This window comes from Cotesia typhae, unplaced genomic scaffold, assembly GCF_013202065.1.
Source record: "Cotesia typhae breed Kobodo isofemale line unplaced genomic scaffold, CoteBio_Ctyphae contig_48, whole genome shotgun sequence".
Lineage (NCBI taxonomy): Eukaryota > Metazoa > Arthropoda > Insecta > Hymenoptera > Braconidae > Cotesia > Cotesia typhae.
The window spans coordinates 4,362,248-4,434,336 of record NW_027423756.1 but is presented as its reverse complement, the minus strand read 5'-3'; the positions used below and the strand labels follow the sequence as shown (position 1 = coordinate 4,434,336).

Sequence of the window (72,089 nt, the reverse complement as noted above, 5' to 3'; positions counted from 1 at the left end):
GCTCGAAGTAAAATTTTTTCTCGAAATTCTATTCTTGGTGGAAGTAATTTTTTATTAATTCAAATCATCATAAGTACTTGATACAAAAAATTTTTATCGTTGATCAAGATTTTTAGATACCTTAGGGAAACAGCGCCACCTAATTCAGTTGAGAAAAAAATCTTCCCATTTGACATGTTAATCAATAAAAATATTAATGAAAATTTACTTCTATCAAGAACTAAATTTTTTGTAGCAAGAGGCAGAATTTTCTTAAAACAAGATTTTCTTGACTTAAATAAATTTTTTTGGATCTAGATATGTATTTCTTGAAGCAAGGGAATTAATTTTGTTGGAATAATTGAAAATTTTTGTGTCAAAAGAAAAAATTTTTTTTTAATTTTTTTCTATTCTTAACAAATAATATTTATTTTTATTTCTAATTAATTTATGACAAATATATTCTAACAATATAAGCTCACACATCTTTTAGGTCCCACACAGGATCCTATTGGGAAAAATTTAATAAAAATTATAATTTTTACGTTGGGATTGCCCAATTGGGGCTAATTAGGCCCTTATAGGGATTTCCCCATTGGACATGCCTCTTCGGGACCCAATCAGATCCAGATGTATACCCTGGGTAATCCCAAAGTAATTTCTAGTCGGGATATAATTAGATATGAATCATATACAATTGCATATAACTTTTTTTATTCCAGTGGATATTTTGTGATTACTATAAAACATTCTCTGTTTTTATCTCAGAGTCTGCTACTCCAATGATTAATAATCTTTTGAACTATAGTATTTTGTGGATGAAATAATGGAACTGTATTAATTAACTTAACTTATAAAAATCGATTATTTATATGATTTGTATTACTTGTAGTTATTACAAACTTGGCATTCAAGTCTAGTAAGTCTAGTAGGTAAACAGGTAGTGTATTAGTATCTCAAGCGTCAGGTCCCCGGTCCGATACCCGCGCACGCATAATTCTTTTCGTTTTTTTAGAAATAATTATATCTAATTATATATGATTAGATCTGGCCAATTTTCAGGTCTAATTATATGTAAGTGATTATATATAAATATATATGATTAACAAGGCCTGGAAGTTGTCTTACTTGTTGCCTTACTTTTTGTCTTATTATTTGTCTTATTTTTTGTATTTTTTGCAATTTTTCAATGAAAGTAATAGAACCATCTTTTTTTTAGGATAGTCAAAAATTAAATCTAAAAAATTTTGTCTTGTATAAAATCGTTGAGTTTATTTTTGTATCTTTTATTAAAAACAAAAAAATTTTTAATTTTTAACCGGTTGTCTCTTAAATTTATAACTTAATTCCATAAATTTAGAAACTCAGGTAGAGCGATATCGCGCAGACTCATCTAAGGAATATGCTTACATTACTCAACTACTAAAAGAGTACTTCAGTTGAGCGTTATTAGTTTAGTGATTAACAACAATTGATTATGAGACACTTTTCATTAAAAAATTTAATAATCAGAATTCTATTAATTTTTATCACACAGCCTGGTAGGCCGTTTTGTAATTTAAATAATTAAAATATCCAGTAAGCATATAATTAATTTAATAATAACGTAATATCTATTTCAGGATATAATGGAGTAAAAATAACTAAATTAAAGTTACCGCTCGCTGTACACAATGGAACAGGCCCCATAGAACTAATATGTGTTTATAGAATTGGAAGACATGAAAATGGTCTAGTTGTAAAATGGTTTCATGATTTGGAACAAATTTACCAATGGATTCCACCAAGTTGGTCTTAACTTTAATATATTTATTGATTTATTAATCCGGTAAAGAATTCTATCGAGATGTAAAAACACCTTGTGTATAAAACCAGTACAAAAAATAGCAGTTTATAATACATAGACTTTTTTTTTTTTAATTAAGAAAGAAATACAAAATTGTAAATAATTATCAGAAAAAGAAATATCCAATCAAATACTCGCATTTTCCATTATGTTTTTTAAATATATTAACCATTAAGATTTCTTATCCAGTAACTTAACTTTTTTTTTAACAATTTTTTATTACAATCTGTAGTTTTCGAATCAGTAGGAAGTTTGTAATAATATTTAATTGCTGCATAATAAACATTCTGTGTACTAATAGTTTTGTTAATTTTTGGAAGTATTAGCAACTTAGATCTTGTATTTGTAAGTTTTTCAGTGTACAGGCTTTTACATTTTTGTTGGTAGCAAGTTAGTGCATTTATTATAAATGAGTTTCTTATTGTCAAGGGCATAGTGTTGTAATTATTTATACGTAGTTTTTTAATTATTTTATATTGAAGAGATGTGACAGGTTTAATTGAATTGTCATAGGCTCCTCCACATGCAATATATAAATTGATATTATTTTTCTATTTAGATTTTTTAAATCTTTTATTAAAAAGTTAATGTGACGTTTTCATTGTTGTCGTTTTTCGTTGCTGTAGTGACTACTAAGACAACGGTTACCATAGCAACGGTTACTATGACAGTGATAATCATAGCAACGATTACCGTACCAACGATTACTATAGCAACGGTTAAATAATAATGAGTTAAATTTGAAAATATTGATCAGTTAAATTGTCGACAATAAACATTTTAACCAGTGTTCCCAGAAACTTTTGCTTATCTAATCGACACAATGCCGTAAAACTTTATGACACTGAAGTTAGCAGACGTTTAAAAATTTTTCATTTTTTTTTTAATTAAATTACAACTAAAAAAATATTTCTAAAAAATTGCACTTATAGTTTTTCAAGTTTTTTACATGTGAAAATTTTTTTTAATTGTTCAATTGAAATTTCTTCGATAAAAAATTTCTAAAAATATTGAAATGTCAGCTAACTTCATTTTGATAAAACTTTCGAGTTTTCTGAAAAATTATCGGGTGCACAAATAAAAATTTTAAATTAAAATTTTTGACTGAATTTACATATTATTTTATGCAAAAATGTTTTTATTTAAAATTCAGACATAAATTTACACTTGAAAAATATTTACAAAAAAAATGTGCACTGTAAAAAATTTTGCGTCAATGCGTCAAAAAATTGTGTTAAAAATTTTTGTATTAAATATTTAACACTTTTTTGTGTTGATTTAACACATAAAAGTGTTAAATATTTAACACAAAATTTTTTGACGCAATGACGAAAAATTTTTTACTGTGCGATATTAGTGTAGATGTCATATCATACCACTTTCAAATCTATTAATATTAAATGAACTTACTAATTTTCAAAAAAAAATTTTTTGTAGGAATATTATTAAAAAAATATCATCTGCATGCTTCGAGCGGGTAATAAATGAAATTTAACCCGCACGGATAAGAATAAATAATCAAACATAAAAAATTATCGTACAATTACCGTAAAATATTCACTTTATCATAACTTTTCGTCACATAATCAAAGTTGGATGTACGATCGTACAATGCTTCAAATTATGTGATGTTTACATTCGATATTCTAGTTTTCATAAACTTTCTATTAACAATTTTTTATTTACCTAGTGCCACCTCAAATCAATGGTATAATTTCCGGTCTAACTGAATATCTACCTGAGAATACCAATAAGCTGTTATCACATTCAATTATTCGACTGAAAAAAGTAAACCTTGCTATGACTGGAGTTTACACTTGTAAAATTAGCACTATTCTGGAAGACATTGCAGAGTCAAGAAGAATGACAGTTTATGGTAATTTTTTATTATAATTAAAATAATAAATTTTTAATAATTATTACAATTATTAATTTCTTTGTTATTTCAGTTCCTGATCAGAAGCTGAATATTTATGCGGATTACTATAACAACACTCACATAAACTTGACATGTGTTGCTAAAGGTGCTCGTCCAAGCCCCATTTTAACAATCATTGTTGATGGTAAACAGTTGGACAATCGCAGCATTCGCATAGAAAATCATCGAAATTATCCGTGGATCAAGCAAGAAGCTATCGTTTCCAATTATTCAAATCCAGCAATTATTCAGTGTGAAATAACCATACCTGGAACAGGATACAGAAAACGAGAAAAATTAATTTATTATTACAGTACGTAAATTTATTTTATAAAAACTAATGCTTGTTGGTTGAAAATTTTATTAATTTAATTTTTTTTTCTGTATCAGATAAGCAATTGGAAAGAAATCATAATTTTCAACAGCGTCCGTCATTGATAATAGCGATAACGAATGTTTTTTTGACATTTATGTTTTCTAATGGCTGATATTAATTCAAAGTAATTATTTTTAGAAATTTAATTAAAAAATTATATAATTTATTGTATAATAATAGAGAATGAAGAAAAAATCTATGTACAAAAATAAATCATCTGATTGTTTTTAAAAGTCTTAAGCCAATAAACTGTGTAATCTATTGAATCGTAAAAAATCTTGGGCGTATTTCCGTTTCAGTAAGCAATAGGTCTAATCAATAAATTGATTTTATCGTAAAATAGGCATCAGCGGTTAAATGTCTTCATCCTCCCGTAGACTATAAAAATGAATAAAAGAGAACAGAATAAATATAATATGATGAGCTGATGAGGTAATGATTTTCCAAGCAGAAAATTAGATTCGACCTTTTGAATTACTAACAATAGCTGTGTTGAAATTGATAATTTTCTTTTTGTAGATCTTATAGTTGTGCTTAAAAAACAAATATAGATTAATGACTGAGGCAAAAAGATGAGTTGTCATTTTCGTTTTATGAGTAATAAGACAAATATCTTGGTATACATTTTTAAAATTTTATATGATGTATCATAATTATGATGACTAGCAACCTTGCAGTCACTATGTAACCGCCGTGACTTGTGAACTATAATTAAATAAAATTTTGATTTATTAAATAATGAATTTTGTTAAATTGCACTTTACTTTCTTAACTTTTGACGTTTTTAAAGATATAAGCTCATCTCAATAATATACTCATCAAGAGCTTTCATTTGAGTACCCACATGCATTTTGCTATATTTTTCATATATACATATATATAACATATATAAATATACAAAATATATGAAAAATTGATGTGCGTACTCAAATGAAAGGTCTTGATGAGTGTAACATCGGGACGAGCTTATATCTTTAAAAATGTCAGTAGTTCACAAGTTACAAGGTCATTTCTTAATTATGTATCTAGAGACAGAGCATTTTCGAATGCAGTCTGCTGTAATATAATTATCTTACAGAAATACCGTTATTGAATAATGGCTTCTGTTAAATTGCACTGTACTTTTTTAAATATTGAAAATCCATTTTATCATATAACTACACTGGCCACAAAATTTTGCTTGTTCTTTTAATAATATAGATTAGATTTATTTTTAATTTCCTGCTTTCAAAATTAATAATTTAAAAAAGTAGGAAGCTATTGATATCATTCATATTTTGAGAATTTGAGTTTCGATCAGTTCTTCACGTTTTGAGATTCTAGGAAGCCGTTTCGACTATTCCTGACTGAGCGTCGATGTATGTTAAAATTAAACGATCAAGATGAGTGACACGGCGTTCGAAAATGTTTATTAAGTCAACCAGTCAAGTTGTTTCAAATAAATTCAAAAAATAAATGTTTTATTAGATTTTTTTTAAATAACTTTCAAAATATTTGACTAATTTGCTCCAGACATTAGAAAAATTTTTTTTTATTTAAAAGTTCAAAAATTATAGCCATTTAAAAATTTCTAATCAATTATTTTCTTAAGATGATTTTTCAATTTTTCAATCCATCGATTCAAGGTCTGATGAACAATTTGCGCACGTGAAAAATTGCGTCTAATACCGCCTGTAACGGGTATTTTTCTGGTTTTTACTTCAAAAAAATAGACTTTATTACTGTTGTGTTACAGTCAAGGCTTACCTCTATATCTATATCCCCTAGCTCGAATGAAATCTCGCCGGAGTCCAGGATCTTTTCAGGGATAGCTTATATTACTTATAAATGAAATTTGAGCCTGATTATAATTAGTACTCTATTTATTTAAGACAACAAACAGCAAATATCGAAACTTAAGTTATAAAATTTACAAACTTTATGTCAAACTTTACTATATCGCACATAACCCGTACACACCGTTTGTTTTTCTGTTTGTCGGTGCCACCTGGTGGCCAAACTCTGTCTACTACCTTTACGCAGTAGTATTCCTATTTTACCGACAGTTGCGCACGGCCCTACCTGCCCTTAATCCCGTCTGGGTGCTTGAAAAGCATCCCTTTCCGGTCCTACTTGCCCTTAATCCCGTCTGGGTGCTTGAAAAGTAACCCTTCCCGGCCCTACTTACCTCTGGGTGCTTGGAAAGCAACCCCTTTTCGGCCCTACTTGCCCCTAGTTCCCTCTGGGTGCTTGGAAAGCAACCCCTTTTCGGCCCTACTTGCCCCTAATTCCCTCTGGGTGCTTGGAAAGCAACCCTTCCCGGTCCTACTTGCCCCTAATTCCCTCTGGGTGCTTGGAAAGCAACCCTTCCCGGCCCTACTTGCCCCTAGTCCAGTCTGGGTGCTTGGAAAGCAACCCTTCCCGGTGGCCAAATTTCCCCCAATGGACAAGTCAGCACTTACCTGGTTCCTGGTCGGAGACAAGGTACGAGTTCCTTGGGTACTTCCTGGTGAAGGGTCTTCTACCGGAAGATTATAACCACTGGGAAACTTGGTTACTTTTTCCGTCAATCAAAATCGCTTTTGTCATTTCCTAGACCTTTCTCCAAGAGTGAAAGATCTTGGAAAATTATCTCCATCTATCGCTCGTCGTCAAACTTCAGATTTTTCAATTATTTAAATCTGATCAAATATCAAATTCATCCTTCAATTTCAATAAATTTCAATAAATTTCATACAAAATCAATTCCATACAAAAGTCGTTCGGGACTTAGAAAAAATAACATTTGCCAAATAATAATTTTCACCAAAATAATTTCCCATACTAATTTCATTTCTGGGACTTAGTACAAACAAGTTAATTCACAAAGAAAATAATTAATTAAATAGTTATTCAGATATTTTGAATCTGTTTGAGAATTCAATTAATTCTTTCTTTCAGGTAAATAAATTTTTGTTCTTTAAAAGAACAAAAATTATCGCCACGCAGTTTCGCTTATATTAGCTCGTCGGTTTTTACTGCAAACGAACGAACGGCGAAATTCTTCGCCATCTCTCGCCGCGGCGGCGTACTCAAAAAAAAATTCGCGCGTATTTCCAAATAATAATAAATCGCAGTCAAAATATTTAAAATTTAAATAAACTTTTCCTTTAAACAAAGAAATGTAAATGAACAATTATATATAAAAAAAAACATCTTTAGTATATTAAATACACTCCGGTATTAATAATGACAAGAACGATAATAATAGTAATAATAACGATAATAACAATAGTAATAATAATGATGATCCGAACAAAAACAGTTTCACTGTAAAAAAATTGCGCCAAGTCCACGTTCATAAAACTCATCTCAATAACGTTTGCACTTTACAAAAAAAAATAAGACTCAATATAATAATTGTCATTCTCTACAAAAAAAAGTGAAATACAAAAAAATACCAAGAAACTGTCATAATGTTAAAAAAATTGAAAGAAAATTTGTTGAAAATTTAAAAATTAAAAAAAAATTTTTTTATCGTACTTGGCGCGCGTCATTGAGTACCCCAAATTTTTTCGGAAGAATTTCAACCCGAGAAAAAACGATTTTGCTCGAATTTATGTAATTATGTATAGTTATACATATTCGGGCTGATCAGCTCTAATTACATAATATATGATTTCATACATTCTTATACTTATAAATTTACATTAGTCAAGCATACTCAACTCATTAAAAACACTGCTTACTCGATTAATTATCAGTTTCAGTGAAAAAATCCGTTTTTAAATTTTTTTAAAATTTTTAGTGGACATAACTATCAATATGGTGGTGTGGTGAAATCATCTGAAATTATATAAAATTTTTGGATTCAATTTTTTCAGCTCTGTCATTAAGCTTCAATGAAGAAACTTGATATGACTTAGTTTAATTGTAATTAACACATTTTGATTGGCAATCACACCGCATTTTCTCAATTTAGTCGGCCATATGTTTTCTTTTCTAGAGCACTCAATTGTATCTACTTTGAAGTAGTTTTCATAACCAAACACGAGAGGGCGTTTTAGTAAAATCATAAATGATGTCTGGAAGATTAAAAATTTCAAATAACATATGTATGACATGTCGATTTTACCTAAATTTTGTAAAACTTATTATTAAATAATAATAGTTGATTAATTAAATTCATGCATTTTATAGGTTGACTTAATTATAAATTTTTAATCATTCAAAGGATGTTTATTTATCCTGAAAAAATTTGGGGTACTCAATGACGCGCGCTAAGTACGATAAAAAATTTTTTTTTTAATTTTTAAATTTTCAACAAATTTTCTTTCAATTTTTTTAACATTATGACAGTTTCTTGGTATTTTTTTGTATTTCACTTTTTTTTGTAGAGAATGACAATTATTATATTGAGTCTTATTTTTTTTTGTAAAGTGCAAACGTTATTGAGATGAGTTTTATGAACGTGGACTTGGCGCAATTTTTTACAGTGAAACTGTTTTTATTCGGATTTATTAATAACAACAATCATTTTAGTAATAATAATGATAATGATAAACATTATTATTGCTTTCATTTTTAACATCAATTTATTATTACCGATATTAATACTTTCAGTATTATAATTACTATTATTGTTATTTTTATTATGGTTACCAATATTATTTATTGTTATTATGATATTGTTGTTAGTAAGTGACGCAATATATTAAACGCATAGTCATGTTTCGTATTATCAAGAGATTAAGATTATTTGAAACCCGCTCAATTGGATGACAGTGCCACCTACAGGCAATAACCATAAGATCACAGAATGTTCACACTTTTTAATGAGAATTCCCCAGACACTGAACATCTGGTTTATCCGAAGAAAGTATAACTCATACAATGTTTGTGTGTTTAAACTGGTTAACAAATAAAATTTAATTAAAAAAATATGTTTCAAACATAAACATGGAAGGTTGTATGATAATTTGTTCTATAAAATTTTTTGTTTCATAAGATACTTTTACATTTTTAATTTCAAACGTAAACTTTTCCCGCGCAATATTAAAAATTCATAAATAAATGAATTTTGTCAGGCAAAGCTATAATCATATGAAAAGTCGTTCGTTCTTTGATTTTACAGCTCAAATTATGATAAAAAAAATTAAAGTTTTCTTTTCTCATATTAGCTAGTGGTATTAAAAAATTTAAACTGACTAATCCGCGAAAACGCCTCCGGTTTAAATCGATAACTTAAATTATCGATGGAAATTATACATTTCTTATATATACAAAGAGAATTTTGACATTTTCTTAATAAGAAAAAATTTTAATTTAGATTTAATACTGCAATACACATTAATTCAATGAAAATAACAAACAATTATTTTAGTAATAATAATGATAATGATAAATATTATTATTGCTGTCATTTATAACATCAATTTATTATTACCGATATTATTACTTTTAGTATTATAATTAATATTATTGTTATAAAAAATTATAAAAAATTATAATAGGGACAAAATTTAAGCAGTTATATTCAACGCTGTCTGAACCGAAATAATTCTGATTCATAGAACTAAACAATTTTTTCATATTTTTTCAATTAATTAATATTAGGAAAAAAGGTATGAACTACTGTTATAATAGAAATTTAAGAAAAAGAAAGAACGTAGAATTTAAAATAAAATTTGCAACCTCAGAAAAACGTCACGCTTTCAGTAAACACAGTCGGTAGTCTGACGCTCCGTTTACAACGATATTTTTGAACGGAACTTGGTGCCAGATTCTACCGAATCTGTGGATTATTTTTTTTTATTTAGTATTATAATTTTAAAAATTTTTGTTTTGTTGTTTGTGCTCATTTACTTAAGTATTTTTTTTAACTTTAAAAGAAGTTAGTAGTAGTTATTTTATTTAATTTCTTGTTAAGTTTAAGATAAGTTAATATATTTTAAGTATTAAGATGTCATATATACATAGAAAAAGAAAATTTCTTGAACTAAGAAAATTGTAAGGAAGACCGAAGTTATTTTGGAGCAAGAAGGAATTTTCTTGGCTTAAAAAAAATTAACTTCATACAAGAAATTTTCAATCTTCCTTAAGATTTTTTTGATTTAAGAAAATTTACGCTTGACTTAAGACTTTCTTTCTTTCGGTGTACCTCAAGTTTTCAATTTACTTCTTTTGTAAGAAAAATACGTAAGCACTTTTAGAATTCGCAGGCCATCTTACTGATTGTACAGTCTCATCATCTATTTGGATCCATGATAAATTATGTTTAATCATCGCAACATGATGATTTTCAGGGTGCCGCGACTAGTCAACCGCGGACATTTCAACCGCGACAGTTCAACCGCGACATTTCAACCGACGACTTTTCAACCGAAGGACAATTCAACCGAAAGATACTTCAACCGACGGACAATTCAACCGAAGGATACTTCAACCGACGGACAATTCATCCGCAAGACAATTCAACCGATGACAGTTTAACTGCAGTTTTCTTGATAAATTGATCACAAAAACCATGTTAAAAGGGCGCAACACAATTACTCGCATTTGTAATGGCCTATTAGTGAGTAAACACTCAAACAAACCATGTTAAAAGGGCGCAACACAATTACCCGCATTTGTGTTGGTCTAAATAACACGATAACATTATTGTTATTATGAACGATGAACAAGAAAGTGTTTGAAAATCCCGCGTATTTGTTTTTATCGATATCGAACTGCTTGAGGTCGATAAAATGGTAAACTTTTTGGAGAAGCCAAATATTTATATTGGTGAGATTTTGGTATTTTCGCATTAGCTAGAGCATACTGTCCTAACCTTAAATATTTATTTTTTGAAGAGTGAATTTATTAATATCTTGAAGAATGAATTTATGTATATTTTGAAGAGTAAATTTATTAAAAATATACCTTGGTATTTTCGCATTAGCTAGAGCATATTGTCCTAACCTTAAATATTTATATTTTGAAGAGTTAATTTATTTATATTTAGAAGAGTAAATTTATTAAAAATAAATAATAATATATTGTTAGTGTATAATTTTCGTTTCAGTGAATTTATCATGCCGTTGAAGTTTATTAAATCGACAAAGGGTGAAAAACAATTGTATGAAGATGGTTATTTATATAACAAATAGTCAGAAATGTAGTTTTTTTTTGTATTTCAATATATGTAATAATAATAATAATAATAATAATAATAATAATAATAATCATCATCATCATCATAATTATTAAGTTTTTTTTTGCATTATTTCAAAAATAAAAAAATGATTCTTGCGGTTGAATTGTCATTCGGTTGAAGTATCCTTCGGTTGAATTGTCCTTCGGTTGAAATGTCGCGGTTGAACTGTCGCGGTTGAAATGTCCGCGGTTCAACTGTTACAGAACCGATTTTCAGAATTACCATCTTTTGAAGAGTTAAATATAGCACTTACAATAGCATAGTTTGTATTACATATTGATATTTTTGCTTTGGGTACCGATTTTATAAACCCTTTTTTCCTATTTATTAATTTATTTTTTCCTTTGATGGACACATGTAACTTCACAACTAATATCTGTTGCAAGGAATTTAATGAAATTTTTGTTAGCGTTTCTTTGACTTCTATACAATTTTCACAAAATTTGAAATTAGTAAACCAATATCCAAATGATGAATCAATTAATTCTTGTAGTTCAAATGTTTTTTTCTCATCATATATTGAAACATGTAATACATTTTCTAGTATACTGTAAGAATTAGAATAATTGCATGTTTTGCATCGATCATTAATTTCTAATTTAAATTGTACTAAATTTCTAATATCACAATTATCATTACAAATTTTAAGAAATACTGATACAGGATCGTTATTTGTCATAGAATAAGGCTGCTCTATTAATGACTCTTTAATGTCACTGGACTTTAGAAGTAATTCGCGATTATTATATTTGCTAAATAAATTACTAAGTTTATTGTTGACAAATTGATACTTTAGGCCATGATTGATTAATAATGTCCTAATTATTGTATTATTAAACATACATTGAATAATTGAATTAAGACCATCGGAAACGTTATCACAGTTTTCGATACCTCGACAATCTAATAAACTAAGAGAAGCTTTTTTCGCATTTTTGAGTTCAATTTGAATAGAATGTTCTTCAACTGCCCAAATCATGTCCCATACTTTTTGCCAACGTGTATCAGGAATTGGTATGGTAGGTAAATCAGACCTATAAATTTTTCTTAAACGATTATATTCTTTAATTGCTGAAGAGCTTGCTTTAACGGAATGAGGATCAAAATTGATTAAATGTAGTCCACGTAACTCTGTTACACGAGATAGGGCTACATAAATTTGACCAACATTAAAAATGGTGTTCCCTGCTTCAATGATGGCATTTTTAAACTTAAACCTTGACTCTTATCAATAGTTACTGCATAACTCAAGCATAATGGAAATTGTTCTCTTACAACGAAAGCTCTTTCAAATAATTGAAATTTTACTTTAATACCATTTTAAAAATCAGCTCCTAAATTATCATTTATTATTATTATGATATTGTTGCTAGTAAATAAGACAATGCATCAAACGCATAATTACAATACGAATTATCTAAAAATTATGATTATTTGAAACCCGCTCAATCGAATAACAATGCCACCTACAGGAAATGACCAAAAGATCATAGAATGTACACACTGCTTAATGAGAATTCTCGAGATCCTGAACAGCTGGTATATCCGAAGAAAGTAAAACTCAAACAATGTTTAGCGTATTATCTATTTGGTCTGGTTAATAAATTAAATTAAATTAGAACAATATGTTTAACAACATACACATAGAAGGTTGTTGGATAGTTTAGTTAGTAGTTTACTCTGTAAATTTTTTTGTATTCATAAGAAATTTTTTTACATTCTTAATTTATAGTTTGTACTTTTCTCACGGATATGAAATGTTCATAAAATTATTATAAAAATAAATTAAACTTTTATTTTCCGTAAAGAAACTAGTAGCATCGATAAAATTTCATGAAAATTAGTCGCGTATATCTTTTGAATGAGATTGATAGACTTGAATTATCAATCATAATATTTATATTTTATAAAATCGTAGGAAAAATTTTTTATATTTTTTGTAATTTAGGAAATTGTGAATTTGGATTTAATACCACAATCCTTAATAATTTAATAAAATAATCGTATTGTTCAATATTATGAATGCAATTATTTTTAACATCAATCTATTGTTATCGTTATAATAACTATCAGTATTATCTTCATTTTTATTGTTATTATTAGCATGATTATTTTTATTACATATTATTATTATCATAATTATGTTGTTAGTAAATAATACGATTCATCAAACTCAATGAATGTAAGCATTATGTACAGAATATTGTCGTTTTGAATGTCCGCGCAGTTCGGTCGCAGTATAGCAGTGCCACCTATATCTGTATAACACTCGACCAGAATTACTTAGGCAATGATCAGCTGACTATTACATAGAAACTAAACCCAAACAATGTGAGCTCTTGTAGATATTGACTCTAGTTAATAAATAATACTTAATTTAAAAAAATTCATATGTAAAGTTGATAGATAGTAAATTCTAGAGATTTTATTTAAAAAAAAATTTTAACATTTTATGTGATTGAAAAATTTTCAATTCAAATTATGTACTTTTACCGCGGAAAATTAGTGCACAAACAATTGTAACAATAAAATCACGTTAAACTTTTATTTCTCGTAGAGTAACTAATAAGCATTAATAAAATTCCATCAAGTATATCCTTTGGTTTAGATTGATAGACAAATAATCAATCATAATATTTATATTTTATAAAATCGTAAAATAAATTTCCATGGTTTTTATAATATTGGTGATGATTGTTACTATTTCTTTTATTTTCGATTTCGAACTTTCTAACTACAGTTTGTGTTAGAGTAACATTGACGAGCCCTAGTGAGCATCGACGCAAGCTCATAACTTTTTTTTTTAACTGTAGTCTCCCATCTAGTGGAGAGTTACCATACATTCTCGAATTATTTAGTCTGTGGCATGTCACTTTCTCCATAAGAAAAAAGTCAAAATCTAAAAATCTGGGTCGCTATAGTTTGTGCTAGAGAATTTAATTAATTTTAAATAGAATTTATTATTTTCAATGACCATTATCAATTAATATTGATAATATAACATATAATGTATAATTATAGAGTAATATTGGAGAAAAAAAAGTTCTGTAGAATTAATAAAATTTTACAACCTAAAAATATCGTTCTGCTTACGGTAAACACATTCGGTAGTCTGGCGCTCCGTTTACAATGGAATTTTTGAACGGAACTTGGCGCCAGATTCTACCGAATCTGTAGATACATCAAAAATAAATTCTGCTGCTCTGCCGTCTCGCTCGCACTCACTTTTTACCATCACACGCCTAATGGATTAAAATCGACTAATGCGTTCAGTAGTCACACTGAGAAAAGTAAAGTTAGATTTATTAATTTAGTCACTTTAGATTTATTAATTTATGCCAAGGCACAACAGCCAAATGGCAAATATAAGACAATACAATATTTACAGTGAAGTAGAGTCTTAAAACTAGATTAATCTAAATAAACTAAACAAATTTATTATTCAAAATACAAAAGTACGATAAATACTGAGAAAATTTATCGTGAGCTGTCACTATAGTAAATGACGACTCTCTCATCTTAAAAAATTACAGTTTCAAACGGTAAAAATTGCCGTTTCAATATATAGACCATACTATGAGGAAAAGGTGAACTCAGATGAGGAGAAGGAAGTCTCACTCTGGGAGAATTTAATATTTTAAACAGTAAAAATTCTCCTTTTAAAATATATATTTTACCAGTCCATGTAAGTCAATAATTATTGTGATAAATATCAAAGTCAAAATTCTTAAATATTATACCTTAACACTTTAGACACTCATGTAGCGAATATTACTGTTTGAAATGGTATTTTCTTTTATGTAAAGAATAAATTGTAGCATTTAAATGATAAATATTGCATAGTGATTATTAAAATCACGATTTTACTGTTTGAAATGATAATTTTTACCAGTTGATCATTACTTATTATAAATTGATTATTATTTGTAACAGCTTACTTTTTTCCGTACATAGTCTCAAAAGTAGCTATTTTTGAAAAATTAATGACATTGAAATTTTAAGACACTAGACGATTTTTTGATTTTTCGTGAAAAATAAGCTAGGTCTAAAAAAATTGCATTTATAATTTTTTAGAGCTTCCGAAGATGGAATTATTCTAGTTATAATTCATTTGTTAAACAAATTCTAAAGATTATCAGATGTCTCTCAATTTTATAGAGAGACGTCATTAAAAATTCAAATTAAATACAATTCCAAGCTTTGCGCTTAAAAATAAGCGGAAAGTTTAAGGGATGGCTTTCATGATCAACCGATTTACAGATTTGTTTTTTATTATTTTTAATATAATTATCCATAAGTACATGAAATTGATGAAACTTTTTTCAAGATGTCGGCAAAAATAATTTATAAGCTAAAAATGAAATATATTTACTTTATAAAAAGTGTAATTACTCGTAATATGAAACTAAAAATTAAAAGAAATAGAGTTCTAAGTGTAGACTTTTTATGATAAATTATCAGTCGCGGTGATAGTCAATTATTATATTTTTTTGAATCTATTGTAGTAAAAAAAAAATAAATGATCAAGAAGATGATATGCACATCACGGATGATACATGATCTGTGATCTTGTGAATGCGCAAAATCGGGTTGTTAAGGGATGAAAAATAATGTAAGCACTAAATAACTAAGTAACTGTATCATGTAGGAGGAAAGTCAGCGGAAGTTAGAAGGGGGTGAATATATTCAGGAAAGAGGGGAAAAGTTGATCAAAAGTTGATAGAAGAGCGGTTTAATCTCTTCTGCATCGGCACTCGCAACTGGGCTCTCGTTCTGTCAGGTAAGCTTGAATAATTTATTTGATCAGTGAAACACTGTTTTATACTGTTATTTTTTCTTAAAATATTTTAATTGTTTAAATAATTTTTTTTAATTTTCGGTTTTTAGATATTTTCAAAAGCAGTCCTGTAAATTTTTTCTGTAAAAAATTTCTTTCACCAGACTGAAGATGAATCGACTTTATATGGTCATCTTTATTATTGGTAGTTATAATTTATTTAAATACTCTGTTAACAAACGCCTAAGAGATATTTTAAAAAATTGTTTTTAATTAATAAAAAAAAAACTTTGGTTTAAAAAGATCTAAATTATGTGTGGCGTGCTTGCATGTATTAAATCATTTAATTTTTAACAAATATAATTATTTATTGTAGAATATAAAAAGAATATTCAATATTTTGATATACATTAATGACGTATTTCGATGAAACAGTTGAAAAGAATAATAATTAAACGTTAATACCGTGGAATCGGAGGGGTAACTTAGAAGCGAGGCGGAAAAAGTTAATAAAATTTATGCGGCATTCGACCAGGCAACAAGAAAACTTGTAATTACACAATTGAAATTCATTCACAGTTTTAAAATATTTTCCTTTGATAAATAATAATTAAATCGCGTGATATAAATTATAATACTAGAATAAATTAAAACAAAGTTGAATTTTAATAATAAATTATTCTTTAAAATATTGTTTATTTAATGTAGTATGTGCACTCTGGAATTGTGGTGGAATACTGACTTGTGATCAATGTGGACGAGAATGTGCTCCAGCCTGCGGAACTCGACAATTTCGTGCATGTTGCTACAATAATTTAAGAAAACGAGCACCGAATCTGGGATTTAAACTGTGGTTAGTACCTCCTGAAAATTCTGAACATTTCAAGTTCGATTATGATTCTTAAATTCTCTAGACTTTGACTGATATAATAACCGATATTTTTGTCACGGTCTAACATGAATTCTGCTTCCGTATAATATTGCATCGAATATTGTATTCAGATATTTATTTCATTGTTTTGTGTTGAGTCGTTTGTCATGTAAAAGTTATATTCAAAAAAGTGTTAATAATTTGTAAATTAATCACAGATTATATTATTACAAAAGATAAATAAAATATTTAACAAATATTTCATGTAAGTCTTGAATTAATTGAAAAATATTTAGAGAAAATAGAATCGCTCAAATATAATTTTTTTTTTTAATTTAAGAGAGTAAATTGATTTATAATTTACAACGACGAATATGAACGTGAGTTTTGAAGTTGAGTATCAAGTTTTAATTACAAAATTATATACCAAAATATATTTACCTTTATTATTTACATAAATAATTGAAATATGTTATCATTTATCACATTATGCTGTCGTGGATCAATTGAATTGTCTTTTCAAGTAGAACTTTCTTTTTTTCTTCTTTTTTGCATTTACTCAGTTTAATAAACTTTTTCTTAATTGTGTTTTTCATTATATTCCATTGTAATTAGTTGAGATTGCGAATCGAAAACCGATCTTCCCCAGAACTTGAGCAATACTGTCGTAAATGTGACCGTAGCCTCAGTAGAGAAACATCTGAGGAAAAACAACGTTATCATCAGTGGCTTGGAAGTTGAGACTTAAAATTGCTTGAGCCTGGTCAACGAATTCATCCGTTCTCATTTCAAGATCGACAACAGCATTACTAATGCTACCTTGGTGGGAAAACAAAGGAACAAAATCAAAGTCACTTTCAGAGATTCTCAAACTAAATCACAAGTCATGGCCAAAAAAACGTCACTCAAACGATCCGTCTTCATTAACCACGATTTAATGCCGGATGAAGGCCTCGCGGCCAAGAAGCTAAGAGATTTTGGCAAAGCAGTTATTAACCAAGGTAGCAAGGTAAAGTTCGGGTACCTCAAAGTCACAGTTAATAGTATTACGTACAAATACAATGCTGAGTCCAACGCTGTCGTTCCAGCATCAATCTCCAGCAACCTCGCTCAAGCTAACGATACGACAGACTCCCCTGCTCATCAAGTATCACTCCAGATCTTTCTCAAATAATTTCCCTTTAGTTAAACAATCCACACTGCATCCATCAGCCTAAAACTCTCCTTCTGGAACATCAGAGGTTCGAAGGAGCTGTTATCCCACACGAACTGTTTCTCATCAATATTAATTAGACTCAATAAAACATGGCTCACACAACCCACCACCTTATCATCATACTGCATCAAACACTGGTCATCCTCGTGGTCTCCAGCTATCAAGTCACTTGGCCCTGGTAGGCCTAGTGGTGGTCTGCTGTCACTCACTGCTTCCAACATTACTGCCCAAACCTTGCACACATCAAGTCACCTTTCGCGGTTTCAGAATTACTGTGAAGTCATGGTGAAATTCCGAGGAAATCATAGTGGAACTATAGTAAAATCATGATAAAATGACGGTGAAATCACAGTGATTTTGTGCCATTATGTCACTATTGTTTTATGGTGATCTCACAGTGATTTTATAGTGATCTCACCGTTGATTCACAGTGATGTCGCTGTAAGTTTACAGTTGTATACTGTAAATTCACAGTGATTTCATTATTAATTCATACCCTCGAGGTTTCGAACTACTGTGAAAATATGGTAAAATTCCAGCTGAATCCTCTTCTAAAAAGTTGATGGCCGGATGTCGTATCGTTTTACGTCACTTCTGTGACTATTTTATTCGGTTGTTGATTTGTCGACTGAGATAGTGGCAGGATTTTTAAAAGAATGAAGGCAATCGAAGCGAGCGTGTTAAGTCTAGTCTTAGTAAAAAGGTAGTAAAACAATAGGAAAATGACAGTAAAATCACTGTAGTTTTATGGTTATCTCACAATGATTCCACAGTGGTATTACCGTCAATTCATAATCCGTTCACAGTGGGGTCAGGTTATTTTTCTTCTATTCTTATTATTTTTCTATAATTCATAGCTATATTTGTCATTATAGACAAATTTGGGAACTGGGGGAATATGGGATAAAGAGAGGGGGGGGACCTTACTCAGTAGGAATTTTTCAGTAGCGAAAGAATAATTCGGACGGTCCGGACCGGGACTCGAACCCGGATCGTTTGGTTACGCGTCAAAGGCTCTACCTGTAAGCTATCTGAGTCGGTGTCCGTAACTACTCTTCAGTCACCTAATAATAATATTAGGTTATTTAGCAAGAATTTTTGTATGGAATTTTAATATTTGATACAAATCATGATTTTTTAAAGAAAAGTTGTTTCTTAAACAAATTTTTGGAGTTTACACAATTGTTTTATTTATTTCTATCGATATTGATTTGCGATTTGAAATTATTGACAAGATAATAGAATTAGCTATTTGAACAAATTAATTGTATAATTAATAAAAATAAATGTATCATGTATGCTTCGAGTAATATAATAGTAAATTTCATTTACCATCAGTTACTAATTTATATATACGAAATAATCGTTCGTAAGGAGTAAACTTCAGTCGTGCGCCGGAGCTGACATACAATTTTTTTTTTTCAATCAACTGGTACAAAAATCTAAAAAAAATTCACAAAAAAAAAAAAATTTTGCAAAAATTATACTTTTGAGATATCTTTAAATGCATACGAATTTTCTTCCCTTTTAACTGGTTAACTTTGGTTCTCTCGCTCTTCAACTCAACTCTTGATTCCGGCAGCGTCCCATCAAACTGGTCTGAAATCATCATGAGTATGATGCACAAGACAGATGACCTGAAAGATCCGAACAATTACAGGGGCATAGCCCTGCTGAATTGTATTACAAAAGTCTTCAGCCAAATCATCCACGACAGGCTAAAGTCTTGGGCGGATGAAAACAACCTCATACCAGAGGAGCAGGCGGGATTTCGATCAGGCCGTGGTTGTGAAGACAATGTTTTCGTGCTTTAAACCTTACTTCAAATGCAAGCAAGATTCAAAGGGGTTAGCGCATATACTCTCTTCATAGACTTTAAGCGTGCCTTTGACTCCGTCCCTCACGACAAGCTGTGGATGAAACTTGACAGCTTAGACATCAGCTCTAAAATCTTAAGACTGCTCATGAACCTATATAACAACACTCACATGAGAATTAAAAGTTTCGGCAAATTATCTTCGCCGATTCAAGTCACCGAGGGTGTCCTCCAAGGAGAAATTCTCAGCCCCTTACTCTTCAGTCTATATATCAGTGATATAGTTGACTTTTTTAAAGAAAAGGATGCAGAGGGGTTCTATATAGATTCTCGGGAGATTCTGCTTTTGATGTATGCAGATGACATTGCCCTCTTGGCTACCTCTGATGTCAAACTTTGCAAAAGTCTCAGGATACTTGAAGAATACTGCTACCACAGCGGACTCACAGTCAACACCCAGAAAACCAAGATTCTAGTAACAAGATCATCAGGTCGCCTGCCAAAAAAACTCGGCTCATTCACATATATGGGCGAGGAAGTAAGCATCGTCTCCTCTTTTGAGTACCTGGGGGTACCCTTCTCCACCTCACTTCAAGGCACCCTAGCCTCCAACGAGGCCACCAAGAAAAGTAGAATAGCTTCCAGCTCTGTTCTAAGCATACTAGCCAAACTGAAAACTTGTGCATGGGCCGGAGTCTCCAAACTACACTGCAGCATTGTCCGATCATCCATGTCTTACTTGATACACTTTTGGAGTCTTAATCCTGACATCCTGGAAAAATTAGATTCAGCTAGCCTCTACTTTTTCAAACGCCTGTTAAACTTGCCAATGTGTACTCCAAACTATGCGCTCTAAACTGGATGATTAAAGTCTTGAACATGCCCGCTGAACGCCTTCCTAACTCTTGCCTGAATATACTCCTGTTACTTATGAACACACCGTTTAATTCCTCAAAACTAAACTGGGCTCGGCAGCTATTCAACATCCTGGAATCCATCGGCGAAGAAAACCTATTCTCCAATCTATCACCTAGTTTTTGGAAGTTAAATAAGGACCGCATCATTGCTAAATATAGAAAACATCGAAACACCTTAGACTGCGAGAGATACAACGAATCAACAGCCTGCCAATTTACCTTCGACCTTGCTAATCAACAACATCTTGCTTGCAACTCTACCCTTACGAACCTGCCATACCACTGAGCCAAACTACTCTGCCAACTGCGACTTACTTCGAATTTTGCTACCAACATCTCTGCGGGAAAAGATACTACTAAATTATCAACTACAAAATCTTGCCCCTATTGCTGTATGGATGAACCTGAGACGGTCACTCACTATTTTTCTCGCTGTCCTTTCAACAACTCCGCTAGAGAAAAATTTTTGACTCAGTGGCTTATCCAAGACTATCCCGGTGGAATCTCTCTTGAATTCTTGGATAACTGGGACCCCGATTCTATTCAGAAAGTGTTTGCTTTCTGTAAACTCTGCTATAAACTAAGGAACAGTTCCCCTTACGATATAGACGCTCCATATGAGGGTATCGTAGGAATAAGAAACTTTTATAGAAACTGCGGTATAGACGCTCCATATGAGGGTACTGTCAGGAATAAGAAACTATGATAGAAACTGCGGTATAGACGCTCCATATGAGGGTATCGTAGGAATAAGCAACTTTTGTAAGTATGAGTGTGTGTGTGAGAATTGAATCAGGGTTTAACTATTGTCATATTGTTCAAATAAATTGATAATTCAAGTCAATTTTAATTGTTGTTATTTGTGTCAAATATTATAATTTCTCTCGACCCTGTGATATCTCTCTTGCTTGGACCGGTTCTGGAAACCGTGATAAAAATTCCAGTGGCGCCCTAATTATTAAATTTAAATAAAGGGGTGACCAAGGGACGGCTCAAACCCGTTACAGTGTGTGTGTGTGTGTGTGTGTGTAACCCTTTTATAACTTTGAACGGCTTGACTGATTTCATCGCGGTCGGTGGCATTCGAAAGGGCTTCGCCAAACTTAGATTTCCTGTAAGTTGGAACCAATTTGGACCGGTAGATTTCGAGAAAATGCAAAAAAAGTGAAAAAAAAAAGTTGTTTTTTTTTTTTTCATTTTTTTTAAATATCTCCGAATTGGCTGAACGATCGTTCTCAAAAACTAATCAGCTCTTTATCTTGAAAACCCCCATCGATCGCCACCAAAAACGTCAGAATCGGTTGATGCGTTCGTGAGATATTGTTGTCGAAAAAAATCGAAAAAAAGAGTTTTTTTATAATAACTTCGAAATTTTTCATCAGATCAATTTTTTTGTTCTAAATTTTTTATAGAGCTTAAAAAACTACATCGATTGCCGCCAACCGCGTGAAAATCGGTTGATTCATTCGAAAATTATAACAGTTTGAAAATTTTAAAAATAGTGTTTTATTAAACTTCTATCAGACTTTTGAGCTCAGAGAGCTCAAAATTAAATGAAAATTATATTTTTAAGCATTTAATTACGAAAGTAGCGGGAAGTTGCAGGGATGGCCTTCAGCGTCAACCGTTTTCCTAATTTTTTTCTTTCTGGAGCTGATGAAAAAGATTCGCGTGATATAGGCACTAAAATAAATGTAAAAATGTTCATTAATAAAAATTTGAATAAGTTAATTTTAAAAATACTTACCACCCATTTCTTCGTGTTTAATTTCTTTTATCGACTCTTCTTGAAATTCATGACTCTCAGTGATTGATAAATCATTTTTTTCATCAGTTGATTCATCTTGAGGCTTTATGAGGCGGAATATAGAATCAGATGAATTTTCATCGACTGGTAAACTAAAATAAAATTTTATTATAGTAATTAAAGTCTAAAATTATAAGGATTACGGTAAAAGAACCAGTTATTGACACAGGCTTAGTTGTTTGACACTTGCAATTTTATTCTAATTAAAAAAAAAATAAATGTTTCCACAAAACCAATTTTCTTAAAATTTATAATTAAAAAATTATATTTTTTAATGTATTAGAGTTGATTTGTTTTTTTCAATTAAAATAAAATTGCAAGTGTCGATAACTAATCCAGTGTCAATAACTGGGGCTTTTGCCTTAGAATTTAACTGTTATAAAAAATATATTCAATAATGCAATATAGTAATTGCTTTGGTTTATCGTTAATAACACAAAAATAAATGTATATTCAATATACCCTTGAATTGGTTCATCAATCCATGATACTGAAAGCCACGTCTTTAAATCTTCTGGTAAGGAATAATTAGGAGGCATCCATTGAATCCCAACTAATTTTAATTTTTCGTTGAATGGATACATTTTGTTGTACCAAAAACAACATTTTTTCACAAGATGTCTCGAAAGTATCCTATAAGAAATAAAAATAGTTAAAATAAAAAGTGTTAAGAAGTACATCAAGCGCTACAAAAATTTTAATTAAGGTACCCGTGGGTAATAAGACCTAAGTGATAAAAATGCTATTTAAAATAACTGCTTCCGCTAAAGACGTCTCTAGTAGAAGCGTCTAGCATAGAAATGTCGCTACAAGTTTATAGTCCTGATACAACGTTCCTTATCTTCTATATTTCATCATCCGTCATATGCTAAAATAGCGCAGAAGAAATCCTAAAAAATGATTTGAGTAAATGGTAAACATTTTTTATAATTTTATATTTAATAATTTAAAATCATTGTTCTAATTTTTGTCAACATCTTAATAAATATTATTACTCAATTTAAGTGATGATTGATCTCTAATACCAATTTTATCAAGCATAGTATAACTATTTCCAGTAAGTATAACCTGCAGGCCTTATTACTCTACCGTAGTAAAATAAGGCCTATTCGCAAGATTTTTAAACAAATTTAATTTTTTGTTTGTTTATGGTGAAAATTACCATTGCTTCATTATATTTTATGGCTAATGTATTAATTTAAAAATTAATGATACATTGCAATAATTAAATGCAATATTTTCGATTTTTTTCAAAATCTCCCTTAGCTAGGCCTTATTACCCGCCGGTACCTTACTTTATATCTAGATAAGACTATTTTTGTTAATTTTACGTTATTATTATGCTAACAATTATTATTTAAAAAAAAAAAAACAAGCTAAAAATCTTATAGCTAAAATTTTTTTCAAGTAAAAATAATTAAATTTTATGTCATTAACATATTTATGAGTTTGATTATAATATAAGGTTCTATGTTACGAAACTTGAATTATTCATTTAGTATCTACTTTAAAATTATTCTTGAGAAGTATGTTTTATAATAAGAATAAATTATTTAATTCATAATATTAATTATAATTAAATCAATGTTAAAATAAACTTGACTAAAACCAGTGATTCAAACTTAAACATTAAACATTTGAGTTGACGTATTTTCCTGTTAGAATGAAATTGTAAATTGTGATTTCTGTTAAAGAATTTAATAAAGAATATTGTAAAATAATAAAAAATATATAATAAAACGAAATTTACCATATTCTGGAAAGAATTGAATAAGCTATAGTTGATGGGGTCCATGCATGTCCTATTTGAATTCTTCCTCGAAAAAAAGTAGCTGCACATTTTGAAACATTTTCTATCCTGCACATCAATTTAGCGAATCCTTGAGTTCTTGTTAAAACATACTGAAGCATTTGTTTTGTAGGTAAGCTAACAGTGTTATTTATTACGGTATTGTTAATTAAATACTGGTATTCATTTTCAAGTGACAATTTTAAATAATTAAGCAATGCACGGTTAACTTTTTCCATATTTTTTAAACCTTTGTCATTCCTAAATTTTGTTTTCATTCTGTATATCAATCGACTTAAAATTGTTGCCTCATTACGTAAAAAGTTCTGTGATTTAATATCATTGGATATTTTATTTAATGTGTTTAAAAATTTTTTTGTATCTGAAAAATAAAAATATTTTAAACATAAATTAAAAAAAAAATTAATTTTAAATTATTGTGTGTTAATTTATAACACTAAAGTTGACAGATATTAAAAATTTTTTTAGAATTTTATAGCAATCAAATTATTGAAAAAAAAATAATTAAAAAGTTGCACATGTGAAAATTAATAAAAATTACAATGACATTAAATTTAACTGTCACTTCACAATTATTTTAATTTTGTTTAATAAATAAATTACAACAAAAAAAAAGTTATTAAAAAAATGGACTTGTAGAAATTTTAATAAATGAAAAATGCAATTTTTAAAAATCATTTTTTAGAACAAATTTTTTTGTTAAAGAAAATTAAAAAATTATTAAGTGACAGCTAACTTTAATGTCATAAAATTAAAAGTGAAAATTTTTAGAAGCATTTTTTTATTGTAATTAATTTGTTAAAAAAATTTTTTAAAATTGACAGCTGACCGCTAACTTTAGTATTATGTTAATTTACCGAACTCATCTTCTGTTGTTTTCCAAGAGCTCGTGGGCGGGCGTTGTAACTCCAGTTGATTCCATAAAATATCCATGTGTAATTAAATATTTAATTTATCAATTAAGTTTATATTATGTTTATTCTAGATTTTAAAATATTTAGGTTATGTTTAAAGTATCAACAGTTTGCCATGCTTTCAACTTAGAATTTAACAACAAGTGTACACAGATGATAATTTTATCTTCTGTTGGTAACAAATAAAAATTTTTTAAAAAATTTTTTTTTAAACTATTTCCTAAATAAAAGTTTTATTCATAATATCATAAATAATTATAATAATAATAATTATTATTATTATGCATAAAACACAAACAAAAAATGAACTGAGCTATATTTACAAATTTAATGACAATAATCAAATTTTTATAACACTGAAGTTGATATATTAAAATTTTTTTTGAAATTTTATGACAATTAAATTATTAAAAAAAATTTAATTAAAAAGTTTTACAGGTGAAAATTAATAAAAATTACAAGTGAAAATTTTTAGAAGCATTTTTTTATTGTAATTGATTTGTTAAAAAATTTCTAAAATTGACAACTGACGGCTAACTTCAGTATCGTAAATTTTTTGAAATTAAATAATTACTTGCAATGTCATCTACTGCCAAATATGATAACAAGCAATTGCTCTGCACGTAGCGATACTGTAATTTTAGCTGGTTGTTGTTTTTATGAAAGCAAAGCGTCAAATGTCAACAAACACAATCACGTGTGATAAAATAATATGCGTTTGTTTATCAATATTTAATAACTTTAAACATTTCATCAAGTTTTAATAACAAAAACATAATAGTGATCTTCTTATTAATAATTTTAGTATTTCATAAACGATATTTTTAATAAAAAAAAAAATGGATTCTTCAACATCTAATGAGGATGGCAACAAAATAGAAGCCGAAAATATGATTGTTTTGGTTAAATGTGACAAAGAAAATCCTGAATTAAGTGATATTTATATCAATAAAAATAATGTAAGTAAAATTTTAATTTTAGAAATTAAAATATTAAAAAAAAAGGTCTTGCATTTAATAAATTCTGGCTTATATCCAACAGCGAGTCTAATTCAATTTATGTCAGAAACGTAAGACACTATTGGAGACAGTTGACAGTTTGTGTATTTAAAAAAAAAGTATTTAGAAAAATTATCCATGAATAATATTAAAATACTTTTAGGTACAAATTTTTATTTGTCATCATTGTCTCTTGTTATATACAAGTAATATTAAAAAGAATAGAAATTTATTAATATTCATTTGATGCTGTCAATGCCATGAAAATAAAATATGTTGACTTAAGAGTCACTTGAGCTAAATTTTCTGAGTTCATATCCAAAAGAAATTTTTTTTGTTGACCAGAATAAACTATTTTTTTTTTTATTTTTATAAATGGCAAAATTATTTTTTAACACAAGTTTATTGCTTATATTTTAAAATGATCTTGAACTGACAGACACAAATATTGTTGGATTTTTATTGAAAATTAATTAAATAAAATTCAAAACGTGCATATTTTTTTAAGTATTTTTTTTTTCATAATTCATTGCTTTAAAAAAAAATAAATTATTGTTGGCTTACTTTGGTGTCATATGTTAAAGATTCGTGAATTGACAAGGAAGTTGAGATTTTTATAGCAATTTCTAACATCTGAACTAAAATCAAAATCAAAAAATTTTTATGAGAATTAACTTATCACATATTTAATAATTTTATAACAAATAAACTATGGCAAAAAAAATTGACGTCTAGAATATAAAAAAAAAAAAAACAAAGAATGCAATTTTTTAAAAATAGTTATTTAGAACAAATCTTTTTGTTAAATAAAATTAAAAAATTGTTAATTGACAGCTAACTTGAATGTCATAAAATTTTTATAATTTAAAAAATTGTCTTTTATAATAAATCAATAATTTAAAAAAAATGAATAATTTTTTAGTATAGAATTGGCAGAGGAAGAGATTGCAACTTTCATATTCTTGATGTTCTGATTTCAAGAAATCATTGCATTCTTACATTTAACAAAGAGACTGAAGAATGGAGTATAACAAACTTAAGTTCAACTGGAACAACATTGAATGATAATGTTTTAGATAAAGATAAACCTTACGTTACTCACATAGGTGACTTTATCCAATTTTCTGTTTCTCATAAATTCAAGTTTTATGTAAAAGAATTCATTGAAAACGGACCTGCTAAAAAAAAGCAACGTATTGATGAATCTGTATTTAATGAAGAAATTAAAAGACAGAAAGCTTTCGCTGAGGAACAAGAACTCAAGAGAAAGGAATTAGAAGAACAACTCGTTAACAGGCAGAAAGAGCAAGAAGATTTAAAAGCACGTCTAGATGAAATAATGAAAACCAAGCAAGAAGCAGAAGGAAAAAGTGAAGAGCAAAATGAATTGATAAAGCAACTCGAAGACAAAATAAAAGCTGGTAATGAGGTTGAAACACAGTTACAACAAAATTATACTCAACTTTTGAGTACTGTTGAAGCACAAAAACAACAATTTGAACAGTTATTAAATGCTGAAAGAGCTAAATGGCAACAAACATTGGATATGACCAAGCAAGAAAAAGAGGCTATGGAGAAAAAAATGTTGGGAGATATGGCGGCGTGGAGACTTAGGCAAAATGCTGAGTGGACCACAGTGGTTGATGAGTTAGTAAAGAAAGAAAAAGATATACAACAAAAATTGGTCGTCGAAAAAGCTTCCCTTGAACAAAAATTACAAAAAGCTGAAAAAGCTTTGCAAGAAAAAACAGCTCTTGCTGAACAGTTGCAACATACGGTACAAAATCAACAAGGTGAATATATTTTTACGTTTTTTAAATTTCTTCGTTACCTTTCTGTAATTAATTACTGAATTACTTATGAATAACTAATTTTTATAATAATAACTAGCAATCTTGCAGTCACTATATGACCACCGTGACTTGTGAACTATAATTAAATAAAATTTTGATTTATTGAATAATGATTTCTGTTAAATTGCACTGTACTTTTTTAACCATTGATGTTTTTAAAGATATAAACTCATCACGATGTTACACTCATCAAGAGCTTTCATATGAGTCCCCACATGCATTTTGATATATTTTTTATATATACATATATATAATATATATATAAATATATGAAAAAATGATGTGGGTACTTAAATGAAAGGTCTTGATGAGTCTAACATCGGGATGAGCTTATATCTTTAAAAATGTGAGTAGTTCACAAGATACAAGGTCAACTCTTAATTATGTATCTAGAGACAGAGCATTTTCGAATGCAGCCTAAATATTTATCATAATAAATTGACTATCGGTGAGAATGATATGAAATCATGAAAAAGCATAATTCCAAGTCAAGACTTTTCCAACGATACAAAATTTAACCGTAAAAACCCACTTTATCATATAAATACACTAGCTGGTCAAAAAATTTCGCTTATCTTCTTGATAGTATATATAATTGTCATTTTTCATTTTTAGTAATTGTTGTTGAAGTAGCATCAAGTGGAGCACGAGGAGAATCTTTAGATACTATCGATCTAACTAAAGATGATGTCCGACCGGGTTCTTCTAAAGACAATGCAATAGTTGATAAAGTTGGAAGCATTTTAGATGATCAATTAACATGTCAAATATGCTCAGAACTTTTTGTAACAGCTGTAACTCTGTTATGTTCTCATACATATTGTCAGTATTGCATATCTATGTGGATGAAAAAAAAACGTGAGTGTCCAATTTGTCGTGCAGAAATTACAACTATATCAAGATCGTTAGCATTGGATAATTTTATTGAACAAACGGTTAATGAATTGTCTACGCACCACAAGGAACGAAGAAGAGAGTTAGTTAATCAACACAAAGGTATAAACCAAAGATTTTTTTTTAATCGTTTTATTATTATTAACCTGCTAAACTAATTTTTATTTTCAGCTGCATGCCGCGCAATGGGCATTGGAGTCATCAAGCATAAAAAGAGAGTTGTACATAAACGTTAAAAAACAAAACGAATCTCAGGAAAAAATTGAAGAGTTTTTTATTTTGATATTATAGTTGAGCCAATTAAGTACAATCAACAATTAATAATAATCAGTTTATAGTTCGCTTAGTCGATAATTAGAATTAAGTAAAAAAAAAAAAAGATTCATATTACAAATCATAATATGGAAGATTAAGATGTTATAAATTATTTGAAATTTTTATTTCATATTGTTTTATTATTTATAAATAATGATAAATTTATGAGTATTATTTTTAATATCTATTGAATGATTTGATTTTGTCCATAATTATCTAAAATATTCAATTCATAAGTTGTCCGTAAAAATATTTGAACGTTTGAATTTGTTAGTTGAATTCTAAATATTAATTTCAATAGATCAGCTTTTACATTTGTGAAAAAAATGCAATATTTTTTTTTTTCTTCATTTTTATAATTTACCTTAAAAATTCGTTTACTAATAATACATGTTGATAATACGTTTATCATCAATATTGAAGAATTTCATTATTAATTTTGTTCGCATAAGTGTCATAATCATTACGTATCTGTCTTAATTTCATGTAAAATAAATTATTTCTCTTTGTTAAAATATGTTAATGCATATAATATTTATTGAGATTAATAAATATTTCTTTAATTATATTTTTCTGCTCTTTTTATCTATTTTACTGTTTAGTATTTACTATAGTATTGTGAGTTACAATTAAATTTTAAGTTGAAACACTGTTTTCAAGAGAATATAAAATTGCTAAAAAATTAATTGCGGACTTACAAAAAATTTTATTTTATAATGAAAACATTCAAATTATATTTTTAGGTAAATATTACTTAACTAATTACTTTTTAGTTAAAAATATTTCAAAGATCTATAAACGCATTAAAAATGTATTAATATTTAATGTTAATAAAAGAAAAAATAAATTTTATGAAAAAATATAAACATGAATAATTGATATATTTTTAATTGAAAACTGATAAATGATGAAAACAAGTAATTAGCAAAAGCAGGAATAAAATACATGTGTAGAAGTCTAATAGAATATGCGATATTGAAATTTAGTTTGAAAATTAAAAACAATCTTTAATGCAAGCATAATATTGATGAAAATTTTTGTTTTTAATTTTTTAAAAAGAAAACGATAGCTTTAACTTTTTAATCATTAAGCCAAATAGCAATAAAACATGATCTTAAATTTAACAGACATCTAAAATTTTTTTATACTTTTTTAACAATTAAATTATAATGAAAAGTATTTAGCAAAAACTAAAATAAAATTTATATTTATATGAATGTAGCTTCTGAAGCAACTTGTATGATTTTATTATAAATATAAAACTGTTCCCTGGTCATAGATAAGTATTGAAGTAAATAATTAAACTAATTTATGTATAACAAAGTACGATAAAGGATCTTTTGGGATGGGAATGTAAAATAGTTAAAAACTATACAACTTGAACTAATTGAATAAATAAAAAAAAATATTTATCAATAAGAAATCCACATGTGAAATTTAAAAAAAAAGTTAAAAGTGCGAATTTTTTAAAATATTTTTTTTATAATAATTGATGGGCTATAAAAATTCAAAAAATTGTCAGATGTCTGTTAATTTCCGTATCATGAAAAAAGAATTAATGAAAATTAAATTAGCCATATCTGAAAATTTCTATAATTTTTTTTATTGAAAAAATTGTAATAGAAAAATTAAAAGTAAAAAAATTTCACATGTAAAAGATTTTAAAAATTATACGTGCAATTTTTTTAAAATATTTTTTTCCTTGCAATATAATTGTAGATCAAAATAAAGAAGTTTTATGAACATTAATTTAGTATGAAAATTAATGTAGCACATATTTAATAATTAAAAAAATTTTATAACAAATAAATTGTAGCAAAAAAAAATTAATAAAAAAAAAATTGACATCTAGAAATTTAAAAAAATTAAAAAATGCAATTTTCTAAGAATATTTTTTTAGAAAAAATCTTTTTATTAAATAAAATTAAAAAATTGTCAAGTGACAGCTAACTTAAATATCGTAAATTTAGCAGATATTTAATCATTTTTTATAACGTTTGTTAACAAATAAATTATAACAAAAAAAATAAGAAAAAAAAATTGACATTTAGAAATTTTAAAAAATTAAAAATGCCATTTTTTTAAACAATTTTTTAGAATTAATTTAATTGTTAAAGAAAATTAAAAATTAGTCAAGTGACAGCTAACTTTAATGTCATAGAAATTTTATGACATTACATTTAGCTGTCACTTCACAATCTTTTTAATTTTCTTAAACAAATAAACTATAGCAAAAAAAATTATTAAAAAAATAGATTTGTAGAAATTTTAATAAATTAAAAATGCAATTTTTTAAAAATAATATTTTAGAATAAATTTTTTTGTTAAAGAAAATAAAAAAATTGTCAAGTAAGTTAGTTATCACTTGATAATTTTTTAATTATGTTTAACAAATAAATTGTTTTTAAAAAATTGCATTTGTAGTTTTTTAAAATTTCTAAATGTCAATTTGTTTTGCCATAATTTATTTGTTACAAAAATTCTTAAAATTATCAACAATCTGCAAAGTTAATTTATGACATTCAATTTAGCTGTCACTTCACAATTATTTTAATTTTTTTTTTAAATAAATTATGGCAAAAAGAACTTATTACAAAAATGGACTTGTAGAAATTTTAATAAATTAAAAATGCAATTTTTCAAAAATAATTTTTTAGAAAAAATTTTTTTGTTAAAGAAAATTAAAAAATTGTCAAATGACCGCTAACTTTAATGTCATGTTAATTTTCATAAACAACTATCGTAAAATGCGTAAGACGGATTAAAATTTTCAAATATCCTTTCTATTGCCGCTAAAATCTCTAACGTATAGAGATTCAGAAGGGATTTCGTGATATGAGCGCTTATGTTGGCGAATATGCGAGAACGATAAAAGAACAAGTCGCTCAGCAAGAAGCAAAGAGGGGAAAGAGGTGAGAGATGCGCGATCGCGTTTGATTTTAAAGACTATATACAACTCTACGACTTGTTTTAGTTACATTATACACGGAAACGTGAGTCGTTGCGGTGAATGTGTATCTCTGGGTTTCGCGCGTGTCTTTATCACATACTCACGTGTAATATTTAAAATAATAACATCGTCACGTAATAGGATTAAATAAAAAATCTGAGGACATTATTTATCCGAGAACAAACGTTATAAATGTATTTATTGAAATACATTAAATGAGAATCGAGAATGTTATGTAGAGAGGCGTGATTGTCGCGTGAGTGGTCCGCGGGGCGAGTGTTTGGTGAACGGAACGGCGAGTTAGAGTCTCGCGAGTAGAGTTGCAAAGTCGTGATACAAGCAACGGCAACGAGTGAGGCTAATATATATATTTAAATGGTTAAGTAAAAAAAAGCATCGTCACATCTAGTGTCGGTGATGTCAAACATGCGGCGTAAATTATCACGAGATATTGTGATAAAGGTGTGGAGTTTTAGTGTCCTCTTGAGCAAAATTCGTTAGTATTATTATAATTAGGGTGCCAATGAGCCCAGATTTATGGCGGCGCGGGTGCTTTTGTTCGGCATCTTGTTTACGGAAGTAGTGCTCGAGCCCGTTTGCGCCGCAGGTGGGTTTTTAGTCACGTTTTAATTTTTTTTATTTCTACTTTTATTATTTATTTATACAATCCCGCTTCTTTTTTACTGACAAATATTTTATTATTTTGTTTTAGGTAATTTTTTGGAGCAATTAATTATTTAATTTCAGTGTTTGTGACCATCCATGTGATGTGTAATTTATTTTTTTGGGGCAGGTTATTTTTTGCGTCACGCACCCGCGATCGATACCGTGATGGTGACAACCTGTCATTCAAACAATGAATTTTTTTTTCGATATATATTTATCAGACGTTTTCTGATTTATACTTATGTTTCCATGAATACGTCTGGTCTTTACTTGTACTAATTTTTATCATTATTATTATTCTTTCTTTTTTTTTAATTCTATTTTATTAACCAGCATTGAATTATTTACCTTTGTTATAATTTTAGTCAATGTATTTCTTACTTGTAATTCTATATAATTAAACTGATAATAAACAGTTTTATGAAAAAGTTAATGGAATGAGTACATTTTTACAGTAAAAAAAAAAAAAATAATTTTGATTCATCGGTCATTTACCTTTACTTGGTTATTTGTCTAAAAGAATTATTTATCATTTCTTTTAACAGCTTAATTTATCCGATTATTTTTTTCAGGTGGTAAAGGAGCTGATAATAATTTAAACGGTCATAAAAATGGATCTAAGAGAGATGGGCTGAATTTTAATTTAAATAAAAGTACAAGTCAAAATTTGCGAATTGAGCCAGGCGGATTGATTGTGCTGGGAAAGAAAGGTGTTACCTTAAATTGTTTACCTGGCAATAATCATAATGTATCTTGGCTTTACAATGGTGAACCAGCACCGCCATGTGGAGTTGCACGATGCAAAATTCTCGATAATGGCTCACTTCATTTTTATAAGGTTCATATTATTATCATTGCTTTGAATGTTAAAAATAAGACTGTCATTGATTAAAATTTAATATTAGTAACTACATTGATATGGGTGATTCTCTGTTACGATGTTTTTTGCTGTCCCAGGCATGTTTTTATTAGAAAAATTGTTATTTTTTAACTAAAAAAAATTTATTACGAAAGTAAAAAAACATTTCTATTCGGAGCATTGAAAACTAAAATGAAATAAATTTTGGTTTTTTTGCTATAAATTCGTAAACCACCAAAATAACAGTCCCCTGGGCTGTCCCATTCCCAAAATTTAAACTTTAAAATTAAATTTTAAATTATTCGTCCATAATATATAATTTGGTCCATAATGTTTATGAACTTAATTAGTTAACTAACAATCTTCTTCAATAAAAAGTACCGAAAATTAATTTGTTTCATTAAATTCATTAAACCAAAGTTTGTCCCAGGCGTTTTAAAAACAGTCCCCTGCCAGAAGTTCAAAGCCAAAAAAAAAATCCAGCGTGTTATTTTACCTTTTGTAAAGTTTATAAGGATCTAACTAGCTTTAAGTTAATAACCATAGGGCTGTTGGCGCTTTATCACCATTTTATTTAGTATCAAAAACACCGTTTGTGCTGGAAACATGTGTCTGGGCCACAATAAACTCAGTCCCCTGGCAACTATTTTTATTTATAATTTATTTATAAAATTGGATCCATAAGTCTTAATATTATTCTAATTAATGTAAATATCCATTGAGAACTTGAAAAGTTGAATGCATTAAAATAGTTTGCTTGATTTTTCTTAATTTGATTAAAAAAAAAAAACAGTCTCCTGTCATGTTATATGGCAAAAGATACACAAATATCGAAAAAACAAAAATTTAATCGGCTGTGTATTTATTATCATTAATCTGATAGTTTTGTAGCCTTTGTTAATTTTTTTCTAACAAAATCAAAAATAATTTGGTCGAACAATTTTGTACAGATTTAAGACGTCCTTATAGAAAACCACCCATATATAGACGTTATATGAACATGTATACAATTTTAAATCTCATGATTTTTCTTAATTTATTTGGGTTTACTTAGGCTAAAAATTTCGTTTAATTTTCTATAGTGAAGTTTTGATACCTTGCTCTAGAGTTGAATGATTTCATTGTCATACAAATTTGTTTTACACAAATAAATTAGTAAAAAGTAAAATTTTCATAAATCTAAGTAAATTCTAGAAAATCATAATATAAAATTCTAGTACAGTTTTTTATTTATGAAATAAATTATATTTATCATATTATTTATTATAAATCATTTTTCAACAGAAACAAAATTTACAATTGGCACAAAAATCCAGTGGACGAAATGAAACAATTGATATGTCTAAAAAACATGAATATCGCTGTATTGGACGAACTGCTTCTGGAGGATTTTTACGTTCTTCGCCGATTTTTATACAAATTGCTGGTATAGATGATCAAATATAATTTATTGACTGTTCCAGGCATATTGAGTTCTATATCTTCGAGAGTTTGATTTTAACCATATTCGATTTGGTTGATTACTTTTTCTTTCAAGTATTGCGGAATTTATTTTCATCCATATTTATTAGACCTCAAGTTAAACCTTTAAAAGAATTATTCATTTGCTTAAGTCAGATGAAAAAAAAAAATAATAAAAAAAATGTTATTTATAATTTTAATTGATACATTTTTAACGCACTTACAATTTAGTAAACTTGATTTTTTACTGTTGGAACTGATATATTTTAAAACCGTACATCACAAAATAAATTATCATGCAATTAATTACAATTAGCATTTTGTTTAAGTGAGCTTGGGAGGTATGTATTATTTCTAAACCAAAAAAAAACTGTCGAGACTAAAGATTAAAGAGCACAATTATTTTAACCGTATGTCTTTGTATGGATCGTGTAGTAATACTTGGTTTCTATGCACGTTAATACCCGCATTTCGGATTTATGACGTTTCTAGTTTATTATTCTCGGTATAAGTCTTCCACTTAAGGAGTCGTAAAATCTAATCCTGCTTCAAGGATATGCATCCACAGACTAAATGTTACAACGCTAACGTATTCTTCACTTTTTACACGCAAATTATGCTAAAATGAAGTAAAATAGTCTTTGAGACCTTAAAGATAAATTTATATCATGTAATTTATAAATTCAATAACTATTTATATATATATTATCTATTCTTTTATTTGGACTTTAATCACGAAAAAGAATCTAAAAAATAAAATTAAACTTCAAGTGTTAATTAGTAAAAAAAAATTAAGAGCCAAATTGAAAATGTTTAAATCAAAACTTGAGTTACTTGAGGGAGAATTTTGCATTATTGTAACTTGCACTTATTAACATTGTTATTTTCAGATCTTTCATATACTTTTAAGAAATCTCCTATCAATGTTACGGTACATGAGGGAGAAATTACAAGATTGTCTTGTTTAATTGATAGTTTACCGTATCCTCCAAATATTACTTGGCAACATGATGGAAAACCTCTACTTCCAGATCGCAATAATACTAAGTATGTCTCATTTTATTATTTATAATTAAATTTATAAATACAAATAATTAACTAACGATTTTTGGTAGATATATCATGGTACCACCAGGTGTTCTTTATATAACTGCAACAAAACAGTCTGATACTGGTTTATATAGGTAAAATGATCTATTTCTATATATTTTAATTTTTTTAATTAATTTTTCATTTACTTTTAAAATTATTAATTGATTTCATGTTTGTTTTAGGTGTATAGCTACAAATGATTTTATAAAGAAAACTAAAAAAAGCAAAGAAGCTAAACTGACTGTTATTCCAAAACTTAAATTACAAGAGTTAAACATTCCCGTTTCATTATTCCCTCAAAGTTCTTATAATTATACTTTAGTTAAAGGATCAAATCTTTCTCTCGTTTGTGCAGTATCTGGTAATCCATTATTATTTCTAAAGTGGTCATTCGTGCCACAGCGTTCAGGTACGAGTAATTTTTTTTTTAGATTTAAATAACTAAATAAATTATTCTTTGTTTTTATTAATAACATGTGTATTGACATTTAAGGTGGAGCTAATTCAGCGCAATCTCGCATTCTTTTTAATTCTACTGCCGGTATCAGTGTACTTGAATTAAAAAATGTCAGCATTTTTCATGCTGGTACTTATCTGTGTTCCTTAGAAAATGCTGCCAGTGGAGTTATAGAGATCCAGGTACATTTTATAGTAATATTAAAATAGTTTATTTATTAAGGGGGGGATACATGTAACTGCCTTATTTTTGGCCGTTTTTTAAAGGTTTAAAGAGTTTAGAAAAAAAAAAAAACATGAATCTTTTCGAGAGTCAGCATATCCATTCATCATGTATTCAAATGCAAGAAATAAAAATTTTTTTCTTAATTTTTTTTAAAATGGTCACCGTACTGATAAGTTTCCTGTGCTCCAAAATCCAAAATCATGGTTGAACAGTGTTCACAAAACATGTATCTTCTAGTTGAACCTATAAAAGATTAAAAAAGTAAAAAAAATCCCAGATTTGTAGTCCTCAGAAAAAAAGTTCGATTTTTTACCTTTTTTTCCGATGGTTTTTGGGTTAAAAATAGTAGTTTTTGTAAATTTTTTTGGCATTTTACTGGTTCAACTAGAAGCTAATACTTCATAGAAGGTGTGTACCAAATTTCATTAGAATCGGTTGAGAACTTTTTTAATGATCTTGCCCGCCAATTTAAAAAAAGTAGTTTCGAGAAAAACGCGTTTAGATTCAGAGTCGACTGTTGCGATACCATAAGCGCTGAGCACTTTAACAAATTATAACTCACAAAATAATGCGAATTTATATTTATAAATTCACAGGCATATTTTTAGGGTATTATACTAACTATTGATGCAAGAAAAACAAAAATTTGATTCTTAAAAAATTTTACATGTATCGCCCCCCTTAAGTTATTTAATTACTCTACTACAATATGTTGTTTATTTCAGAGTATAACTGTTGATGTAACAGTTCCTCCAACATTTATTAAAAAACCTTCGAATCAAAATTGTCCTAATGGTAGAACGGCTAGATTTGAATGTCAAGCTGAAGGAGTGCCTACTCCACAAATATATTGGCTTAAAGATGCAAAAAATGTTTCGATTAATGGTGGTACATTGCCCAAAAAAATACATTATCATTATTTTTTTAGTGTGAAATAACAATTAAAACTTATTCTTATTTTTTTTTTTTTTTTTTTTTTTAACAGGACGAAAAACGATTTATGTAAAGGAAAATAATAAGATTGAATTGGCGATATCTGCTACAGTACCATCTGATTCTGGTGATTATCAATGTGTAGCTGTAAATTCAGCTGGAGAAATCTGGGCCGCTGGTCGGTTACAAGTTAATGCATCTCTTAATAGTCCGGCGGCACCAACTAAATTAACATGTCATACACCATCACCGGTTAAAATCTCGATTTCGTGGACTCCACCAGAGTCTTTACCACCGTCGAGTATTACTGCCTACACCGTTCATTACAGTCCTGAAGGTATATTAATCATTTAGATTTTTGTAGTCAAATGAGATATTTATACTTCAATGATTCTAATTTGCAATGAATTTAATTTAATATAACAGAACATTATAATATTGATGATTTAAGACTGTTGAATAAAAAAATTTTTATTGATTCATAAATTTAAAGGAGGCGGTAAAGAAGAAGTTTCACCTGAGCCAGGAAATTCTACAACAGTTGAAGTAACAAAACTTCTTGAACCATACACGAATTATTCATTTTATGTGCGTGTATGGAACAATCATGGGGCTAGTGATCAATCGGCTACAATTGTATGTGCTACGGCGCCAAGTGGTTAGTATTGAGAAAAAAATTTTAACACTTGTTATAAATAACTATGTTTTAATATAACTCGTTTTATAAAAATTAAAATTATGAATATATTTTTATGTAGTTCCCAAAACGGCGCCTAAAGTTATGGTAGATGTATTGAGTAGTACAAAATTAAATATAACTTGGCAACCTTTGACTAAAAAAGAGGCAAGAGGCATTGTTATTGAATATAAAATTCAATGGAGGCTTCACGAACACCCTTCGTATCGAGTAATTTTTGTTCCAGCTAATGTTGAACATCATTTATTGACAAGTAAATATATTTTTCTATTTATAAGTACAAGTAATTTGAAATTATTGTTAATGTATCGATCCATTTCTGCAATAGATTTACTACCCGGGGCACAATATGACTTCCGAGTTTTAGCACGAACAGAAAAAGGGTGGCCAAATATCAGTGAATCTCTTCTAGGATGGAACACAGTTGTTATGCCTACTGCTGATACGGATAATTACAATATCAGAAATGTTTTGGATGTTGAAATAATCAATATGAATGCTTCTCACTTGAAGGTTTGATAATTTGTTAAAAAATTGCATATTTCAAAACTTATTAATTAGGCATTACATGCTTTAAAATTTATTGATCATTATTTATGATTTATAATGTTTTTAATAATAATAATACGATCAGGACCACAGGTAGTTAAAAAAACACGGTTAAATTAATTTACACAATCATTGATTTGCAACGTTTCGTCTTTAGTCAGTTAGCTGTTATGATTTTTAGTAAGCACATGCTTGAAAGGCTTATTTTTATTTATTTTATTGTGTTTTTCTGCTTTTAAAGGATCCTTTAAATGTATTTATTGTGTTTTTCCAACTACCCGTGATCCTGATCGTATTATTATTCAACTGGAATTGAACTGTATTAAAAATGAGTTTTCACTAATATTATTATAACAGATGAAATGGCAAGTAAAAGAGGCTACTTTTGATACATTTAAATTTGATTCATGGCAAATTTATTGTGAATCTGTAAATGGTGATAAATTATTTACTGCTCTATTGGACAAAAATTCTACAGAATACATGTTTACGAATCTCGGTAAATGGAATATTTGATTACTATTATTATTATTAAGTATTTTATTTAGGGAATAGCCACTGTGAAGATCGAAAAAATAGCTGATTTTATGGGAATTTTTTTGACTGGAATAATAAAGGAAAGCAATGGTCATTTGACACGCTGTTACAAAAATGACTATAACTCGAAAAATATTCGGAATTTTCATATAAAACTAGATACATATTTTTGAATGTATAAACTTTGATTTAATAAAAAAAAAATTTTTTTTTTTTTTTTAATTTCGCAGTGGCTATCCCCCTTAATACAACTAAAAAATAACCGAACATTTTTTTTTTGTTATATAGAACCAAATATTTCTTATACGGTGGGTTTATGTATTGTAACTAAAGGCGTATCGAGTGATTGTATACTTAAAATTATTAAATCGATTCAATATGATTTAGGTGAATATAAAAATTAGCTTGATTTAAAAATTGTTAGGTATGTGAGTTAATAATTAATTTTTTTCCAGGTAATACTCCTGTAGCTTTAGAGGCTAATCCATTATCACAATCATCAATCCAATTAACTTGGGCTGTAGTAAATAAAACTAGTGTAGATAAATACGAAGTTTGTTATGAACTAGTGCAGTATCCAGATTCTAATTTCTCTAAATGTATTTTTGTGTGAGTATATCATTTAATAAGTTATTATTTTTCAACATTAATATTTATGAAAATAAATAAATATATTTGAATTAAAATTTTGCTATAGGAATGATACCAAAGCAATTATTGGTGAACTCGAAGCATTTACGCTGTACCGATTTAAAGTGCGATCGTTGCAAAAAGATTTAAATAATAGTAGTCAGTTTAGTGAGAGCATTGAGTGTTACACCAGTGAAGATGGTTAGTAATTATTTTCGATAAAACAAATCTTTTCTTTTAAGAAATTAATCGAAAAGTAATCAAATTAATATTTTGTCTTTTTAATGAAATTTTTAGTTCCTGGTAAGCCTGAAGAAGTGCAAGTTTTTCAAAATGGTACAAAAATACGTGTGGTTTGGAGAGAGCCAAGCAAAACAAATGGAATAATATTAACGTATTTTATATCTTATTATTCATCGGATTTAGTAAATTCAACGTTAACTTGGGGTAATATGACTGTACCTGGAAACAAAACTTCTGTAGTTTTACCTGATTTGCCATTAGGAGGACGTTATTATATTATGATACAAGCAGCAACTAAAGCTGGATATGGAAGACGTTCTGATCCAATTTCTATATTTTTGGGTGTTAGTATGTCTAAAACTTCGACTTCATCGGATAAACAAAAACCTCCTGCAAAATCTAAACCAGATCAAAGTCTTGGTATATTTTTATTATAAATTACTGTTTTATATTATGATGAAACAATTACGTTATTGAATTATTTTTCACATTATAGGTATTATATTGGGTGTGGGTATAAGTATCTGCTTCATAATGATAAGCTTATGTAGCATATATTGTCGAAAAAAATGGGAGCACTCGCGATCGCTCAGAGAAAGTGCTCAACCATTTAAAAATCGTATTTTTTCAAGAAATAGTACTACCTGTTGTGTTGAACAGTCTTCAACGTCAGTAAGTCAGCAAGTAAATAATCGGATTGGTTGTAATGAAATTGAATTGGCAGTACTATGTCCATCATCACCGACATCAGTGAACCCACAATTGGATTCAAAGGTAAATTATAAATAGTTAGAATTTTTGCGTTAACTTTAAGTAACAAAAAATGATATTTATTTAAATATATATTCGAAAGGGTGTACTGTCAAATGGTGTAGAAATAGGAGCTAAAGAGCCACTTTTGACGTCTTGGAATTCAAATGAAGAAAATCGAGATCTACATATTACGGAAAACATACAAGTAATTATTTTTAAATTAATTGATTTTTTCTGATACCCGTGTAAAAAAAATTGTCCTAACAGAGTCATAAGCTTAGAATCCTAAACGTGACACAATTTTAGGACATTTTTATAACAATTTTAGGATGCTTTTATAACAATTTGAGGACACTTTTACTGTTGCAAAATTTCATCTTTTTTTTTTTCTTCTTTGCATTAATTAATTATGTTAATATAATATTATCATTTTTCATGCAATTTTTATTTCGTCTAGGATCTATCATAGACATTTATCATTATCATAATATCGCGTTACTGAGACCATAAGAGCGTATCCCGGAAAAAAAAACCCTTGAAAAGGCATAAGGGCATATAAAAAAATCATTTCCGGGAATCGACGTAGTTATGCCTGAAACAGGCAGAAATGCCAAAAAAAATTTTGGTACACCCATATGGCACCCAAGGCATACTAAAAAAATTTTTTCTCGGGAAACAACGTATTTTTACTTTCAATGCATAAAAATGATAAAAAAAAATTTTTTTCAAATTTGAAATTAACTTTGATCAAAATTTTTAAAAATTTGAAATTTGTGATAATTTCTTTATTTGCCATTTCAAATAATCATTACGATGAAAAATAGTTTTTTTAATTGTAAGAATTAGTTTTAAAAAATAATTTTTCTAATTAGAATAATAATTCTAATTAAGAATTATTTGAGACAATCATTTGTTAAAACTCGTTTTAGAAATTAAAAAATTTACTTTTATTCAAAATGATCACTCTCAATCACAATTAAAGAGATCAAAGTTAATTTCAAATTTGAAAAAAAATTTTTTTCATCATTTCCTTGCATTTAAAGTGAAAATACGTTGCTTCCCAAAAAAAATTTTTTTTCGTATGCCCTTATGGCCCCCAGTGGGCACCCGGGTGCTAGAAGGGCGTATAATAGGCTGATACGCCTTTATGGAATCTGTAACGCGATATTCTAAAGTTTATAAAAGTGTCCTAAAATTGTCATAAAAGTATCATAAAAATGTCCTAAATTATGTCACGTTTAGGATCCTAAGTTTCTGACTCTTTTAAGATAATTTTAAGACAAATTTTTTTTACACAGGTATTAAAATAATTTAATTTTTTTATTTGTTTTTTTAGTACAAACAAAGCAATAGTCCTGTGTTAAAAAAGTTGGGATCCAAACAAGATTTGAACATCACAGAATTAACAACAATAGACTGTACTTTAAATAGTAGTACGAATAGTTTGAATAACAACCTCGATTGTCCAACTTCGTCTCCAAAGAAAATTCCACCACCAGTAATTCCAGTCTTGGAGCCAAATGGATGAACTTATTTTGTTCTACACGTAGCTCAAACAACTAAAACACCAATAAACAATAACAACATTTACTAAAGCTGTAAGAAATAGTGAGGTAGGTTCAAAACTGTTACAGAAAAATAATTTTTATTACACTAAATTTACTTATCTGATAGAAATTACAAATTATGAATTGAGAATGAAAGATTAATAAGGAAATATGATTCTTCGATCAATAGTAATCTAATCAAAAAAAATTATTAAGTATAATATAAAGAAATTCGTTTCATATATTTAATGGTTATATAATGCCTCGATTTATGAAAAATCACCTGATATAAAGAATCATTTATTCATGCATATAGAGAGTATCATAGTTTTTTATAAAAAGAAAAATAAGAAAAAAAAATCATTCGAAAATTGAAAATTCCATCTGAAATTGCTTATGGTTGTTTATTAACCGTGTAAATATAAGTATAAATATATAAATATATATTATATAGGTATTCTTATCAAAAAAATAAAAAAAAAAAAAAAATATCAACGCTTCAATATATAAGCGCTATTGAATACAAATACCAGTGTATTACGAGCTAGTGCCTCGAGAAGTTAATTAAAAAATGATTGACAAAAATAAAAAAGAAATGATGATTGCTCACGTTTGAATGAGATGTTGGAGGTTCTATGAATAGGATTAAAATAATATTATTACGAAATATTAATAAACATAACATAACATTTAATATGTACATAATATTTCAATTTAAGAGATTAATTGAGAAGGGTGAGCAGTAGATTTCGTTTCGAAAATCCTTATTAAAAGAAGCATATTTTTGTAAAAAAAAAAAAAAAAAAAAAAAAAAAAAAATAAATTAAAAAAAAATTTGTAGGTAGTTTGATAAAAAAATTATTTTGGAAAAAAAATTTTTGAAATTCAGGCTTATTAAAAATAAAATTCTCATTTACATATCGATACCTATGTTCTAGGATGTCGTGACCTATATTTAGAAAATTTTACAATAGGCGGTAAAAATGCTTCATTTTCAACATTAGTTAAATTGGATTTTATTTTTTATTTATTTTATTTATTTATCTGGCAAAGAATTCTATCGAGGTGTAAAAACACCTGTGTATAGAACCAGTACAAAAAATAACAATTTTTTATAATGTATAGACTTTTTTACAAAATTTATGTCGATAATGCAATGCAAAGAGTTAATAAGTACAAAAAGTAACAAATTTTTAGAGAAAAAAAATACAAAATTATAAATAATTATCAGAAAAAGAAATATCCAATTAAATACTCCTTTTTTTCAATACATTTTTTAAGCATATTAACCGTAAAGGTTTTTTATCCAGTAACAACTTTTTTTATTACAATCTATTGTTTTCATGTCAGTAGGGAGTTTGTTGTAATATTTAATTGCTACATAATAAGTATTCTGTGTATTAATAGTTTTGTTAATTTTTGGTAGTAGTAGCAACTTAGATCTTGTATTTGTACATTTTTCAGAGTACAGCTGTAGGCTTTTATATTCTTGTTAGTAGTAAGTTAGTGCATTTATTACTTGACACTTAAAAAATTTTGCTAAACAATTTGACCTTTCAATGTTTAATATGAGTCGCATAATATTGTTATAAATCCATTTTTCAAAAAAAAAAAAAAAATCAAATTGTCAAATTTTGTGGCTTACGACATCTTAGAGCGTTGGTATCGATATATCAAAATAAAAAAAAAATTTTAGGGTATATTCTTATGAAAAAATCAATATTTAAACGCAAATTTTTCGAATATGAGTTACATTGGATGAATAAATAACAATATAAAATAGGTCTTTTTAATTTCTAATGGTATTTAAAAATCTTTTGCTTTCATGCATTGTATTTGTCTAAATTGCATCCATTGAAGTTTTATCAACTTACTTAATTTTTGTTAGATCAAAAAATTTTTGAAGACTAAAATTACACTTTTTCTTGATTAATCTCTTTTATTGTCTATAATTAATAATTATCTAAAAAACCTTTTTTTCTGATCATTTTAAATATCAATGAAGATAAGATAGTTTAAAAGTAGATTTCACCGAAGAGTCCTTTTTAATAATTCAAGATCTACATAATTAATAGTATAGTTTTTAAAATTAATTTACATTAGTTTTTATTAACAAAATATTACATTCCAATTGTTACGTACTTCTTTGAATTGAGCAAAATTATAATAATAGTTGAATCATTTATTTTATTTGATGAAAGTTTTTAAAACAGTTATAATAATTTTTTTTTAGTTGTATATGATAAATATTATTATTTTTAAACGTATAGTTATCAAATTTTTTAACAGTTGTGACTATGAGTAAAGTTAAATATATATAATAACTATGAACGAAAAGAATTAAAATTGATGTATTTTCATTAACAAATTAATCATTATATTATATAATAATGATAATTGGATAATAATAATAATAAAAATAATATAAATTATTACTATAATTATACTAAGTAATAATAGGAATAATAATAATAATGATAAATAATTAAAATAATATTTTTAAAAAATAATAAAATAAATAAGAACGTAAATTGATACAAATTAGATTAATATTTGTCGTAAAAATGGTATAAATTATAAGTATTCTTTACGTTCATAGTCGGATAATGTTTTAATAGTAATCAATTTTTTTTTATTACCTACGGTTTTCGAATGTCATTTGATTAGTCCACCATAAAGATTAAAACAAAAAAAAAAAAAAAGCAAAAGACAAAAATAAACAATTCAAAGAAGAAATAGCAAGTAAATCCAGGCATATATCTGACTGGCGTATGTTACCATGACAGAAAACCTATTTCAGTACCTGATAGAGATTAAGTTATATCTTTTAGATATATAGAGTTTGAATAATTTCAAGCAAAAAAAAAAATGTCAATGTTATAAATCTACTTTCATAATACTGTTATATTTATTACTTCATACATTCAATCAACCATTTATTATTTCATTTTCACAACGATCCACTTATTGCAATAGCCCACTTGTTACATTCTAAATACTCTTTCCATAAAACCTAAAAGACTTATAATACAATAGTCCGAATATATTTCATTCTCATTTATCTCAACAATACAATGCAATAGTTACATTTTATACAGATTATTTTATTGAAATTGTCATATTTTGTTAGTTAAATAATTCAATTATCATTATAATATTTAAAAGATTAAAATATCTTATTATTTTGTACTATTTTTTAAGCAACGCACTGATGTTACAGGAATGATTATTTATAATCGTACATACTATTTATACCAATTTTTTAATTTATAACCATAGAAAAACATAACTGATTTATTTATTATTCAACCATAGCACGAGTTATAATCATTTATTGTAGTTATTTATCTTCTCGTGTAAAAATCATCTGATATCATGATGAGGTTCATTATGAATATCATAATTTGATACAAATATGAGACTCATATAAAAGCTATATCAATATACATTTGAAACCCGTAATAAGTAAAATACTTATGGGAAAAATTTTTTTTTTTTTTTTTTTTTTTAAGTACACTGATAAAAAAATTGACTTGACTCAAGAGCCAAACTCTTAAAGCAAGAATACCATTTTGAAGAAAATGATTTTCTTGAGTCAAGAGAATAAATTCTTGAAACAAGAAAATTTCCTTAGACCAAGAATAATTTCTTAGCTCAAGAATTTATTCTCTTGACTCAAGAAAATCATTTTCTTCAAAATAATATTTTTGGTTCATGAGTTTAGTTTAGCTCTTGAGTCAAATCAATTTTTTTATCAGTGTAGATTGATAAAATTTTCATTTTTTCTGTTAATCAGAGGAAATTTATAATAATTGAGAAAAACAGTATTTTTATCATGTACTAACTCTCGAACTACTTTACTTTCTTAACGTAAAAGAATATTTAGAAAAACACTATCTTGGTTTAAAAAAAAATGTTGACAAAAAATTTTTTCGTCTCAAGATAATTATTTTTTAAATTTGAAAACAATTTAAATCCTAAAAATTTCTTTAATTTAATTAATTTATATTATTTCCTGTATATAGTTGTGACTTAATAATTTTGTATCACGATTTAAAAAGGCTAACAACAACACTATGATATCATTATGATTTTATGCAGATATGACCAGCACTTTATTATGAATTCATGTTAATATCATACTGATTTAATAATCAAATTATTACACAGAAAAAAAATTTATTTGAATCAAGTAAATAATTTTGAAGAATTTAATCTTCTTGATTTGAGTAAAAAAATCTTAAACCAAGAAATGTTTCTTGCTCATGCAAAAAAATTTGATTCAAAATGAGCTTAAAATAAGATTGAAATTCATATATTGACACAAACATGAATTAGTTTTGAGATCAATCCAAATTTAAAATAGATTTGTAGATAGAAATTAGTACTCTTGTAGAACTTTTGATCCTGTTTTAGAATTTTAATAAAGGCTTAAGAATATTTTATATTTAAAATATCCTTTAGTCTTATATGTTTTTAAGTCTTAGATATTTAAAATATTCTTTAGTTTATTAAAAGTATTAAATTAAGATTGATCTCAAAACTAATTCATATTTGTGTCAAAATATCAATTTCAATCTTAAATCCATTTTGAATCAGAATTTTTTTTGCACGGGTGATTTGAGTAAATTTTACTTAATTCAAGAATTTTTCGCTTCGATTCAAGACAATGAAACTCTTCAAAATTTTTTTTTGGTTCAAGAATTTTTCTCTTAAATCAAGTTAATTTTTTTTCAGTGTAGAAATTTTTTCTCCAATAAGAAAAATAAAAATTTCATAATCTAGTTGAAAAAAAAAACTTGTTCCTATAAATATTTTATTTACTACAGGTATTAAATGTATATTAATTTATCTGGCTTTTATATAAATCTGATAATTGTGTCAAAATATGAGATTCATTATGATATTTATAAAGAACCTCATCATGATATCAGATGATTTTTACACGGGTTTTGCTTAATTTTTAAGCAAATATTAACTTTCCATTTATCGAGTAGTATAAAAGATACCTGAAAGAAAAAAAAAACAAATAAATTAAAAAATTCAAAATTTATTAACAATATATAAGATTGTTACAAAGCTAATACATAAACAATATAACAGTTGGTTTATTTCTATTTCTGATGTCATTATATATTATATATCTTAAATAGTCTGGAATAATAATGGCAGCAGAATATTCATTATTAACCATAACTATTCATAAAAATCAATTTATTAAATTATTTATTATTATTTTTATTATTACTATTATTATTTTAATTATATAATTATCATTACTACAATTGTAATTATATATAGTTGTAAAATTGTCAGTAGGTATTTTAATGGTTACTTCAAAATTATTTTTATACGTAAAAAATAATTATTCGGATAAAATTAATTAATAATTATAATTAATATTAAAATACGAATTTTTCTTTAATTTTAAGTCTATTGTAAATGAATTTAAGTTTGAAAGATTATGCAACCGTGTTTACATTATATAAACAAGCTTTTTTTTTTTTTTTTATTTTACTTCACGCTTAATGTTAATAGTTCCCGTTTTAATGTAAAACTCACTTTACGCTTACCAAACTGTTTAAATTGTATTATTTTTAATATAATGGCGTAATTGTTTTGTAGTTTTATATATTACATATATAGATAGTAGTATTTGAAACACCAGATGTACAATTCTCAGGTCAAATTTAAAAGAAAAATTTTTTATAATTAAATTTTTGTGAACAATTTTATTATTTAAATAATAACAATTATTTTAGATTTTATTTTAATGTATTTTAAATCTCATTAATTGAAAATATAATCATCAATCATTCAACACAAACATTTACATTGTTGTGATAGTTCATTAAAAAAAAAAAAAAAAAAAAATTTTTTTTGTTTTGCTACTCACTGTATAGAGTCGCCGGGTTGAATATATTTATGGTAATAGTTTATTAAGGATCAAAGATGTTGCATTACTCAAAAGTACAAAGCAATAAAAAATAAAAAATATAAATCTTTATAAATTTTTTATTTTTATTTGCTTTTTGATACTGTTTCTTATTTATATTTAATTTTAGTTATTCAAATTTATATATTATTTATTTATGAAAATAATTTAATCCCACCACCGTTACTGTAAATAAACCATATCAATTTTATATAATGAACACACAGTCCTTAGCTTTTTGTAGCAACAATTATGTACTGAAAAATATTTTAAAAAATATACACCTGATTTATATTAAACAGTCAAGTTATAACGGTGAAGCTTTTGTACATTTTTATACATACAATATTATAAATATTTATACTAAAATTTATAATTTATTCCATTGAAATTTGTATTCCATTAAACTGCCGATTGTTTATCATAAAATTTTATAAAAACAAACAAACAAACAAATAATAATAGATAGTAAGCGAATTAACTATTAAAAAGCTGCCCTGGTAATTTACTTGTTTATAAGATTTGAATAATTAATTATTATTGTATCGTACGGCGACTCTAATCGCACGAATATACCTCCATAATGTTTTTATAGCTCTTCTATATAAGTATAAAGAAAGAGTCGATACTAATTACTTAATAAATTATAATAATTATTATTATTATTATGATAACTTAACTGCGATTAATTATTATTATTATTATTATTATTATTATTATTATTATTGATTTTAATTATTTTATACCTCAATATTATTATTTCCAACTGAGTCTATTTTAAGCCATATGTATTATGCGGCGATTTAATTTTAGTTGTTAGCCAAACGGAATGATGAACAATAAACAAAAATAAAATTATTTGTTTTTCTGTTTATTACTATAATGTATTAATTGTTTTTATAATTCCATTATTATTATTATAAATAATATAATTTTATGTTAGCATAATTTAGAATATCTCTTTACATTTAATATATTATATATTAAATACGTACAATTGTTCAGATTATGGGTGATTCTCTGTAAGGACGTCTTAAATCTGTACAAAATTGTCTGATCAAATTATTTTTGATTTTATTAGAAAGAAAATTAACAAGGGCTACAAAACTATCAGCTTAATGATAATAAATAAACAGCCAATTTAATTTTTGTATCTTTTGCCATATAACATGATGGGGGATTGTTTTTTTTTTATCAAATTGAGAAAAATCAAGCCAACTATTTCAATGCATTCAACTTTTCAAGTTCTCAATGAATATTTACATTAATTAGAATAATATTAGACTCATGGATCCAATTTTATAAATAAATTATAAATAAAAATAGTTGCCAGGGAACTAAGTTTCTCGTGGCCCAGACACAGGTTTCCAGCACAAACCGGTGTTATTGATACTAAATAAAATGGTGATAAAGCGCTGACAGCTCTATGGTTATTAACTTAAGGCTAGTTAGATCCTTATAAACTTTACAAAAGGTAAAATAACACGCTGGATTTTTTTTTGGGCTTTGAACTTCTGGCAGGGGACTGTTCTTAAAACGCCTGGGACAAACTTTGGTTTAATGAATTTAATGAAACAAATTAATTTTTGGTACTTTTTAATGAAGAAAATTGTTAGTTAACTAATTAAGTTTATAAACATTATGGACCAAATTATATATTATGGACGAATAATTTAAAATTTAATTTTAAAGTTTAAATTTTGGGAATGGGACAGCCCAGGTGACTGATATTTCGGTAGTTTACGAATTGATAGCAAAAAAACCAAAATTTATTTCATTTTAGTTTTCAATGCTCCAAATAGAAATGTTTTTTTACTTTCGTAATAAATTTTTTTTAATTACAAAATAATAATTTTTCTAATAAAAACATTCCTGGGACAGCAAAAAATAACCTTACAGAGAATCACCTTTATACAATACGACTTAATCATACGAGCGAGACGAATACTGAAAGTATACACTTCAATTCATCGCATTAAATTCCCGCATGGAGAAATGTATATGTCGCATATATTTACGCAAAAAGAAAAAAATATGTCAACATATATTTTTCACATAGATGCTGACATATATGTAGAAATACGTGCCAAAATATATGTAGACATATATGTAAGCATACACCAAAAAAAAAAATTTCTTAGCTTAAGAATTTTTTTACTTAAATCAAGAAAGCGAAATTTTTTAAAATTATTTACTTAATTCAAGTTAAATTTTTTTCTGTGTATATTTAGACACATACATTGCATTTATATGTGCGTATATTTGGATATATTTTTTACATATATTTTTCCATGTGAGTTGAATAATAGTATTTAACACAAATTTTATTACGTATGTATAAATAAAAACTTCAAATTGAATTATTAAACAAAAAGTGAAATTTATAAGGTTTTGTTATCATTTTCATTTAGTTCATGATCTATTTATATTATTTATTTATGTTTATGATTTTGATACCAACAGACACCTGATAATTTTTCGATTCTTCAACCAAATAAATCGTTATAATAAAAAAATTTAGAAAAAAAATTTCAGGTTTAGAAATGAAAAAAGTATACTTTTAATTCAAAAAGGTAAGCGCGTATGAATGCAAATAAAAAAAAATATTTTTTTAGTAATAATGTAATTGATAAATAAATAAAAAAAAATGGCCAAACGTACATTAGTTTTAGTATTACTGTTTACATTAAAAAAACAAAATTTTTCCACGTTTCTACTTTGGTACCACTAATAAATTTTAGTGTCTATAATAATCCTTAAGTCAATTCAACTCAGTTAGTTGAACTTTAACTATTCTAAAGAAGTTTTTCGAAAAATTCAATAAATATTAGGATTAGTTTACATTTTCAAAGAAAGGTCTGTCTCTATGAATTTTTTTAATGCTATTCAAATTTCTAACGGAACGCCTATCGAAGTACCATAAGTAGAGATAGGTACTTAGACGCTGCAAATAATCCGAGAGGAGTGTCATGTTGTTACATTACTTAACTCTATGTCTGTAAGGCTCTATTATGTCTTTTGTATTTATCAAGAAAGGATAAATATGTCTGGCGACGTATTTTGACATAGTAATATGTCGCCGGGAAAAAAAAAGCAAAACATTTGTACCTCAGGGGTAAGTCTAATTTACTGCTGTAGTAAAATTTATATCTGTATTGTTGTAAAGAATTTACTACTAGAGATTAAATATTTCTCAAAGAAAAATATTTCTGAAGTATTGACTATTATTTTAATTTATTTATTCAAAATTTTTTTTTTTACGGATTTTAAAAAAGATATATTTCATCAATTTCAATTGTGTGTAAAAATAGTGTAGTTTCGTCCTTCAATTTTTTAAAAAAATTTTCCAAAAATTACAATTCATATTATGCAACCCTTGATCCAAACCAAAGTCCAGAAGTGATCTCAATTATTCCTATTTTTTTTTATCAAATATTGAAATTTGAATTTTAAAATTGTCGTTTTTTCAAGATCTTAAACGTGACACAAACCAAGACTATTTTAAGACTTTTTCAAGACGCCAAAAGAAAATTCCGAGTGTAGATTTTTGAAATTTGGCTCTCGAATATGTTATGAAAATTAATTTTTAGACGATTTTACGACTTTCTAACTGCTACATTTTTGAGTACGTTCTTTTTGAATTGAATTTGAAATTGTTGAAAACTTATTATCGGACAATTTTAAGACTTTTTTAAGACGCTCCGTTTTAATATTCTGAGGATCTATCGCTGTTAGCTCATCTTAAAATAGTCTCGAAAAATATTTTTAAGACTATTTGATATTTTTTTAAGACTACTTTAAGATTTTTTAAGATTATTTAAAAATTTTTTTCAAGACTATTTTAAGACTTTTTCAAGACGCCAAAAGAAAATTCCGAGTGTAGATTTTTGAAATTTGGCTCTCGAATATGTTATGAAAATTAATTTTTAGACGATTTTATGACTTTCTAACCGCTACATTTTTGAGTACGCTCTTTTTAAATTGAATTTGAAATTGTTGAAAACTTATTATCGAACAATTTAAAGACTTTTTTAAGACGTTCCGTTTTAATGTTCCGGGGCTCTGTTAATGTTAGCTCATCTTAAAATAGTCACGAAAAATTTTTTTAAAACTTTTTCAAGATTATTTTAAGATTTTTTAAGACTATTTTGAGATTTTTTTAAAAATTATTTAAAAATGTTTTGAAAAACTATTTTAAGATTTTTTTACGACGATTTTTAGATTATTTTAAGGCTATTTTAAGACTCTCTATGATAATTTTCCGGAGCTGTCGCTGTGATATCGTCTGATTTTCGTAACAAATTCGAAAACCAAATTTCAAAAATCTTCTCTCGGAATTTTTTTTGGCGGTTTAAAAAAAATCTTGGTATATGTCACGTTTAAGATCTTAACCCTCAGGGTACGGACTGGGTTACCGAAACCCGAGCGAAATTTGAAAGAAGCGCCATACGAAGAGAAGTCGGCGATGGGGGTCCGGACCAGGGGGGGAAAAAACTTATAGGTACACACTATTAGAGACTGCCAAGCGGCAGAGTTTCCGCTTTGTGTCCGAGCTAGACACAATGAACATTGTGCTCGCGTGTGTTACACCCAGTCCGTATCCAACGTTACAAAATCCAAAATTTTCAAAAATATAAAGTTTTAATTTTCGTCTGTTTGCCGCTGAGAAATAAAAAGGTAAGTAAGAATACGTACACTTTACTTAATTTTGTAGATTCTAACATCAAAATAACGCGTTGTACATGGTGTAAGCAAAATATTGTAGTAGATCTCAATCACTTGAACGTACGTCTTATATCGAAATCTTTGCTACTCGTAGTGAATTATAACTCATTAAATTTTGTTTCTTGTAATTTTTTATTACAGAACACGCATTAAAAACATGGCAACGCGTCGAATCACTCGAAGCGTTGCTGCTTTGGAGGAGTTGTACAATGAAAACGAGGAGGACAGCCTTACAGAGAACGACAGTGACACCGACGACGCCGTAGATGCGGAAGAGGAAAGTTCCCACGATTCTGAAACAGACGCCGACGAAGAGGATGCCGAAGAAGAGGCAGGATCTGAAGGAGAGCCACTGTCAGGCGAAGAAGAAGCAGCTGCTCCGAGAGGCGCCCCGCCGCGCAAACGCGGCTGCCCTTCATACCTGCATGCTAAGAGCGGGCACAAATGGAATCTCTTTGCTCCGGAATCGAGGAGCCGTCGATCGCAGTCACAACAATCTTACGCGCCATCAACTAAAGGTAATGCGACACGTGTTAAAACACCGCTCGAAGCTTGGAGCGTGTTATTTACCGATGAAATTTTAGATATCATCGTCAAACATACAAACGAGCAAGTTGAAAGGGAAATAACTGTGATGAGACAAAATAACGTTAGATTAGATACGTCAGTACATAAAGTAATTGATAAAGTAGAATTGAAAGCTACGTTTGGTTTATTGTACTATGCCGGAGTGCATAAGTTGAGCAAGTGCAAAACTATTAATTGGTGGGGAATCCATTCTATGCCTTTATTCAAAGCGACAATGTCTAGAAATCGATTTATATTTATTCTTCAAAGTTTGCGATTCGATGATAAAGATATTCGAGCCAAAAGGAAAGCAACAGATCGATTCACACACATACGAGAGATCTGGGAAATATTTATTAAAAATTGTATGGACAACTACGAGCCCGGCACAAATACCACTATTGACGAGCAGTTGCTTTCTTTTCGAGGTGGATGCTCTTTTAAAATGTACATCCCCTCTAAATCAGACAAGTATGGTTTAAAAATCATTTCTTTGAATAATGCAAGCACTCACTATATGATCAATGCGATCCCTTACTGCGGAACTGTTACTGATAGATTAGTAGGCGAACCGATTCCTACGTATTACGTGCGCAAATTAAGCGAGCCATTGTACAACACCGAACGTAATATAACTTGCGGTAATTGGTTTACCTCTTTGTCCTTTGTAGAAATGATGAAAAAAGAGCACAATTTATCTTTGATAGGTACAATAAAAAAAAATAAACGAGCGATTCCTGCTCAATTCAAAAGTTTATCCAAAGATACTCCGAATATTAGATTCTGTTACTTAGAAAAAAAAACCTTGCTGTCATACAATCCTAAGAAAAAAAAAATTGTATTAGTTTTATCGTCGATACATCAAACAGGTAAAATAGATGAACGAAGTGGAAAACCGGAAATGATTGAATTCTACAACAAGACCAAAGGCGGCACCGATTGTTATGATATTAAATGTCATCAATACACGACAGCTCGCAAGACAAGTAGATGGCCTGTTAGATCTTTTTATGGAATGCTCGATCAGGCTGGCGTTAATTCTTTTATATTATACAATCTAAATCAATTCAATGCACCTCTGAAACGACTCGATTATCTTCGAGAGCTGGCGTTGCAATTAGTTAAACCTACTTTGATTAAAAGATTGGAAAAACCTACTCTGAGGATAGGTCTGCGAAATACGATTGAAGAGTTTTTGAATTCTCGTGAGTTGCCAGAAGAAATGGACATTCGCGATGAGTTTGTCGACAATAGACTTTCAAAGCAAAAGAGATGTAACTTATGTCCAAGTTCCCTTGACCGAAAAACGTATTATAAGTGTCTTAGATGTCATAAGGCGATGTGTAAAGAGCACGTAGCGAAACTGTGCTGCGAGTGCGGCAATACTATGTAATATGACTTTTGTAACCTTTTGATAATAAATATTCGTCTTTAACAATTATTTTTGGTATTTATTTATATGATACTACTCAACAATATCTGAGAAACAATTTTTTTACGCTCAAAGTAATTATTTTTAACCTTTATCATTATAAATCAACGAAACAACGTTTTTTCGCTAACTCGAAAAAACGCGTATTTTCATTTATCAAGAAAAATATAGTTTTTCGAATAAATCAAAAAACCGTTATGGACATTTGGAAGAACTACTTTTTACCTTTCAAACGCGAGTTATACAATGTTAATATCTTTTTTTTTTCAAAAAGACAGCATTTTGAAAAAAAAAAAAACGTTTTTTTACAAAAAAATTTCAAGACCCGTTCACATTTTTCATTATAATTTTTTTTCAATCAGTTAAATCATTAATCGGACAATTCTATCATATTTTTGAGACAATTTCACACAAAATGGAAAAAAAAATTTATTCAAATTGACAAAGTACAGCTCGATATACACCTAATCAAAGTCGCCGGGTTAGGCTAACCCATGTCCGTACTGAACGTAACTTTTTTATAGTCCGAATCCTGAGGGTTAAACAAACGATAATTTTAAAACGATTTTTTTTACACGGGTGCGTTAAAAAAGTTTTGTGTTAAATATTTTACACTTTTTTGTGTTAATTAAACATAATAAATGTTAAATTTACACATAAAAGCGTTAAATACTTAACACAAAAATTTTTAACACAAAATTTTTTGACGCAATGACGCAAAATTTTTTACAGTGTATAGCTTCGCCTGCATCTAAGTATCTCATGTATGCAATGGAATCTTTGAACTCGATTATTGGCCATTCCAAAACATTGGATTAAAAATTAAAATTTTAGACATTTATCTATGACTGATACAATACAATAATTTAATTATACCCTAATAGCCACCTCAACTGAAACTTGCTATCAATCTACGTCCTCAATTTGAAGCTAACTTAATGGAAAGAGTTGGAAGAGCAAACGATTTTCGTTAAGTTGTGTGTCTATAAGTTTCTTTGCAATTTAACGTTAAGAATTGCTGTGCAAGCATTTTAGTCAAGTTTTAGTAAAGTTGAAAGGAAATTTAGCTATAAGTTTGATTGTTAACTTGCATTCAAATCGCGGTCGTACATTTTCGTCAATTTGCTTACAACTGTTATTCAGTGAAGAATTTTCGTGAATTTGATGCTAAGTTAACTGTAACCACTGGGTCTACTACTTTCAGAGGAAGCGCTGGTTATCAGAGTAGGTTTACCCATTATTCTGATTAGAATCGTCAAGATTAGCGATTTTACGTTCACTGGGGAAATCGCCTGAGAAATGCCTATCACAGCCAAGAAAAGCAGCATGCGCGCAAATTACCTACTGCTGTCACAGAGGTAGTTACAAACTCAATGAATTATGACTCAGTTAGCACAGGTTGACCATCAACCAAGTAGAACCATAGCTTCCCGATGTTTTGAAAAATTTTTCACAATATATAGGGTTCATTCCTATATATTATAGGAGTGATTCCTATAATAAAATAGGCCGATCCTATAAGTTATTATGGGAAGCATTCTTACAATAAAATAGACTATTCTTACAATTGTAGGAACCATTTCTATAATATTATCGACAACATTTATATAATTGTACACTGAAAATAGTATATTACACCCCTTGGGAAAGAAAATAAGAAAATCTTCAGATCACATGTAAATATAAACACATAAATACACTGTATATAAACTTTTGAGCCAATACTATTTTTCGGCATAACTTGACAAGTAAAACATATTATAACGAAATTTTCTTTCAATTCTGAAAAGAGATCGGCTTCATTAGCTAGATTGATAAATAAATCTACCTAAAAATAGGTGCTGCAACAGGATGCAGTCCTGTGGGAGCAACAGGATAAAATTCTGTTGTAGCAATCGGATTTTTATGATACAGTAACAGGACTGATCCTGTGGGAGCAACATGATTTTCTTGGGGCAGCAATAAGAATTTTCCTGTAGTAGCTACATGAAATTAAAAATTTTAAATCACGCTCATTTTCAGCAATTTTACACAAAATACAGTCGGGATTGAATTTGGACTAAATTTTCATTTCTATTACTCCTCTGAGTACCGGACTGAATGAATATGAATAATTTTTAATCAATTAAAATAAACCTTATACATAAGTTTTTTTTCGTTGGGATTAAAGAAATATTGAAATTAAAAAAACAAAAAATCAAATTTGTAAAAAACGCAAATTTAGAAGACGAAAAAAATTCGAAATTGAAAAAATTACTAAATTTCAAACAATTTTCATTGTGAGTAAATTATAATAATAATTTGATTAGAGCATGTAAGCATAGTTTCAGCAATCTACGTAATGATAATCAAAAAGTATCATATTAGATTAAAAAATTTTTTTTTAGATTTTATTTTACTCAGAATTTAATATTTCTTCAAAATTTGAAATTTATACGAATTTGATTATTTTCTTCAATTTCAATATTTCTTTAATCTCGACGAAATCAAATTTATAAGACTTATTTTAATTGCTGAAAAATTACTTACATTTATGGACTCTGTTACTCTCAGAAATAGAAATGAATATTTACTCCAAATTTATTCCCGATTGTATACAGAGTAAAGTTGCTAAAAATAAATGTTTTTAAAATTTTTAATTTCATCTTTGTAGTTCCTATAGGAAAAATCCCGTTGTTGCCGATTTTATCATGTTGCTCTCACAGAATCAGTCTTGATGTTGTTGCACCAAGAAAATTCTATTGCTGTTTCAAGATTTTATTCTGTTGCTCCTACAGGACTGCAACCTGTTGCAGCATCTATTTTTTCTTCCGTGTATAAAATATCTAAATAGTTTTCTCACTGATACTGTTCATAATTTATGTGCCTACTCATCTGTTTGAATTTAAACATCGAGATATTTTTTTGAGAGTAGCTGTTATAATCTGAGCCCAATAATTTTTGATAAAAATGTTAAAAAAGATATCTTTTTTTTTCAAATTTTGCATAAAATTTACCTCATATATTTCGCTATGAGCTTAACGGGGTTAAAGAGTAGGCTTGTAGGTGTCTGTTCATAAATTTATAAAATCTTGGCTTGTTATCTCTATGTCTATCACATCAATTAAGTATCAATAAAAAAGAAGTAACCTTTTAACAATTGGCCTGTACAAAATATACAGAGAATTGTGATATAATAAAAATAGTCAGCGGTATCACGTGGTAAGATCGTTATATTATACTGCAGCGACTGTAATGCTCTCAACGATCTATTTAACAAGATTAATTTGAAGGTAGTCGTCGTTAATATTTAACGAAGCAGATCACGAATGCCCGCCATTACGATTCTTATGATATAGTTGAAAGTGCATGAGTATTCCCTGTAGAAAGCAGGTCGCAAGGGTGCGTCAGGAAAAATTTGATTGGCCGGCTAGTTTTAATGTCTTTTGACAGTGCTACAGTATTGGCTATCTGCTCATAATCTCACCCCAATGTTTCTAATAAACTTTTTTACGAGGACCCCAAGACTGGTATCCTGCGTCCATATCATATATCTTTCAACTTCTCCCTGTATCATAAAACGGCATACTCGCGAGATGATGCTGCGAACATTTCAACTTTCAACTACCATCTCCGGGCTGACTCAAGACATTCTGTCGGGTTTCTTTTATAAATGTAACGAGGCATCGTATTTTACCCCGTTGTAAATCAAACTACTACGGATGTCAAAGTACATATAAATGCTACTGTGAGAAGCCGTGAGCGAACAGGAATTTTTACAACCTACAATAGAATTAAATTTCTGTTGAATTCGGGAGTTAATTGTTAAAAACAGTATTGCATCATATGCCAACGACTACCCATGCCATTAGCTTTTCATTACATATATTTTTGTGTCAATGAAAAAAATTTTTTTCATATACTATGGCGAGTACAATTCAAGAACTATTGTGTTATATTTTCGACTACTGATGCAGATTATTTAAAACCAGTTTTATTTGAATAATTTAATAAAATTATAATTTATAGTTTTACAGTGATATTTTTATATTCAATATCGATAGTTCTGGTTTGATATTTCCGGGTGAAATAAAATAAAATTAAAATATTTTTAATAATGAAAAAATATTTGTTGTCAATGAATGGTGTGAAAATATTGATTGTTATAATAATAATAATAATAATAATAATAATAATAATAATAATAATCTTTATTGAGCCTCTCGCTATTATTTAACATTTACATTTTTATCTCATAAACTAATTACATAATAATAATAATGTGTTTATTTATCCAATGGCTAAAATTTTTCTTTTACAATATAAAATAACATAAAATAACATACAATATCCCATATTTTAACCACACTCAACATAAACTAATTTAATACTATACTATAATACAATATAAAAGGTGTCAATAGTTTAATTTAACGTAATCTTTTATTTTTAATCTAAAAATTCTAAGTCTATCTTCCTTTCTTATATCCTCTGGTAAGTTGTTGTACCATTTATAACCCTTATAAGTTATGCATTTTTCAGCATTGCGAGTCCTTGTGTGTTTAATTAATATTTTAGAGCATGATCTAGTATTGTATTTGTGAGTATCTTCTAGCTTTACAAGATTATCAGTCAAAGTTTCAGGTTTACCATTCAACAATAGTTTATGAATGAAAATACATATATTGAAAACTATTCTTTGCTGAATACTCATCCATCCAAGTGCTTGAAGCATGTCATTCACTCGAGTGTATTTATTAACTCCCAATACTAGTCTCATAGCTCTATTTTGTATTTTTTGAAGTCTGTCTATATCATCCAAATAGAAATTAATCATCACACTGCTACAATAATCAATATGAGGAGCTATGATAGTTTTATATATTAAATTTTTAGAATAACAGCTTATACAATTACCCAAACGATACATAATATTTAATTTCCTAGCCATTTTATTTATAATTTCATTCGCATTTTCTTTGAAGGTAAGATTTTCGTCAATTATTATACCTAAATACTTTATTTTATGTACTTCTACGATTTTTTTGTCATTTATTTTTATATCACATTTATTTTTAATATGCCTATTTTTCAAATCATGTATTATCATAAAAAACGTTTTACTAACATTTATTTTCATTTGGTTTTCTAACAACCATTTATATAAAGTTTTTAGGCTTAAATTAAGTTTATTTTTAATCTCCTTCAAGTCTTGACTAGCGAAATAGATCTTAGTATCATCTGCAAACAACCTACATTTGACACCTAAGTCATTTATTTCTCTAATCATATCATTTACATCGATTATAAACAATAATGGACCAAGTTTTGAGCCTTGTGGTACTCCATTATCATTTCTAATCTTGTCTGAAAAAATATTCTGTACTTTGACTCTTTGCCTTCTGTCATATAAATATGAAACAAACCAATTTAAAATATTTCCTCCAATTCCGAGTCTTTTCATTTTTAAAATCAATAATTTTCTATTTATCATCTCAAATGCTCTAGCAAAATCAATGAATAAGGTACCAATATACATGCCTTTATCAAGATATTTTCGCCAGTCAATAAGAGATGTCTGCACCGCTGACTCACAAGAAAAATGTTTTCTGAAACCAAATTGTTCATTGTCTAACAAACCCTTTGATTCCAGAAAGTTCTCCAGCCTATTTTTGACAATTTGTTCCAATACTTGTTCCAATATTGGCAGGGTGTTAATCGGTCTAAAGTCTTCGACATTTATACTATTTTTAACTTTTTGCAACGGTGTTATTGTTGACAATTTCCAAATATCTGGTACCATACCATCTCCCAATGACTGATTAATTATATCCATAATAATGCAAGGATCCGTCTCCCATACTAATTTTACAATTTTTACATTTATGTCTAATTTAGAACCTTTATTATTATCCAAATCCTTTATTATTGATCTTACTTCAGCATAAGAGGCAGAGTCAACCTCGTCAAATTTCATAATATTACTATCGTCATATATATTTATATTCCCATTAATATTAATAATGTTAACGTCATCATTCGAAATATTATTCTGTCTATTAACAATAGCTTCGCCAATCTTATTTACGATATTATCAATACTATTTACAAAAAATTTATTAAATTCATTTACAATTTCAAATTTATTTTCTATCAATCTCCCATCTACTTTAATAGATTCAATTTTATTTACTACAGATTTTTTATCACCCATAAGGCTTTTAATTTCAGACCACATCAACCTCGCGTTTTGTTTATTTTTATCAATTTTATCTTCGTAATATCTTTTTTGCTCAACCTCAATTCATTTACTATCCTATTTCTCAATAATTTATAATTTATCAAATCTTGTTTACATTTGGTAGATTTAGCTCGATAATAAGCTTCATCTCTAATCTTTAATTTTTCTATTATAATACTGTTAATCCATGGTTTACTATTCCATTTTGTTTTTATTGTTTTCTCCACTACTGGAGCTATTTTATCCATGGTTTCATAAATAATTGAATTAAATTTATTAACAAATATATTGAAATTGTTATTATCGGAGTCAATTTTTTCGTTCCTTAGCATAATTATTTTCTCCAACAATATGTTTCGGAATTGATCACTGTTAAAATTTTTGTTATCTCTAATCAGTACTTTTGAGTCTTTATCTGTTTTTATTGCAAAATTCTACGTTAATGATAATAATATTATGATCTGAAATTTTCGGTGTTTTCAATACTTCTGTTTTACATTTATAATTACTAAAAACTAAATCTATTATTGTATCTGAGTAAATCGTTGATCTTGTGGGAGATCTAATTTTTGTTTAAGATCTAACGCACCCAAGTTATTTAATATTTTTTTACTATAATAATTTTCTTTCATGACATTAATATTAAAGTCGCCAACAATTAGTATTTTATTTTTATCTAATATATTCTTACTTTGTAAGAATTTATCAATATTCGAACAAAAATCACTAATATTACTATTTGAAGACCTATATAAATTAACTATTACAATATTATCTTCAGATTTTAGTTTACAAATATTGATCCATGTTCCTTCACATATTTTTTCATTAACACTTAATAATTTAAATTGTATACTTTTTTTCACATACGTAATTACTCCTCCTGTCCTGTTATTTAATGTATCTGTTATAGAATATAGGCAAGGCTCGTTTTAAAAAAAATTTTATTTTTTATTTTATTTATATGCCAAGGCAATAAGCCTAATGGCAAGTACAAAATGTAACAGTTTTATTAAATCAAGTATTATAATGTAAATTTAGAACTTTAAGAGAAATAATTTTATGTTCAGTGAAATGACAGAAAAAAATAACGTAATGCATAAAGATACATAGTCTAAACGATATTATGCAAAGTAAACATAAAATTATACAGAGAATCAATAGTTTATGTAATAATTTAAATAGTAAGAGGTTGAAACATAATAAATTGTTTTGCTTCTTTGTTCATAAAAAATTCATAAGTTTTATTTTTGAAGATTTGAAGTGACGATGAGTTTGTAATTTCTGTCGGTAATTCCTGTCACAAACGAGTAGACTATTTTGCAGAGTAGACTAAAGTAATGCTATCAAAATAAAGCAAATGTCTTTAATATTAACTATTTAGTTAAGGAGGTACTGCGGCAAATGAAAACACCAATCGGTTATGGCTATTGGTTTCTCTCTTACGCATTAATGTTGCCTCTCTTGACAGACTATCGCTCACTTACTTCCACTCACGTAAAATATCGAGAGTCGCTAAGGTCAAAAATTTTTTATAAAAAAATGAATACCGCTCGTCTATTTTTGATAAAACATTTTTGATAAAAAATACTTGTCATAACTTCAATTAAATATTCTCAGTTTTTCAAAAAACTCCTAAGGAAAGTATGGTTGTTATTTAATAAAATGTTCACTCTAACTACGATTAGATGTACGATTTTAATTGCTAATATTTCGAAAATTAGCACCGCAAGGACTATAAAAAAAATGTATATGTGTAGAGGACACTTAAAAGTACGCGTATTCAAAAATTGGAGAATATTGTAAGAAAAGTGATTTTGCACAGTACCTCCTCAAGCTTAATAAGTTAAAAAATGTATCTATTTAAAGTTAGACATGCATTTTGTACACATATAGACGTATGGGTATTCTGAAAAAGTGCGAACAAATTTAGCCTAAAATGTTTCATTTATTTAATGTAAAAGATGTAAAGATTTAACTGTGTTATATGCGACGTATTAAAGTACTTCGTTAATGATCATCCAAAACCATCAATATCGATATAATATTTTCAATTTCCCACTATAAAAATCAATGATTTTCAAAAAATCGGGAAGTTATTGCACGGAAAAAAAAACTCGAAAAACTACAGTATAAAATGTAAAATCGGTCCCGCCGTAATCAAAACTAGAAAAATTACAGTTTGAAATAACATTTTTCTAAATTCAATTTTTTAATTTAATATTCAGAGCTTTTAATGTAAATATTACATTCAACAATGTAATTCTTATAAAATTTGTAATAATTACATTTGAAACTGCAATTTTTCCAGTTTTCATCACGAAGCGCCACGTTGCATTATATACAGTAATTTTTTGAGTTTTCTTTTTTCCATGTGGTTTCATCCCAGTTTTCGAAAATTTAGTTCTCATCAGATATCCAAGTTTTCAGGTTCTAAAAAGATATTCCGACTATTTCTACGGGGACATCCGATTCATGTGTGTGTGCATGTATGTGTGTGTACGTAATCTTCTAATAATTTTTAAATGGCTTGACCAATCGAAACGGAGCTTGCGGCACTTGAAATAGTTTTATTGCCCCTGTATTTCTCAGAGTTTTCTTATTAGAATCTCAAAAATAAAATTTTGAAAAAAAAATTTTTTTGGAATAACTTTTAAATTCGTTAATAAATCCATTATAAAAACTAATCAGCTCTTAATCTCAACGAAACAACATTGATTGCCGTAAACTGCATCAAGATAAGTTAATTCGTTAAAAAGAAATCGTTGTCGAAAAATTTGGAAAAGTGTTTTTTTTTTTTTAAATATCTTCGAAATTTCTATCCGAATGACTTAGTGAGTAGTTTCTTATTTTTTGTTCAATGAGTAGCAACATAACATGGTTGCTACTCGAAAAAATTTATTTTACTAAATAATTGTTAAATAACATGTTAGTCATGTCAATAGTATATCCGCGAGTTACATACAGTCGTGGTCATTAATTTAAGTATGTTTTTGATATTATTGGAAAATAGGCGTTTGTAAACTAGAACGTTTGTTAACTCGAAGTTTAGAAATTAGTTTATAATGTCATTTCTAAAATTGGTCGCAAGTAATAAATGATATTAAGGAAATTAACGAAATTGAAATTTCATCAAATATTAATTCAGTCATTTATAAAACAGCGAAAAATAAAAATCTGTGGCTACATGAATTTAGCCAGTTCTTACTGCAGAAACTTATAAAATTAGTCGATTGTAAATTTTGTGAATTGTAAAATCAGCCGTTCTTAAATCTCTCGTAATTTTTGAACGGATTGACAGATCAAAAAACGATTTAAGACATCTAAAAGGACTTCTATAAATTTAGTTTTTTTTTTTTAAATTAGAGCAGATTCGATCGACCCATTCAAAAGTTATAAGAAGTTATAAGATTTTTGTTTTTCGCTATTTTAGAAATGCAATTTCGATCTATGATATTAAAATGTCAGTATAATTACTTAATTTTTTTTTTTTAATTTCAAATTTGTTGCAGTAAAACAAGAATCAACGAAAATTATTCTATTATAGTAAAGTATAAAGGAAAATAAAATATACGAAACTTGTCATGTCTTATCTATGATCTACCATTATATAATTGGTCAACATAGAGTACTTTGTAAGCTCACAATAAAAAGCTGGAGTAATTTTGGTTTTAATTTACGTCATTTACACACAGTCTATTTTACATACCCACGTACGACTTTTAAAGTGCAATAAAATTTAAAATAAGCTATATTCGCATATTTTTTATAGAATATAAAAAAAATTAACTGTAAATAATCGTATGATATTATAGAACTACATAACATCATACTTCTTCTTGAAAAAATTTATTTAAAACTGTCGTGAACCTCCGAAAAATGCTGACACACGACAAAACCATGATGATCTCTGCTCTTTTTTGAACTACTTTTTGTCTTATTTGTTGAAGGGTAGAAACATGAGGGTTGGATCTATAAAGAGTAGAAAGTCATCCCTAACATTTTATTCACGAAGCGGTTACTATGGATACTGTTATAAGACGAACTATGGCTGCGGTAGGCGTGGTATATTTAATTTTGGAGAGAAAATTAATTTTAAGACTGATTTACCATTTAAATAATAAAATATTTACATGATTAAATTCCACTGTTCAAAATAATCAATTTAATATAAAATAGTTTCTAACTCATTTTGCAATTTTTATTTTATTAACTTTTTTTTTACACTGATAAAAACATTAACTAGATTTAAGAAAAAAACCTTTTATTAAGAACATAATTTGAAGGAATTTAATTGTCTTGAATCAAGAAGAAGAATTCTTGAATAAAAAAATTCGAGAAAAGTGAATTTTTCAAATTTTTTTTAAATTTTTGGTTTAATCAGTTGGTGTTTAAAAGTATATTATAGAATTCTATAATATACTTATTAAGTCTTAAGATAAATAAGTCTTCACGGCTTATCTTCCAATCAACCTAAAATATTTAAAATTATCTATTTAATCGAAATAAACTGATAAGTGACCTAGTAGTTAAAACCGACGTTAAATAACCTCAAAAAAAAAAAAAAAAAAAAAAAAACTGATAAGTCAAAATTTTCGTTTTATTTGAATGACTGATAGCAAATAAGAATTAGATAAGTTCAGCTATATAAGACATAGTTCGCATACCTCGTTATCGATCATCGATAGATAGTTCGCACTGTTATTTTTGAGCATTGTTGCAGTTAATGGTAAATTATTTTTCTTTATTTAAATTGTAAAATTCCATTAATTGAAATTGATTAAATGAATACTTAAGGAGTGCCAATTCTGAGGATAGTTGGCGGTCAGGACGCACCTGATGGAAAATATCCGTACCAAGTGTCATTGAATATATCCGGGTTTCACTTTTGTGGTGGATCTATTATCAGCAACCGATTCATTCTCACTGCTGCTCACTGTGTTCTTGAGTAAATTTATTGAGTTGATTTAATTACATAGAAAAAAAAATTAATTTGAATCAATCAATTATTTAAAAATAAAATATTTTAAAAAATTCACACTTAAAATTTTTCAAAATTTCTACGTCTGGAATTTTTTTCAATATAATGTAACTCATATAAAAATCTACAATATTGTTAGATATCTCTTAACTTCAGTATTTTAAATTTTAAGCCTATGAGTATATTGATAAATTTTCAATGTACACAAGCCATTCATGACGATTATCGCTGGAACAAATTTACTGAGTAAAGGCGGCAATGTTTACAAAGTAGATGAATTTTTCATTCACGACTATTCTCCATCAACTTTTATCAATGACATTGCATTAATTCGCACTGCCTCTGAAATAGAATTCTCCGACAAAGTTCAACCGATTAAACTCAGTGAGTCCAATTTCCACGCTCATGGAGACCCTGCGGTTCTCACCGGGTGGGGATACACTATTGTAAGTATAGTCTAAGTTTTCCTTCTAAAAAAAACCGAAAATTAAGTTTCAATTTTCAATTAATGTTGATATACATTAATATCGACCTTAAAATTTAGGACGCGTTGGGAGCGATGCTATCTCCTGACAAACTGCAGGAGATAAATTTGAAAATTTACGAGCAATCCGAGTGTCAAAAAATTTTGCGGAACGTATATGAGAGCCAAATTTGTATTCTGACAAAGGAAGGCGAAGGCGCTTGCATGGTGAATAATTAATGATTAACAAATTAATTATTGTGAAATCAATTATTGTAATTGATAAATTTCAGGGTGACTCGGGTGGATCATTGGTAGCCGACGGTGTCCAGATTGGAATTATTTCTAACGTAGTACCATGCGCTAGGGGATACCCAGATGTTTACACCCGTGTATCGTACTACACCGAGTGGATTAAGGAGATTATCAACTAAAATGTAATTAAAATGAATTTAGAAGAAATTATTAATAAATATAGTCAATCGTTATCAGATCAGTTATCTGTTGGGTGCTAATTATTATTTTATGTGATATACCTAAGCCATAATTTTTACGCTAATTGATTGTTCGGCGGAAAAACATTTTAATTTAGTGTCTGCAATCAGATAAAAAATGTTTTTAATTAACGAGATTATGAAGCGAAAAAATTCACCTTATCTGGTGGAAAAGACAAAAATAATTGATCGCGGTAAGATTTAAAACTCACCATTTGTCAAGAACCGATCAGTTGTTTGGTCATTTTTGAGCTTTGAAAAAAATGTACCCGTTAGTTGCGTTAACTCGGAGAGCTCAAAATGAAACGAAAATTATATTTTGGAGCTCGAAGAGCTCCAAAACATAATAAGTGTACCAATTTTCTGTGGTTCTTGGTTTTGATTTGTGTTATATTTTCATACTTTATAGGCGTAATGAATGTTTTTAACACGGCTTCATCAACTTCAGTATCTGAAGAGCAAATTTTTAATTCTAATTTGAATGCTTTAGCACAGATTTCCCAAGAAAACCTAGATCCACAATTACCTAACCTTATTTTGCCAGTACAAAACATATTTAAAGTTTTGTGTTCTACAAGAGATTAGATTCTAACTCGATTAATTATGTGCCAGATCGCCAGGATTTGAAGTCATTTTTGAATCAACGCTACAAAGGTCAATTGATTCTTAATTATTTCAAGCTTCATAATAATCTCACTGACACTTTGAGTAATTATTTGGCGGAAATCACTCTTGGCCGGGAGATTAATAATATTCTTAAACAAGGAAAAGTCACCTCCGATAATCCTGTTACTGTCAGTATTTATCTAAAAGTACTACAGAACATGTATATGAAATTAAATTATTAAAATTCAAAGCACGATCAATTAAAATAGATACAATCTTAATGATCCCAACCAGCTCTGGACCAAATTTCTTTGCAGTTTTTATTATATTTCACGATTTTAAAGATCAATTATTCATCGTTGCCAAAGATTTTACTGATTACTGTAATTACGATGAACATTATCAGGCCTATGAAATTCACCTGCTTTAAATGATACTCCAAATTGGAGAATTATAGGTTCAGATGATTTAGAATCATGCTGTATTACACATATTACTAAAGCTGGAAATAACAAAAAATATATTGTAAAACGATGGGTATAATATACTTTATGTTGCTCTAATTTGTAAAATGTTTTTATCGCTATTGTTATGTAGGTTTTATTATTACTATTATTCTCATAATTATTATTAAGATTAGAATTACAACTTATGTTATGACATTTATTAATGATTGTTCATTTCATAATTGTTTGAATCTTGAAATAAAATTCTTAAAAAAAAAATATTAATTTGTTTTAAACAATTCATTTTATAACCTTTCTTATATATCTGATATATTGTTTAAGTTTGATAATTAATTGTAGACTTTACTTTAAGATTAAAATTTTGCAACTTGTTGCTAAAAAAGTCGAATTAAAGAAATATTTCAACTATTTCTTCATGTCTTGAATAATGTCATTCACTGCGGTGTTGATTTAGAAATTTGAATTGCAATTTTATTATTGAAATTCTTAGCCTAACATTTTTAAGTTCGAAGAGTCTAAGAAAAGAAAAAAAAATTTTTTAACCCCAAATTATCGGAAAAATTATGTTTTAATGCTCCTTAAATGTTTTTAATTTATGTAATAATTATTAAAAACAATATTCGATTAACCTAATATTTGAAATACATAATAGATATGATAATGCTATGACGGGAAGGTTATTTAAAAAATTGTAAATTAATTTATTTTTGTCTTGTTATTAATTTTGTTTTTTCAACTCCACAGTCATTAAACAATTTTTAAAAAATATACATGGATTCTGGAATATTTTTTCTTTTGGATAAGAATAATTTTTTCGCTAAGAAATATTAAACCAATAATAAAACAATTAGAACATAAAAAGGTGTGATCTTTTCTTCGATGAGTGATACATTTTAATACTATTAGGTCAGTGGTGCAATAAATGTTTTACCGTGGCCTTAAAGTTTGTATACACAGATTGGAACCGGTTAGCTGTTACATTTTTTTTTGTATACTAAATAATATATAGCACCATGACCGTGTCCAATAAAAGTGTTTCAGTTTTTACAATAAAGTTAAAATAAAAATTTGAACGTCATGCTTTGATAGTGTTGGAGCATAAATATTTTTGAACACTAAACATTGAAAAAGGTTTTTATTTAAAATGTGGTTGTATATTGAATAATTTATTGCACGAAATTGAGTTCAGTTGTTGAATACATTCTGGTTATAACTTTAAGATGGTAACCACCCATCGTTTTCTCTATTTTTTTTTTCCATTCAGATTTACAAAAGTTTGATTACATTTCATGAAAAGCTGCGACGAAATATAGATTTTTATGTCACTAGAGTCACCGAGTGTAGATTTGGCATCTGAGAGAATTAAATCCAACAAGCTACTTTTTTGAAAGATATCGTGAACGAAAGATAAAATAAAAAAGCATTTTTTAAAATTAAGTTTAAGATTTTTTCAACTAATTACTTTGTAAAATCGTCTTAATTAAATTCACAAATTGTGTTGGATAATAACTCAAAGAATGTAACACGACCAATTTTTCATTGATGGTACATAAAAATAATATATGGCTGCTAAAAGACAGCAAAATCTCTCTCGACATCAACCAAAAAAAATTTATTCTAATTAGACGAAACGGTTTCAAACTACACTTTTGTATTCCTTGTGTTCGCAAATAAATAATGAATTAATTAATTACAAAAAAAAAAAGAGTGTAAAAATAGATTTTTCTCAAAGTTGTATTGCTTACTCTGACAGTTGTTTGCAAAAACTTATGCTACGAGCGCTTAAAAATCACTTTTTTATATGATTCTGTGAAAATAGTTATCAAAAAAATCGAAAAAAAATTTTTTTATGATCAGTGATTATTTTTGTGGCTAACAGTGTACTTTTTGTAGCATTTATATGCATTAAGTCTGTCAGATATAAATTATTGTGACGAAACACGGGATCTTGATTTGACTGAAATACTTGCACAGCAAGTCTTGACCTCAAATTGCAGAGTAACTTATAATCAAATTAACTGAAACTGCCCTCGATAGCCACCTTACCTATAACTTACTGTTAATCTACGTCTGCAATTTGAAGCAAACTTGACGGAAAGAGTTGGCAAAGCAAACGATTACCTATACGTTACTTTGCAAATAGACGTCAAAACTTGATGTACAAGTATTTCAGTCAAATTGTAGTAAAGTTGAAAGGATAATTAACTAAAAGTTTGATTGTTAACTTGTATTCAAGTTGCGGCCGTATATTTTCTTCAATTTGCTCACAACTGTTGTTGAGTGAAGAATTACCGCCAACTTGATGTTAAGTTAACTGAAGCTGCTGGAAGTCAACTACTTTCTGAGAAAGCGCTGGTTATCAGGGTGCTTGCTTTATTGCCAACTCTTTCCGTCAGGTTGGCTTCAAATTGCGGCACTATATTGACGTCATGTTTCAGAAGGTTGTGAATGATCTTTTTAGGATAACTCCATTGCTATCGACGTAAAATAAGCGTTAGTTCTACTGATGATACGTTAGAACCATAACTTATCATCGCTTCATAAAATTTCAAATCGCTTTATCATTTCGTTTTTCTAAAAGAAAATTTTTTACAGAAGGAAATTCAAAAAGATGTTAAATACTCGATAATTCTATTTTAAAATTTCTTTCGATTGATAAATATTTCAAATTTGAAGATGTGCCTGATAGCCAGCGCTTTCTCAGTAAGTGTTGACTTCCAGCAGTTACGGTTAATTTATACATCAAGTTGGCGGTAATTCTTCTTTCAACAACAGTTGTAAGCAAATTGACGGAAATCTACGGCCGCAACTTGAATACAAGTTAACAATCAAACTTGTAGTTAAATTTCCTTTCAACTTTACTACAATTTGACTGAAATACTTGTACAGCAAGTTTTGACGTCTATTTGCAGAGTAAGTTATAGGTAACTAATAGGTAATCGCTCGCTTTGCCAACTCTTTCCGTCAAGTTTGCTTCAAATTGCGGACGTAGATTGACAGTAAGTTATAGGTAAGGTGGCTATCAGGGGTACATTGTATAAAATATTATAGTAATTTATGCTAGTGCCATCTATTGGATAGCACGTTAGGACATAGACTTTGATTTTATCTTGGGCAAGAGCACTACGTTATCTTCCAGT

At 27.9% G+C, this 72,089-nt stretch overlaps 5 protein-coding genes across 10 annotated transcripts; 4 read left to right on the top strand and 1 right to left on the bottom strand.

Moving 5' to 3' along the window:
• Positions 1-1,358: 1,358 nt before the first annotated feature.
• LOC141529893 (uncharacterized) lies at positions 1,359-5,918 on the top strand. 2 transcript variants are annotated; one of them, XM_074246635.1, is made up of 4 exons: positions 1,359-1,766; positions 3,516-3,701; positions 3,775-4,056; positions 4,134-5,918. In XM_074246635.1, coding segments are annotated over exons 1-4 (567 nt in total). In that variant the 5' UTR covers positions 1,359-1,765; the 3' UTR covers positions 4,232-5,918. The 2 variants fall into 2 exon arrangements, with proteins under 2 accessions (XP_074102736.1, XP_074102737.1); XM_074246636.1 differs by having other exon boundaries at positions 1,359-3,701.
• Positions 5,919-22,251: 16,333 nt separating this feature from the next.
• LOC141529620 (nucleolus and neural progenitor protein) lies at positions 22,252-25,508 on the bottom strand. Of its 2 annotated transcripts, none has more exons than XM_074246253.1 (5): positions 25,344-25,508; positions 24,427-24,847; positions 23,139-23,309; positions 22,617-22,768; positions 22,252-22,552 (listed from the first exon to the last, which is right to left on the bottom strand). In XM_074246253.1, the coding sequence occupies exons 1-5, from the start codon at positions 25,417-25,419 to the stop codon at positions 22,446-22,448; spliced, it is 927 nt and encodes a 308-aa protein (XP_074102354.1). In that variant the 5' UTR covers positions 25,420-25,508; the 3' UTR covers positions 22,252-22,445. The 2 variants fall into 2 exon arrangements, with proteins under 2 accessions (XP_074102354.1, XP_074102355.1); XM_074246254.1 differs by having other exon boundaries at positions 25,349-25,487.
• Positions 25,509-26,072: 564 nt separating this feature from the next.
• Positions 26,073-29,914, top strand: LOC141529373 (uncharacterized). Its single transcript, XM_074245877.1, has 4 exons — positions 26,073-26,359; positions 27,321-28,191; positions 28,867-29,247; positions 29,317-29,914. Exons 1-4 carry the CDS (start codon positions 26,240-26,242, stop codon positions 29,379-29,381), a joined length of 1,437 nt encoding a protein of 478 aa, XP_074101978.1. The 5' UTR covers positions 26,073-26,239; the 3' UTR covers positions 29,382-29,914.
• Positions 29,915-32,349: 2,435 nt separating this feature from the next.
• Positions 32,350-65,465, top strand: LOC141529738 (protogenin). 4 transcript variants are annotated; one of them, XR_012479649.1, is made up of 21 exons: positions 32,350-33,017; positions 33,649-33,914; positions 35,220-35,361; positions 36,287-36,443; positions 36,512-36,580; positions 36,671-36,897; positions 36,982-37,127; positions 37,896-38,058; positions 38,156-38,440; positions 38,597-38,761; positions 38,862-39,053; positions 39,129-39,313; positions 39,707-39,848; positions 40,175-40,273; positions 40,342-40,495; positions 40,584-40,717; positions 40,814-41,179; positions 41,256-41,533; positions 41,613-41,717; positions 42,849-43,125; positions 65,451-65,465. XR_012479649.1 is itself a non-coding variant. In XM_074246421.1 (20 exons), the coding sequence occupies exons 1-20, from the start codon at positions 32,948-32,950 to the stop codon at positions 43,038-43,040; spliced, it is 3,534 nt and encodes a 1,177-aa protein (XP_074102522.1). In that variant the 5' UTR covers positions 32,350-32,947; the 3' UTR covers positions 43,041-45,161. The 4 variants fall into 4 exon arrangements, 2 of the variants coding, with proteins under 2 accessions (XP_074102522.1, XP_074102520.1); XR_012479648.1 differs by lacking the exon at positions 65,451-65,465 and adding an exon at positions 43,187-45,161; XM_074246421.1 differs by lacking the exon at positions 65,451-65,465 and having other exon boundaries at positions 37,896-38,055; positions 42,849-45,161.
• Positions 65,466-67,134: 1,669 nt separating this feature from the next.
• Positions 67,135-67,816, top strand: LOC141529498 (chymotrypsin-1-like). Its single transcript, XM_074246043.1, has 3 exons — positions 67,135-67,365; positions 67,464-67,610; positions 67,676-67,816. Exons 1-3 carry the CDS (start codon positions 67,135-67,137, stop codon positions 67,814-67,816), a joined length of 519 nt encoding a protein of 172 aa, XP_074102144.1.
• Positions 67,817-72,089: the final 4,273 nt, after the last annotated feature.

Bases quoted from the DNA above. Each gene is read 5' to 3' on its own strand.
- LOC141529893 (XM_074246635.1), top strand. The intron at 3,702-3,774 runs GTAATTTTTTAT...TTGTTATTTCAG, and splicing joins AAGAAGAATGACAGTTTATG to TTCCTGATCAGAAGCTGAAT. The intron at 4,057-4,133 runs GTACGTAAATTT...TTTCTGTATCAG, and splicing joins AAAATTAATTTATTATTACA to ATAAGCAATTGGAAAGAAAT.
- LOC141529620 (XM_074246253.1), bottom strand. From the start codon at position 25,419: ATGGATATTTTATGGAATCAACTGGAGTTACAACGCCCGCCCACGAGC. The intron at 24,848-25,343 runs GTAAATTAACAT...TTTATTTTTCAG, and splicing joins AACAACAGAAGATGAGTTCG to ATACAAAAAAATTTTTAAAC. The intron at 22,553-22,616 runs GTAAGTATTTTT...CATTTATTTTAG, and splicing joins TAAACACGAAGAAATGGGTG to TGCCTATATCACGCGAATCT.
- LOC141529373 (XM_074245877.1), top strand. From the start codon at position 26,240: ATGGATTCTTCAACATCTAATGAGGATGGCAACAAAATAGAAGCCGAA. The intron at 28,192-28,866 runs GTGAATATATTT...TTTCATTTTTAG, and splicing joins TACGGTACAAAATCAACAAG to TAATTGTTGTTGAAGTAGCA. The intron at 29,248-29,316 runs GTATAAACCAAA...TTTTATTTTCAG, and splicing joins GTTAGTTAATCAACACAAAG to CTGCATGCCGCGCAATGGGC.
- LOC141529738 (XM_074246419.1), top strand. From the start codon at position 32,948: ATGGCGGCGCGGGTGCTTTTGTTCGGCATCTTGTTTACGGAAGTAGTG. The intron at 39,314-39,706 runs GTTTGATAATTT...TTATTATAACAG, and splicing joins TGAATGCTTCTCACTTGAAG to ATGAAATGGCAAGTAAAAGA. The intron at 40,718-40,813 runs GTTAGTAATTAT...TGAAATTTTTAG, and splicing joins GTGTTACACCAGTGAAGATG to TTCCTGGTAAGCCTGAAGAA.
- LOC141529498 (XM_074246043.1), top strand. From the start codon at position 67,135: ATGACGATTATCGCTGGAACAAATTTACTGAGTAAAGGCGGCAATGTT. The intron at 67,366-67,463 runs GTAAGTATAGTC...CTTAAAATTTAG, and splicing joins CCGGGTGGGGATACACTATT to GACGCGTTGGGAGCGATGCT. The intron at 67,611-67,675 runs GTGAATAATTAA...GATAAATTTCAG, and splicing joins AAGGCGAAGGCGCTTGCATG to GGTGACTCGGGTGGATCATT.